Source organism: Bufo bufo, chromosome 2, assembly GCF_905171765.1.
Source record: "Bufo bufo chromosome 2, aBufBuf1.1, whole genome shotgun sequence".
Lineage (NCBI taxonomy): Eukaryota > Metazoa > Chordata > Amphibia > Anura > Bufonidae > Bufo > Bufo bufo.
In genome coordinates, this window is record NC_053390.1 from 78156372 (window position 1) to 78228460 (window position 72089).

Genomic DNA, 72089 nt, shown 5'->3' on the forward strand with positions numbered 1-72089 from the left:
GAAGGTAAGACAACACAAGTAGTCAGGCCCAACACGTGGGCAGGGTGAGCCCAGCAATACTGTAGCACAATAAAATACCGCCTCAACAGAAACAAATACCAGAGTGTAGCACACAATAGTGCCACCCGGGCCACAGTATAAAACTGTATTATCGTCCTGAGGAAGGCAATACTGATGAATTCAGGAGGGCACCTGCGGCCACTGGACAGGTGCATAAGTATCTCATGCTCCTACATTAATTAATGCTGAGAGCATCAGATCTTTATGTATCTGGCTGGTGGCCAAGAGAAGGACTTTGCTGGTCGTTTGGGCATTGGTCCGCCAGGAAATTTCCCTGTAGGGTCTATGGACAGTCCACCCTTGGTTAGAAATCATGAGAAGTGATCTGATATTATAGTATCCAGTATATTGTACAGGGAACATACCAGAGGATGAAGAGGGTCTTCGTTTGTCTGCAGGTCTGGTTCCGGTCAGTTGGAAAAAAGGAAATTTCAAGCATTTTCCTGTCACGCGATCACATATTCCAGACGGGCAGTTGCAGGTTCCTCTGCAGTCCATCCCGTAGGTGCCATATGGACATTCTGTAATACAGCAAGATGGAAGGAAGAGTGTTACAGTGTGTAGCAAATTAATTTGTTCCAATGGCACACAGGTAGGTTGTTTAGAGGAGTCATGAGCACTCAGGTTACAAGGATCTCCACCGTGTGGCAGGTGATACAACAACATACGCGTTTTAGTATGAAGGGCTTTCGTAGTATAGTTTCTCAGAGAGTTCAGTAACATCTAATGTGGTAGATGTTACACATTACAGAGGTGTTTCATCCAATATTCCCAGACTCATATATGATATTACTGCCTAGTTATTTCATTGTACTCACTTATATAGTGCCTCCATATTCCGCACAGCTTTGCAGGCTTTTGTCACTTGTTGTCCCCAGGGGGCTCACAATCTATATTGTTATGTACATGCCTTTATAACTAGGCAAGCTTGGAAGGATTTGGGTTTGTATCTTATCTTACACTACAAAACATCCTGATGATTGATTCCTACAGATATGATCATAGTTTCAATGAATGAATGTAATCTGTACATTTAGGTATAGGTTATATTTTAGTTATATTACTGTAGACAATGTGATAGATACAGTGGATAGCGATAGATAGATAGATAGATAATAGATAAGAGATGATAGATACATAGATAGATAGAGAGAAGGTAAGTAGACACTCTAGATTATAATACAGTATATTATTTAGCAATGTTTCTGTCTAAGAACTTTGAGAATGCAATTCTATCACCGTCAGGCGAGCGGCTGCTTAATTTAGGCAAGATTTATCTGTGTCATGAATCAACAATGTGCTGCATTCAGAAGAGAACAGATGAGGGGGACAAGAGAGATATGGAAATAATTAAAAAGGTTCATTTTCTTGGAACTGAAGATCAGGTTAGTCATCTGGCCCAGCTCTTCATTCCTCACATCCTCCGAGGCTGTCACCAGGACCTCTGTCCTGACAGCTAAACCCACAGAATATTTCATTTCGTTTTCTATAAAGAGTTGGCTTGTGAAAATAAAGAATCCTGACTAACAAAAAGTTACCGTATTTATGTGCAGTGGATACAAAATGTCTTTTGTACAAATACACAATATAAAGGACTATCACAACGTATGGACTCTGCCGTAGAAACAATGACTCATTAGAATGTCACTTTTGAAGTACTTCCTTAGTCCGGATAATATAGCGGTCATTAGTCTAATAGTTGGCTGCGTTCACTTTCTTATTAGAAAAGCATTTTATAAAATTTCATATCTATCTGTATTTCTGTTTATTTATCTCATATCTATCTATCTATCTATCTATCTATCTATTATCTATCTATCTATCTATCTATCTATCATCTATCTATCTATCTACTGCATCTATCATCTATCTATCTATCTATCTATCTATCTATCTATCTATTATCTATCTATCTTCTATCTATCTATCTATCTATCATCTATCTATCTATCTATTATCTATTATCTATCTATCTTCTATCTATTTATCTATCATCTATCTATCTATCTATCTATCTATCTATCTATCTATCTATCTATCTATCTATCTATCTATTATCTATCTATCTTCTATCTATCTATCATTCATCTATCTATCTATCTATCTATTATCTATCTATCTTCTATCTATCTATCATCTATCTATCTTCTATCTATCTATCATCTATCTATCTATCTATCTATCTATCTATCTATCTTGCTATCTGTCTACCTCATATCTATCTAATATCTATCACAATATACTGTATCAGTGTTTTGTCAGTGATTTCCATCAGTTATTGTGAGCCAAACCAGGTGTGGGTCAAAAACACAGAACTGGTGGAAATCTTTCCGTTATGCCTCCTTACCTCTGTGCAGCCTCCACTCCTGGTTTTGGCTCACAATCACTGATGGAAATCACTGACCAAACACTGACATGTGAAAGTGGCCTAGGATGTCTTGAGAACTGGTAAACCAGCTGAAGATGTTTTTAGCAAAATCTTGCCAGTGCAGTCAACAAGATATATTGGTGAGCGGTCCTATTCTGTTATGTACAGTATTTATATAGCAGAAGAGCTGAATTTGTTCTGAACTGTAGTTCAGTAGGCTGTGATAAATATTCTATCTAAAAAACGAGGCAGCACTCCGACATCAGGTGAAAAGGTAATGATGACCCAATTTATTCCCAGGCAACGTTTCAGCCCACTCAATGAGGCCTTTATCTATATCTATCTATCTATAAGATGTCGGGCTCTGCTACACCTCTGTCATTACTGTATTTCCATCTGTCCATCTAAAATCTATCAGCGCTATCTTGGTCTGACTTTCATGTAATGTGTGAGTACTGTACACCGGGATGCTGTCAGGGTTACAGATATCAAGGTCTTACACCTATCGGTATATTATAAGTCTGTGAAGGTTCTCATTTATCCAGGTCATGGTATATCTGTAAATAATAAATCAAGTCCAGTTGCCTTGATTTATTCTTTACAGATATACCTATATTATAAGTTTTCTCTAATTAAAGCTTGCACTTCATCATGATAATATAATACAATCTGAAGGAAATATTTCTATAATCACCAAATGTAATATGCAGTTTACATTTAGAAAATGAGGAACTGCTGTTACCTGGAAACCATCAGCAAGCGGCCATTAATAAAGCTTATAACTGTACTATAAACCTATACTTTATAAACATATACTATAGTAAATCAGAGATATAGTCATTCACATCCAGGTACAATTCTGCATTCACAATATTAAATGCGGACACATCATATGAATACCAGATCTGTTAACAGGAGCTTGCTATTGGGTCCCAGATAGAAACAGAAGTATTTGATATTTACAGATCACTGATGTAAGTTATTACTACTGATATTAAAATGTTGGTGGAGGACATCAGTATATGCCCTGTATAGGATACACGTATATACCCCACTCCAGTCATCTGCTCCATGCATCATATTCTATGCTCTCTGTATTCATGACTTGTGGTTATGTGGCTTTACATGACTGGAACTAGTCTTCTTTGATATCAGTCTAGTGCGGCTTTTATCTGGAAAGCACAGGGAGGTGTTTTATTTAAGGCTGCATCTAATATCTATCTAATATCTATCTATCCATCTATCTAATATCTATCTATCCATCTATCTAATATCTATCTATCTATCTATCTATCTATCTATCTATCTATCTATCTAATATCTATCTATCTAATATCTATCTATTATCTATCTATCTATCTCATATCTATCTATCTATCTATTTATTATCTATCTATCTATCTATCTATCTATTAGAAGTAAAAAATAGCCAGCAGCACTCCAGGAAATCAAAGGCAAACGGTGGTTTATTAGACCCAAAGTCAAGCGACGTTTCGACAGCTTGTTGCTGTCTTTGTCAAGCATAGTATGCTTGACAAAGACAGCAACAAGCTGTCGAAACGTCGCTTGACTTTGGGTCTAATAAACCACCGTTTGCCTTTGATTTCCTGGAGTGCTGCTGGCTATTTTTTACTTCTAGCTTATTGGACCTAGGTGCTGGTCCATATCTGCCGGACGTGCACCCCTTGTTCATACAGTGTGCTGCCTTCTCATCTTTTCAAGTTTTATCTATCTATTATTTTATCTATCTGTCTATCTATCTATTATCTATCTATTATCTATCTATTATCTATCTGTTATCTATCTATCCATCTACCGTATCTATCTATCTATCTATCTATCTATCTATCTATCTATCTATCTATCTATCTATCCATCTACCTATCTACTGTATCTATCTATCTACTGTATCTATCTATTATCAATCTATCTATCATCCTAATAGCTACCTATAAATCTTCTCTTGTACAATATATATGGCATTACTGCAAGTTTTTGAGTATACACATTTTTTGGTCCAACTAGACAAAGTATACAAAATATTCATACAGTAGTTAGGCAATGGTAAAAACAAGTGTTTTCAATCAACCAACACGAATATCTGTTCACATGATCTTCAACACAAAATAAATGAACTTCAAAAATGAATATAAGGGGAGCTATCTATCGGTCTGTCATGTGGGTATTGTCCTGTTGCACCTGAATCCAAGAAGCAATCATCTTCTTCATGTATGTCCTACCTTATTATGTAATCCATCATATGTGTTGTTATACTTTTATACCTGTTCCGCGTTCTTTTTGACTATTAAGAGTGTTTGTAAGATGTATATAGATGGATATACAGACAGACCAATATGGGATAGATAGATAGATAGATAGATTATAGATAGAGACAGATTATATCTATATACACTGGCAATATATGAATAAACTGTATAATTATACTAGAATTGCTTGAAAACTCTGTCAGAACTATACAAGGAAAGTGATATTTTTTCTTTTTTTTTTTTTTTGCATTTACGACACTAATAAATGTATTAATGTAGCAGAACTGAGTTTGCTATGAGGCATAGGCCATCTTGATGTCACAACATGTTTCACATAGGGCTGCAGTAAACCTACTAGTCAGGCAGTTGTCACAGATCATAAAAGATGCAAAATAACACGTTCAGCTCTGCTACACCTGGTGACGGTTCTGTAGTTGTTGCTAATGTCTTCCTCCTACAGATTTGACCCTTAATGGGGCACAAAGCTGATTCCAAAAGTAATTCACATTAATTATAACCATGAAATGATTGCACACAATGTTAGAACTGGAAATAATGCAACATTTGGTTCATTAGCAATTGCCTAAAATGTGATTATTACCTCTGCATATTCCAAACTCATCTCCAAAATCATCCTCTTCTGTCAAAAAATGGCATTTCAGTCCAGGCCCACATTTAACACCATCCATGCCAGACACAGTCCGGTAGCAAGTTTCCCCAGCGGCTGCAGCACAGACCCTGCAGCAGCCGCAGTCGTCCAGCACGGTCCGCTTGCACCTTATGGTGCTCTTGCACTCATTGCTGTCGCAGCGTTCTGGGCAGTCCACTGCGTACTGGGCATTCCAAGCTGTGCCAAGGTGCACGTTCATCAAGAGAGAGGCGACCAGGATGCAGCACTTCATATCTGCACACAGGGTGGACTGGGCACTGAGCTTCAGCTGACGACAGGAACAGATCCAAAGTAGTAGCTGAGCATCAACCTACAAATTTAGCAGCTTTATACATTGTCTTCCCACAGGCTTGTCAGTCGTCAGCTTCCTCAATCCGGCAGTGCTGTCCTACTGCCAGCCTCCCTTCTTTTTACTTCATGAGATCCAGGATGGAGGCTGGATTAACAAGCTGCTGCTGCCATCCAGGAATTCAAAAGCCTGAGTTGATGTCATTTGTTTTGTTTAGATAGCTGATTTTTTTTTTGTGTCAGTTTTTTTATTCTTACAAGCTCTGGTCAAAGTACCCAAAATATCAACGTGACTTACAGAAGGATGAGAGAAATGGAAGACTATAGCAGAAGTAACTTTTTTCCTTTCTCATGATACTTTTCAAAAATATTCTGGGTCATAACATAAAGGGATTTTCTAGCTTTCACACATTTTTCACACATGGGTCACGGCTGTGGCCAGTTATTGGCTGCAATGACTCTCGTGACCCCTGTCCATTCTCGGAGTTGACAAGCTGGAACCAGAGAGTTAGGAACTAAAGGAACCACAACCAAAAGGTGGGGAGCAGGTAACTATGCTTCCCTTTACTGGTCCGGCGAAGACTGGGCTGTCCACATATTTGTGAAAGCTGGACAACCCCTTTAAGGGTGACTTAAATATTGAAACCTATCCTCTCGGTAAATCATCAATATCTGGTCGGTATGGGTTCTGCAATACAAAGCACAACAATAATACCATTTACGGCACTGTTCTTGGTTTACTATGAAGTGACCACAGCACTTGTGTGAGCACTACAACCCCTTAAATCAACTGATCAGAGGGGCGGGAGGGAGTTGAGCCTCCACTGATCAGATATTGATGATCTATCTTGAGGACATGTCATCAATATTTAATATCTATTTAGTGATAGCATATTGTACATGGGGAGGAAGGGACAGCTTACCACTGTAGAGGGTGCAGAGGGTGGGTGTAACATGTAATTATGGGACCACGTAGCAAAAGTTCTACAGAAGCATCCCTGTACAATGGCCACCATCAGCAGTGAGTGTCCTCAAGACACAAGAAGGTTATGATTATGTGCTCTATCTAGTTGGTCTTTTACTCCCTTCTTTGGCCTTTCAGTGTTTTGCACAGAGCTCCAGCTCCTGTTCAAGTTCTTTCCCATCATTCTGAACTTAGTACTCCATAATGAGAAACTAATTTATGAAAAAAACTAAAATCTTGACATACTGTAAGTATTCAGAACCTTTACTCAGGACTTAGTTGAAGCATGTTTGACAGTGATTCCAGGCTCCAGTCTTCTTGGGTATAATGCAGACCTGGATTGGGGGATTTTATGCCATTCTTCTCTGCAAATCCTCTCAAGCTTTGTCAGGTTGGATGAGGACCATTGATAATCAGCCATTTTTAGAGATGTTCCATTGGGTTCAGGTCAAAGCTCTGGTTGGGCCACTCAAGGATATTCACAGAGTTGTCCATAAGCTGCTTCTGTGTTGTCTTGGCTGTGTGGTTAGAGTCATTGTCTTGTTGGAAGGTGAACCTTAGGCCCAATATGAGGTCCAGAGTGCTCTGGAACAGGTTCTCATTAAGAATATTGCTGTACTTTGCTCCATTCAGCTTTGCCTCAACCCTGACCAGTCTCCTTGTCCCAGCTACTAAAAAACACATCCACAGCATGAAGCTGCCACCACCATGCTTCACTTTAGGCAGTGGCGTGTAGCGTACCGGACTGCAGGGCAGTATATGAGTGCACGGTGGGCTGATGGGGTTAGTAGTCGTACTAACGGTTTTGCAACTCCCTGGGTCGGCGTGCAGTGATAAGAAAGACAGCACTAAATCCTCCGGGGCACTCTCTTTTGCAGGGAACACCAGCCAGATGGAAATTGAGGTGCTCTTGATGGTAGTGGATATGCTTAGGGTGCTTTTGTGGCTGGGCCCCTGTGTTCGTGACGCCAGCACCATAAGGTGCAATTAGGAGATGATATGAAATAAGGAGACCAAGTTTCTTAACAAACTCCCAGTCAGGGCCGGCCTTTGGGGTGTGCGGGCTGTGCGGCCGCACAGGGCGCCATAGTAACAGGGGCGCTGGGCGGCCGACAGCTCGCAATGTAATCTGCGGCAGGCGAGGCTGCACTTGTGTTCTCCCTCGGGGCGCCCCCTCCATCTCCCCCTCCCCTGTCTGACCTGCCTGCTGCCCCCGCCGCTGCCAATAAGAAGAGGCAGGAGGAGGAGGTGAGGGGCTGTGGCCACTGCGCCACCAATGAAAAAAACTGACCTGAAATACAAATACAGGAGGCGGGTGCTGGAATCAAATAGCCGGCACCCGACCTCTGTGACAGGGAGCTGCGATCAGCTGCAGTTGAGTTAACCCTTCAGGTGCGGTACCTGAGGGGTTAACTGCCGCTGATCGCAGCTCCCTGTCACAAAGGTCGGGTGCCGGCTATTTGATTCCGGCACCCGCCTCCTGTATTTGTATAAGAAACGTTGGTGGCACAGTGCGCCCCCCCCCCCCCCCAGTATAAGAAACGTTGGTGGCACAGTGCGCCCCCCCCCCCAACACCCCAGTATAAGAAACGGTGGCACAGTGCGGCCCCCCCCCCCAACACCCCAGTATAAGAAACGGTGGCACAGTGCGGCCCCCCCAACACCCCAATATAAGAAACGGTGGCACAGTGCGGCCCCCCCCCCCCAACACCCCAGTATAAGAAACGGTGGCACAGTGCGGCCCCCCCCCCCCAACACCCCAGTATAAGAAACGGTGGCACAGTGCGGCCCCCCCCCCCCAACACCCCAGTATAAGAAACATTGGTGGCACAGTGGGAAGTGCCAGTGAGGGTTAAAAAATAATTTAAAAAAATTAACTCACCTCCTCCAGTTGATCGCATAGCTGCCGGTCTCCTGTTTTCTTCAGGACCTGTGGTGACGTCACTGAGCTCATCACATGACCCATTACCATGGTGATGGATCATGTGATGAGCCCAGTGATGTCACCACAGGTCCTTTGACAGGTCATGAAGAAAGAACAGAAGACGATCAATTGGAGGAGGTGAGTTAATTATTTTTTAACCCTCATTGGCACTGCCCACTGCGCCACCAATGTTTATTATATTGGGGGGGGGGGCGCACTGCGCCACCAATGTTTATTATACTGGGGTGTTGGGGGGGCGCACTGCGCCACCAATGTTTATTATACTGGGGGGGCGCACTGCGCCACCAATGTTTATTATACTGGGGTGTTGGGGGGGGGCGCACTGCGCCACCAATGTTTATTATATTGAGGGGGGGCGCACTGCGCCACCAATGTTTATTATATTGGGGGGGCGCACTGCGCCACCAATGTTTATTATATTGGGGGGGGCGCACTGCGCCACCAATGTTTATTATACTGGGGTGTTGGGGGGGCGCACTGCGCCACCAATGTTTATTATATTGGGGGGGCGCACTGCGCCACCAATGTTTATTATATTGGGGTGGGGCGCACTGCGCCACCAATGTTTATTATACTGGGGTGTTGGGGGGGCGCACTGCACCACCAATGTTTATTATATTGGGGGGGCGCACTGCGCCACCAATGTTTATTATATTGGGGGGGCGCACTGCGCCACCAATGTTTATTATATTGGGGGGGCGCACTGCGCACAACGATGGGTTAGGGAAATTTCACAGCAGAGTGCGCATGCGCTGGGAGCCTCGCCGGCGGTTAGGGTAGGGAAAAATTATGGGCCAGTGCACAGGTGCGGTGATCGGATGGATGTTCTCAGCTGGACACCGGCCGACACTGCGCATGCGCTGGGAGCCTCACCAGCGGTTAGGGTAGGGAAAAAGCACTGGCCTGTACGTAATTTTTCCCTTCCCTAACCGCTGGTGAGGCTCCTGGCGCATGCGCACTCTGCTGTGAAACTTCCCTAACCTGTCGTTGTGCGCCTGCGCGGCGCTGCACACCTCCTCACGTCATGTCCGGTGCGACTGGAAGTGACGAGGGTAGGGAAATCTCACGAAGTAGGGAAGTATAACATTACACCGGCCTTTGGGGTGTGCGGGCTGGTAACTACTTGGTTGGATAGTCAGCCAGCCTATGCCATGATGCCAGCAACAAGCAGTGTTTTTTTTTTTTTTGGGGGGGGGGGGGGCGCCACAAGGTTAGCTCGCACAGGGCGCCTGGACACCTAAGGCCGGCCCTGCTCCCAGTACTTTACTGAAGCTGATTCAAAGGTCATCAATGTATGCAAAGGTCATTTACAGCAAGGCAGCTTTTACAGTGATTCAGATTAGTTCCCAGAAGTTGCATAAGGGGCAGTTTTCTCTGACAATCAATCTTTCTCCCTTGTTTCTCCAGGTTGGAGGGATGTACTATCTCTGCTTTACTGTATATTGATATACTTCTCTATCCTTTCTAGGAATGCTATGTCCTGACAGGTGGCCTTTCTGTCTTTGGTTATGGTGGGCAGCCTGTAGCTTAGAATTTCTCCACCTAATGCAAATGAGACTAGAGTCTGATAAACGACAATTACCTTCCTTTGCCAATATTCTCACTCCCTCTTTGAGTTGCCTGGTTCTTCTGTAATCTTTCCCTTCTATGGGCTGAGGCATGGAACTCATTTTGGAGTTTTTGTAACTCTCCAAGATGGCCACTTGCCTCATCAGGGCTTTCCATAGGTCCCATCCTGAGAAGGTGGGCTCTGAGTGTCCAGAGTCCACTCGTAGAAGGAGGGGTACTGTCACCGCCAGATATCTGAGAAGCTCTGACAGACGTTCTTCAGTACCTCTTGCTTGAGGTTCTTTTGTTTTGCTTTTGTTTTGTCATCTAGTTTCTGTCTCTCAGCTGTCATCTAGTTGCACTGATTGCATCCCTTTAAATCCCCTCCCATACTGCATCACTTTGCAGTTTATACAACTTCCTGGATTGTCCTCATGCTAGATGTTGCAACTGCTGCCTCTACAGATAAGTCTGCTCATTTATTTGTGTTTTCCTGTTGGCTTGATCCTAGGTGACCCTAACTCCCTCCGTATTAAGTGTAGGGTGCCGGTGGTTGTGTCCCCTCACTATTATAGGGTGTTAAGGTGTCATACAGTCGAGGCACGAGGGAATGCAATTATCTATCATAGAGATCTTTGCATGGGCTGAGCACTTATGTTCCTTAGTTTGGGATCAAGTTAGTTGGATCTTTATCTGTTACTTATTGTTTCCTGCAACACCATCCGTGACAATAGTATTGGGCGGCAGCTGAAGCATGAATGGACCCCTTACTGGTATAGGCCCCATAGGCCTAGGGGTAATTATGGTCGGTGGCTGCATGGGCCCAGGCATAACCACAGCAGGCGGCTCTGTGGGTACGGGTGTCACGGATCGCATGTGACGGTGTATGGAATAGGCCAGTAGGGATAGGCACCTTTACCTCTGGCTCAGAGACGTCTGAGTCCTTAACCACACTCTTTTTCCTCAGTGGCGGAGACGATATCCTGGAGGCGGCGAGCTGGCGCAGGCCTCGCAATTGGAGTTTGAGTCGGATGATCTGGTTGTCCAAGCTCTCAGGTTCTGCGTCGCTGCTGAGATCCTCTGTCATCACCGCAGGTGCAGGTAAGGTATCCGGCTTGTTGTCACTACCAGAGCTTTGGGACGTTCTCACAGCTCTGTTTCTCCACCCCTGTGATGATGTCACTACTAGAGCTGGGAGGAGTTCTCACTACTCTGTTTACTTTTGGTTTCTTTCACCACAGCTGTCCTTCATGTGTTTGATTTTCCTCTCTTTATATCACCCCTCCTCCTATGATAGGATGTGGATTATAGTTCTCACTTCAGTTGTAGCTCTGGCTTTAGTTTCTTCACTTGTAGCTATCAGTTCACTGGACCTGTGTTCTGCTGCAGCTAGCACTCCGGATATTGCCAGCCTGTCCTTGGATCCGTCTTCTCTGCGGCTGCAACACCGTCAGCTAAGTGTGCAGACATTGTTGTGTTCCTGTTTATTTTCTGACTGGATCTGAGGTGGCCACGGTTCCCTCCATATACTGAGTAGGGCACTGGTGGCCGTGCCCCTTCCACTATTGTAGGGGTTACAGTGGTCATTAGTCTTAGGCACGTGGGCATGCCTCTTTCCGCCATTTGGATCCGGGCATGTGCTTTAGCAGAATAGGGAGAGCGTTGAGGGTCGGACAGGGGTCACCCGTTATCCTCCCTAGTTCTGGGTCCATTCAGTAGCTCTGTACTGTGTATTACTATTGTTGCCCACATACAGCCGTGACATTATAATCCACCAAAACCGTCCTTTTTTGACATGGATCCGCTTTCTGGCCTGGTTGACCGCATGCAGGGTCTTTCTTTGGAAGTAGCGGATCTCCGTCAATCTATGACTCAGCTTCAAGCATTGGGCCCTGCTCCGGCTCATGGAGTCTGTTGCGAGCCAAAGGTCTCACTTCCGGAGACGTTCTCCGGGGGCAGTGAGAATTTTGTTCGTTTCAGAGAGGCATGCAAACTCAATTTTTGCTTGTGTCCTCACTCTTCTGGTAATCAAGAGCAGAGGGTGAGGATTGTCATCTCCCTGCTCAGGGGTAATGCTCAGACTTGGGCTTTTTCGCTGCCATCAGGGGATCCCTCCCTTCGATCCGTGGAGGGATTTTTTGTGGCCCTGGGGCAGATTTATGATGACCCGGATCGTGTTGCTCTGGCCGAATCTAACCTACGTGTTTTATGCCAGAACAAACGGTCTGCGGAGCTTTATTGTTCTGAATTTCGGAGATGGGCAGCTGATTCGGGTTGGAATGATGCTGCACTCCGGAGTCAGTTCTGTCATGGTCTCTCGGAGAGATTAAAAGATGCGTTTGCTTTCCATGAGAGACCAACGTCCTTAGAGTCTGCCATGTCATTGGCGGTACGCCTTGACAGGCGTCTAAGAGAAAGAAACGAGACCTCTCTGTCCAGCCATTGTCAGTCTAGGGGAAGTGGTGCGGACTCATTCAGTGTGCAGGGGCCTCATCCTGTCTCGCTCCCCTCTGAGGAGGAGCCCATGCAGCTAGCTCGACTTGCCCCTGATAAAAGAGGATTTAGTCCTCAGAGTATGGTCTGTTTTTGTTGTGGGGGCATAGGTCATTTGGCAAATGTTTGTCCATCTAGGAGATTTTTGAACCGTACTAAGAGCGATAATAAGAGAAAAATCTCAAAAGGTAAATCATCAAGTTCTGCTTCATCTGCTACTTTGGGCAAAGTTGATGTAGGATTTGATGCTTTTCCTCTGACCTGCAGTTCCCGTTTTCTCCTGTCTGCCAGGGTGGCGCTAGAGAGCAAAGTCATTTCTTGTGAGATTTTTGTCGATAGTGGAGCGGCCGTCAATCTTATTGACACTCAATTTGTAGCCATGCATGGTTTTCAGGTTTGCACATTAGATAAAGATATACCTGTTTTTGCTATTGACTCTGCTCCACTCTCACAGAGATCTCTGAAAGGCATTGTTCACAATATCCGGCTAGCTGTAGGTGACACTCATGTGGAGGATATATCTTGTTTTGTCCTTAACGGATTGCCGTCTCCTCTAGTTTTGGGGTTACCCTGGCTCACTAGACATAACCCCACTATTGATTGGCAAGGAAGGCAAATAAATGAGTGGAGTGACTTTTGTAGAGAGAATTGTCTCACAGCGACTTTTGCAGAGGTGTCTACTAAAACGGTGCCATCATTTCTCTCTGATTTCTCGGACGTGTTTTCCGAGAGCGGTGTTCAGGAGCTACCTCCTCACCGGGAGTTTGACTGTCCCATTAACCTCATTCCCGGCGCCAAGCTGCCAAAAGCACGCCTCTACAATCTCTCACAACCGGAAAGAATCGCTATGCGAACTTACATCTCCGAGAGTCTCGAAAAGGGGCATATTCGTCCCTCAAAGTCACCTGTGGCCGCGGGTTTTTTTTTTTGTTAAAAAGAAAGATGGCTCTCTGAGACCTTGCCTAGATTTTAGGGAGCTGAACCGTATCACGATTCGCGATCCCTATCCCCTTCCTCTGATCCCGGACCTCTTCAATCAAATTGTTGGGGCCAAGGTGTTTTCCAAATTGGATTTGAGAGGCGCGTACAACCTGGTCAGGGTCAGAGAGGGGGATGAATGGAAAACGGCCTTTAATACCCCTGACGGGCATTTCGAGAATCTCGTTATGCCTTTCGGCCTGATGAATGCTCCGGCCGTCTTTCAGCATTTTGTTAATAGTATTTTCTATCATTTAATGGGGAAATTTGTATTGGTGTATCTTGATGATATTTTGATTTTTTCCCCTGATGTTCAGACCCATCAGGATCATCTTTTTCAGGTTCTGCAGATTCTGCGGGAAAATAAATTGTACGCCAAGCTGGAGAAATGTCTTTTTATGGTATCGGAGATTCAATTTCTGGGTTTTCTCCTCTCTGCTTCTGGTTTTCGCATGGATCCCGAGAAGGTCCGTGCTGTACTTGAGTGGGAGCTTCCTGAGAATCAGAAGGCATTGATGCGCTTTCTGGGTTTTGCGAACTATTACAGAAAGTTCATTTTGAATTATTCCTCTGTTGTCAAACCCCTCACTGACATGACAAAAAAGGGGGCGGATTTTTCCTCTTGGTCGGAGGAGGCGCTTGCAGCCTTTTCTAAGATTAAAGAGAATTTTGCGTCTGCTCCCGTCTTGGTGCATCCCGATGTTTCCTTACCTTTTATTGTTGAGGTGGATGCTTCCGAGGTGGGTGTGGGTGCGGTTTTGTCCCAGGGCCCTTCCCCTGCCAAGTGGCGACCCTGTGCCTTTTTCTCTAAAAAACTCTCCCCGGCAGAGAGAAACTATGATGTGGGCGATAGGGAGTTGTTGGCCATCAAGTTGGCTTTCGAGGAATGGCGCCATTGGTTGGAGGGGGCCAGGCACCCTATCACCGTTTTTACCGACCATAAGAATCTGGCATACTTGGAGTCGGCCAGGCGTATGAATCCGAGACAGGCCAGATGGTCTCTGTTCTTCTCCAGATTCAATTTTGTTGTTACATTCCGACCTGGGATAAAAAATGTGAAGGCTGATGCTCTCTCTCGCTGTTTTCCGGGAGGAGGAAACTCCGAGGACCCGGGTCCCATTTTGGCGGAGGGGGTAGTTGTTTCTGCTCTATATTCCGATTTGGAGGCCGAGGTCCAGGCTGCCCAGACTGAGACACCTGCCCGTTGTCCTTCTGGGAAGTTGTTCGTGCCTCCTGAGCTACGTCACAAACTCTTTAAGGAGCATCATGATACGGTTCTTGCTGGTCACCCCGGGAGTAGAGCCACGGTGGATCTCATTGCTCGGAGATTTTGGTGGCCGGCTCTTCGTAAGTCGGTGGAGGGTTTTGTGGCTGCTTGTGAGACATGCGCTCGCGCTAAGGTCCCTCGTTCACGGCCTTCAGGTTCCCTTCTCCCGTTACCCATTCCTTCCCGTCCTTGGACACACCTGTCCATGGACTTTATCACGGATCTTCCTCGTTCCTCGGGGAAGTCGGTGATCCTGGTGGTGGTGGACCGTTTTAGCAAGATGGCTCATTTCGTACCTTTCCCTGGTTTACCTAATGCTAAAACGTTGGCGCAAGCTTTTGTCGACCATATTGTTAAATTGCACGGCATTCCCTCTGATATTGTTTCCGATAGAGGCACACAGTTTGTGTCCAGGTTCTGGAAGGCTTTCTGTTCTCGCCTGGGGGTTCGGCTGTCCTTCTCTTCTGCTTTTCATCCGCAGTCGAATGGTCAGACTGAGCGCCTCAATCAGAATCTGGAGACATATTTGCGCTGTTTTGTTTCAGAGAACCAGGAGGATTGGTCTTCATTTCTCCCTCTTGCTGAGTTTGCTCTGAACAACCGTCGTCAGGAATCTTCTGATAAGTCACCATTCTTTGGTGCATATGGGTTCCATCCACAGTTTGGGACATTCTCGGGAGGGGCTCTTTCTGGTTTACCTGAGGAGGAGAGATTTTCCTCGTCTTTGTCTACCATTTGGCAAAAGATTCAGGGTAATCTTAAAAAGATGAGTGAGAGGTATAAGCGTGTGGCTGATAAGAGACGTGTGCCTGGTCCGGACCTGAATGTGGGTGATCTGGTGTGGTTGTCTACTAGAAACATTAAGTTGAAGGTTCCCTCCTGGAAATTGGGTCCCAAGTTTATTGGGCCTTATAAAATCTTGTCAGTCATCAATCCTGTTGCCTTCCGTCTTGATCTTCCACGGGTTTGGAAGATACATAATGTATTTCACAGATCTCTCTTAAAACCATATGTCCAGCCCACGGTACCCTCCTCTTTGCCTCCTCCTCCGATTTTGGTTGATGGCAATCTGGAGTTTGAGGTTTCCAGAATTGTGGACTCTCGCATGGTCCGCGGTTCTCTTCAGTACCTCGTTCATTGGAAGGGTTATGGTCCTGAGGAGAGGATGTGGGTTCCGGTGTCGGACATTAAAGCCACTCGCCTCATCAGGGCATTTCATAGGGCTCATCCTGAGAAGGTGGGTCCTGGGTGTCCGGAGTCCACCCGTAGAGGGGGGGGTACTGTCACTACCAGAGCTTTGGGACGTTCTCACAGCTCTGTTTCTCCACCCCTGTGATGATGTCACTACTAGAGCTGGGAGGAGTTCTCACTACTCTGTTTACTTTTGGTTTCTTTCACCACAGCTGTCCTTCATGTGTTTGATTTTCCTCTCTTTATATCACCCCTCCTCCTATGATAGGATGTGGATTATAGTTCTCACTTCAGTTGTAGCTCTGGCTTTAGTTTCTTCACTTGTAGCTATCAGTTCACTGGACCTGTGTTCTGCTGCAGCTAGCACTCCGGATATTGCCAGCCTGTCCTTGGATCCGTCTTCTCTGCGGCTGCAACACCGTCAGCTAAGTGTGCAGACATTGTTGTGTTCCTGTTTATTTTCTGACTGGATCTGAGGTGGCCACGGTTCCCTCCATATACTGAGTAGGGCACTGGTGGCTGTGCCCCTTCCACTATTGTAGGGGTTACAGTGGTCATTAGTCTTAGGCACGTGGGCATGCCTCTTTCCGCCATTTGGATCCGGGCATGTGCTTTAGCAGAATAGGGAGAGCGTTGAGGGTCGGACAGGGGTCACCCGTTATCCTCCCTAGTTCTGGGTCCAGTCAGTAGCTCTGTACTGTGTATTACTATTGTTGCCCACATACAGCCGTGACACTTGTCTTGCGCAGATTCGGGTGCCGCGTCTGCCCTTTTTCCTTTGCGAATATTATCCAGCGCAGCGTGGAAGCGCTCTAAGTTCTCCAGTTCTTTAATGGTCTTTTCCCGGCGGAGCAATTCTGGTGAAGGATACGGGCTCACCCATTTCTCGACGACTGTAGGTTGCCAGAACACGTTCGGGCCAATGAAAGAGCCCCGCTCTTGGAATGTAGTATGGGCCGGTGCTGCTGGACGCTCCGGTTCAGATTCCGGACTGGCAAATTCTTCGTCCTCTTCCCAATCCTCCAATTTCGGCTTGGGACGGGTCACAGCTGTTGCGTAGGGGCCTCGCAGGCCCTCGGCGGGGGTGAATTCTACATCCTCTCCCTTGCGGAGGTTATGCAAATGTTCAGGGAGGTAGTTTCGCTTGACAGATCTGCAATTCACATATAGGTCCCTGCCGGTAGTGTAATCTTTAATAAAACCGAAGCCTCGGTTCTTGTCGAAGGCCACTACCAACCCCTTTCTCCTTTCCAGGCGGGGTTGGATGTCGGTGTGGCGCTCATAGACATTTTTCGCCAATTCCTCGAAGTAAATTTTGGTTCGAGTAGTCTTTTTAATCGCGGCCTCCCGTACCTCTGCCATCAGTGTCGACCATTGCATAGAGGGCCTGAAGAAGTCCTTCCACGAGCCGTAGTAGGGCTCAGACTGTGCCCCTGGCGACAGGCAGGTGGGTCTCTCCGGTCCCGGAGAGTAGGCCGGTGGAGCGTCCTCTTGCTCCATATCAGTAGGATTTATTTTCAATCCAACAGGTGCTGACATCCCTTCCAAGCAGTCCTCACTCTCCAACATGCTCGATCCTTCTCTGGAGAGCGACAGGGCGGCCCCCAATATCTCGCCTGCGACCTCCCACTGCTCCGGGAGGCCGCCCCCGGGTACTCCAACATGGGGGAGGCGGAGTCCATTTTAGCAGACATGCAGATTTGTAGACAGGGCGGTGGCGCGGACATACAGTCTTTCCCGCACTTTTTAGCAGAAGGCGCCAATTTTTCCCGCCAACAACAGGTAGAGATGGCGCAGCAATTAATTTCAGTCAGTTTAGGCGGCCATCTTTAAGCAAACGCTGTCTATTTACAGACAGCAAGCGGTGATTACAGAAACAACAAAACAGTCAACAAAATACAGTTTCACACCGCAAATTTTACAGTTCTTTGGCCCAGCAATTTTCTTCAATAAACAAGTAGGGCTTAGTCACTTTATGAGCAAATAACAGCACACAGTTTTAAATTCCACAATGGCGTAGGAATAGCCCGTAAATCCTGTTCGTGACGCCAATTTATGCGGTACGCAGGCCTGCAGGGTATAGCGATGTGAGGTCACGGTTACTTAGGCAAACGAGGGTTGCTATGGGTTACTCACAGTTTGTAGGATGACCCTGGGCAGCGTACAGCAGTGATGGAGAGGCTGGCACAATAGTCCTCTGGGGCACTCTCTGTATATAGGGACCTGGCCTGATGGTGGGTGAGGTGCCCTGGGTGTTGCAGATGTTTAATGTGCCTAGGGCAAGGTCCCTTTAAGGTTCGTGACGCCAGTGCCTGTAACGGTGGCACACCAATTTATAGTTGTAGTAAATGAGGAACACGGTGTTATGGTGAACCAAACTTTTCTTTTACTAGCAACAGTTCAACTTTGTACAGTTGGTGGTCAATACAGTTCCATATAACAGTGTCTCATCACAAGCAGGCTTTCACATCAATGGCAGGTATACTGTTCTTCGCAAGATACTCAGAGGGTAATAACAACACACACAGATCAGGCCGTACCTTCTCCTCAGAGATACTGTACACTGTTCCTCAGAACTCCTGTCTGGTCCTATCCCAAGGCCCGGATGCCCTAATACTGGCTTTTATCCTTGGTAAACAATCTTTCTCAGGTATTTATCCTTGCTTCACATTAATAATCCTTCTGCCCTTCAGCTTACTTTACTAGCTGGAACACTGGCTCTGCTTCTGCTGTGGGAACTGCAGGTTTCTCCCAGGAGGCAAACTCTTCTCATGGGGTGAATCTTCTGAGCTAACAGTGGCTCAAATACTTCAGGCAGGCTATAATCCTTCACTAGCCTCCTGGTGGCAACTAGAAGCCTGGGCTGTCTAGCTGCATGTCAGGAGGAGGCCCTCAGCTTCTCTCTGGCTAAGATGCCCTCTCACTTCTGTCTCCACAGACTCCTGACTACAGACTAACCCCTCCCTGTCTGGGTCTAAATATATATACTAGGTGCTCCCTAGCTCCCTCTAACGTCTAAGATGTTGAACCACACCCTAATAGGGCTGCTGCACATATCACAGGAAAAATACACATAAAATACACATTAAAATGCATTAAAATGTACTGTGAAATACACTGCCACTGTTCCACAGGAGGTGGAGTACGATGTGGCCCAATTGACCCTTGTGTAGTGCCCACATTTACCTAGTGTGACACTACAATAGGGCCACAAAAGTACTTTTAAGGACTGGTAACGTTGTGCTATCGATAGGTGTGATACACAGTGGGGTGTGATATACTTATAATATACAAACCGGATTCCAAAAAAGTTGGGACACTAAACAAATTGTGAATAAAAACTGAATGCAATGATGTGGAGATGGCAAATGTCAATATTTTATTTGTAATAGAACGTAGATGACAGATCAAACGTTTAATCCGAGTAAATGTATCATTTTAAAGGAAAAATACGTTGATTCCAATTTTCACGGTGTCAACAAATCCCCAAAAAGTTGGGACAAGTAGCAATAAGAGGCTGGAAAAAGTAAATTTGAGCATAACGAAGAGCTGGAAGACCAATTAACACTAATTAGGTCAATTGGCAACATGATTGGGTATAAAAAGAGCTTCTCAGAGTGGCAGTGTCTCTCAGAAGCCAAGATGGGTAGAGGATCACCAATTCCCACAATGTTGCGCAGAAAGATAGTGGAGCAATATCAGAAAGGTGTTACCCAGCGAAAAATTGCAAAGACTTTGCATCTATCATCATCAACTGTGCATAACATCATCCGAAGATTCAGAGAATCTGGAACAATCTCTGTGCGTAAGGGTCAAGGCCGTAAAACCATACTGGATGCCCGTGATCTCCAGGCCCTTAAACGACACTGCACCACAAACAGGAATGCTACTGTAAAGGAAATCACAGAATGGGCTCAGGAATACTTCCAGAAACCATTGTCAGTGAACACAATCCATCGTGCCATCCGCCGTTGCCAGCTGAAACTCTACAGTCCAAAGAAGAAGCCATTTCTAAGCAAGATCCACAAGCTCAGGCGTTTTCACTGGGCCAGGGATCATTTAAAATGGAGTGTGGCAAAATGGAAGACTGTTCGAAGTTCTTTTTGGAAATCTGGGATGCCATGTCATCCGGACCAAAGAGGACAAGGACAACCCAAGTTGTTATCAATGCTCAGTTCAGAAGCCTGCATCTCTGATGGTATGGGGTTGCATGAGTGCGTGTGGCATGGGCAGCTTGCATGTCTGGAAAGGCACCATCAATGCAGAAAAATATATTCAGGTTCTAGAACAACATGTGCTCCCATCCAGACGTCATCTCTTTCAGGGAAGACCCTGCATTTTTCAACAAGATAATGCCAGACCACATTCTGCATCAATCACAACATCATGGCTGCGTAGGAGAAGGCTCCGGGTACTGAAATGGCCAGTCTGCAGTCCAGATCTTTCACCTATAGAGAACATTTGGCGCATCATAAAGAGGAAGGTGCAACAAAGAAGGCCCAAGACGATTGAACAGTTAGAGGCCTGTATTAGACAAGAATGGTAGAGCATTCCTTTTTCTAAACTTGAGAAACTGGTCTCCTCGGTCCCCAGACGTCTGTTGAGTGTTGTAAGAAGAAGGGGAGATGCCACACAGTGGTGAAAATGGCCTTGTCCCAACTTTTTGGGGATTTGTTGACACCATGAAATTCTGATTCAACATATTTTTCCCTTAAAATTGTACATTTTCTCAGTTTAAACTTTTGTTCCGTGATTTATGTTCTATTCTGAATAAAATATTAGAAGTTGGCACCTCCACATCATTGCATTCAGTTTTTATTCACGATTTGTATAGTGTCCCAACTTTTTTGGAATCTGGTTTGTACTTTCTAACATAGAAAGTATATTATAGTGCATTTGTATGCTTCCAGAAAATACTGATTGAGGGCTGCGATCTATCAGCTTCCACAAAATAGTGATTGAGGTTTTCCATATACCTGCGTCCACAAAATTACTGCTTGAGGGTGATATACCAGCTTCAACTAACAACTGATTGAGGCCTTCCATATATCAGCTTCCACAAAATAGTGATAGAGGTTTTTTATATACCTGCGTCCACAAAATGCAGATTGCGGGTTTTGATATACCAGCTCCAACTAACAACTTATTGAGGCCTGCCATACTGTATATCAGCTTCCACAAAATAGTGATAGAGGTTTTCCATATACACGCATCCACAACATTACTTCTTGAGGGTGATATACCAGCTTCAACTAACAACTGATTGAGGCCTGCCATATATCAGCTTCAACAAAATAGTGATAGAGGTTTTCCATATACCTGCGTCCACAAAATTACTGCTTGAGGGTGATATACCAGCTTCAACTAACAACTGATTGAGGCCTTCCATATATCAGCTTCCACAAAATAGTGATATAGGTTTTTCATATACCTGCATCCACAAAATGCAGATTGCGCGTTTTGATATACCAGCTCCAACTAACAACTGATTAAGGCCTTCCATATATCAGCTGCCACAAAATAGTGATAGAGGTTTTCCATATACCTGCGTCCACAAAATTACTGCTTGAGGGTGATATACCAGCTTAAACTAACAACTGATTGAGGCCTGCCATATGTCAGCTTCCACAAATACTGCTCTTCTCAAGGGACTTTGGCACAGATTCATTTTGAAAATGACAGCAGAGGAAGAGGCAGGCCGTTCCACAGGGGTGGTAGGGGTCAGGCAGGTGCACCAGGCCGGAGCCTAAGTGGGAAGTTGGAGAAGGTGCGTGCAATTATGTCAAAGGACGCACCAGAGTTGGTTGAGTGGCTCACTCAGCCTTCCGCTTCTGCACCCTCCTCACTCTCTGCTGTGTGCACCCCCAAAGACACCACCACCACCACCAGGGCCGGCGTCATAACCCGGCATCCCCGGGCAAGTGCCGGGGCCCAATGCTCCTGGGGGGGCCCACTGAGCTGCTATGAGCACTTCCATCAATACAGATGGGAGCTCTCACTGCTGTCATTTCACATACGCAGTACCCCTTTGGTGGGCCCCCTGAGCTGCAGAGACTCAGGACACGCCCCCTCTACACAGGACACGCCCCCTCTACACAGGACACACGCTGCCTGAGGAGACTGGAGAGAGACCGCACGGCTGGAGCTGGAGCAGAGAAGTGTGGAGACAGTCTGTGAGTGAGTCTGCACTGTGACTGTCTCTTCTCTGTGGGACAGAAGGAAAGGGGGGGGACACTGCTGCTTCATTCTATTTAGTTGTGTTACTGTTTTATTAAGCTGATTGTCTCCATGACACCTGCCCCCCCCCCCCCCCATATACTGTCCTATATCACCCTCATGGAGCCCCTGCTGTCTCCTTTCCTCCCTCATGTATCCAGGGCTCCTGTCCCACCCTCCTATCTCCTATTGCTGCCCTGCACAGACCTCCTGCCACTACTTGTATGAATCCCCCTCAGAGCCCCTTCAACCTACTTGCTGTGTCCACCCCTCCTGTCCATCCAGGGCCCCGGGCCCCTGTCTCACTCCTCTGCCTCTCATTATGGTGGCATCTGAACCGCATTCACCATAAGGACCTTCTAACATCACAGGGTCATGTGACTGTGCCCCCCACCCCGTACTGTGCCCCTTTATACCCTGCATTGTGCCCTCTTACCACACTCTGTGCAGTGCCCATAGTCATTCCCTGTACTATGCCCTCTTATACCCTTTTATCCGGTCACTGTATGGTGGTTTTATCCTTGTATGGCGGTGTTATCACTATATGGCGGTGTTATCACTATATGGCGGTGTTATCACTATATGGCGGTGGTATCCAATAACTGGATGGCCATAACTGTATCCCTTTCTGCCCACACCACTTTTTTTAGACCTGGCATGAGCGGGAAAAGATACAGATTGCGGTGTTAAGGACCTTTGCGCCACATCTGTGTCAGAAATACGCCTAATATAGACGTATTTCTATATAATAAATGACCCCCTAATCGTATGATTATTCGGGGGGTGGGGCTAATATCTTTATATTATATAGATTCTAGTGTATTATACTGTGCCCTGTATTTTCCAGTAGATAATGATCCTTGGGAAGCACAGTCCTCATCCCTGACCAGCAGGACCAGGTAGCTCTCTGTCAGTACATGGCGTCCTCCCCTCTCCTCCATGCTGCTCCGCTGTGTACTGGGGCTTATTCTGACACTAGGGCTGGGTTCACATCACATTTTTGCCATCCATTTAATGCATACTGAAAATGTATGCATTGACAGATGCCTCAGACTGATGCCGTACAGTGGCGTCCGTTCACCATACAGTTCCATGGTAAAAAAACATATACGTTAACGTATGCATTTTTTACTTGACTCTGCAGGATACAAAAACGTGGAGTGCTGCACATGTGTATACATCAAACCGATAGGAAAAACGTAATGTGAACACACATTGGGGGGGAGGGGGGCGTACTAAATTTTGCTGTGGGGCCCAGTCAGTTCTAGCTCCATCACTGCACATCTCCTTCTCTCCTCCAGGCCTGGCTCACTGCTGCAGCGGAGGAGAGAAGGAGCGCAGGGAGCTGCGGTTAGTGAATGACAGGACCACCAGCTCCCCTGCAATGATAGGTATGTGAGGGGGCCCCTGGGGGGTCATTCATCACACTGTGAGGGTCCCTTACACAGTATAATGACTCCCAGTGCCCCCCATTTAGTATAATGATCCCCATTGACCCTCCATTTAGCATAATGACCACCAGATCCCCCATTAAATATAATAACCCCTCGTGCCCCCTCCATACAGTATAACCCCCAGTGTGGGGGCGACTGGGGGTCATTATTCTGAATGGAGGGTCACTGTGGGGTCATTATACTGTGAGGGCCCTTTACATAGTATAATGACCCCCAGTGTCCCCCATTTAGTATAATGATCACCAATGACCCTCCATTCAGTATAATGACCCCCAGAGCCCCCTCCATACAGTATTCCCCCGTGTGGGGGCTACTGGGGGTCATTCAGGGCCGGCTCCAGGTTCATGTGGGGAGCTGGGAGCTGCGGTTAGTGAATGACAGGACCACCAGCTCCCCTGCAATGATAGGTATGTGAGGGAGCCACTGGGGGGTCATTCATCACACTGTGAGGGTCCCTTACACAGTATAATGACTCCCAGTGCCCCCCATTTAGTATAATGATCCCCATTGACCCTCCATTTAGCATAATGACCACCAGAGCCCCCATTAAATATAATAACCCCTCGTGCCCCCTCTATACAGTATAACCCCCAGTGTGGGGGCGACTGGGGGTCATTATTCTGAATGGAGGGTCACTGTGGGGTCATTATACTGTGAGGGCCCTTTACATAGTATAATGACCCCCAGTGTCCCCCATTTAGTATAATGATCACCAATGACCCTCCATTCAGTATAATGACCCCCAGAGCCCCCTCCATACAGTATTCCCCCCGTGTGGGGGCTACTGGTGGTCATTCAGGGCCGGCTCCAGGTTCATGTGGGGAGCTGGGAGCTGCGGTTAGTGAATGACAGGACCACCAGCTCCCCTGCAATGATAGGTATGTGAGGGGGCCACTGGGGGGTCATTCATCACACTGTGAGGGTCCCTTACACAGTATAATGACTCCCAGTGCCCCCCATTTAGTATAATGATCCCCATTGACCCTCCATTTAGCATAATGACCACCAGAGCCCCCATTAAATATAATAACACCTCGTGCCCCCTCTATACAGTATAACCCCCAGTGTGGGGGCGACTGGGGGTCATTATTCTGAATGGAGGGTCACTGTGGGGTCATTATACTGTGAGGGCCCTTTACATAGTATAATGACCCCCAGTGTCCCCCATTTAGTATAATGATCACCAATGACCCTCCATTCAGTATAATGACCCCCAGAGCCCCCTCCATACAGTATTCCCCCCGTGTGGGGGCTACTGGTGGTCATTCAGGGCCGGCTCCAGGTTCATGTGGGGAGCTGGGAGCTGCGGTTAGTGAATGACAGGACCACCAGCTCCCCTGCAATGATAGGTATGTGAGGGGGCCACTGGGGGGTCATTCATCACACTGTGAGGGTCCCTTACACAGTATAATGACTCCCAGTGCCCCCCATTTAGTATAATGATCCCCATTGACCCTCCATTTAGCATAATGACCACCAGAGCCCCCATTAAATATAATAACACCTCGTGCCCCCTCTATACAGTATAACCCCCAGTGTGGGGGCGACTGGGGGTCATTATTCTGAATGGAGGGCCACTGTGGGGTCATTATACTGTGAGGGCCCTTTACATAGTATAATGACCCCCAGTGTCCCCCATTTAGTAATGATCACCAATGACCCTCCATTCAGTATAAATACCCCCAGAGCCCCCTCCATACAGTATTCCCCCAGTGTGGGGGCTACTGGGGGTCATTATTCTAAATGGGGGCGACTGGGGGTTATTATTCTGAATGCAGGGCCACAGGTGGTCATTATACAGTGGGGGGGAATTGGGGGTTCATTATACTGTGTGAAGGGCCACTAGTAGTCATTATACTGTATAGGGGCCACTGGGGGTCATTATACCGTGTAGGAGCCACAGGGGGACATGTCAATGTAAAAAAATGCCTCATGGGGGCCCACTGGGATTTATCGCCCAAGGGCCCACATGAACCTGGAGCCGGCCCTGACCACCACCATAGCCCCTCCACTCGAGTCAAAGGAATTATTTTCCCATCCATTCCCAGACCTTACCGATGCGCAGCCATTCTTGGCATCGGATGAGGAAAAGGAGGTAGCAACGGCCACCACCCAGCGGTCTGAAGACAGTACCCAGATCAGTTCAAGGAGGGTGGTCCCCGCTGTTGCTGTCTACTCCGAGACCTTTAATGTCAGTGGTGGTGAAGGTGATGATGATGACGTGTCAATTGACGTCACATGGGTGCCCACAAGAGAGGAAGAGGAGGGGAGTTCAGAGGGAGAGACGGAGCAGCAGATAGGCAGGAGAAGGAGGAGAAGCAGGCAGAACTCGCAGTGCACAGGAGGCAAAAAGCACACTGCAAATGTATCTGAAGCGAGCCTTCCACCATGCACGGTCACATCTAGCACTCCCTTGGCACCAGCACATGGCTCCGCAGTGTGGGCTTTTTTAAATGTGTCAGCTGCTGACAATAGTGTTGCCATCTGCAGCCTGTGCTGTCAACGCATAAGTCACGGTAAGCCCAACACTCACCTAGGGATGACCGCCTTAAGAAGGCACCTGGCCTCCCATCACCGAGCCCAGTGGGAGCAACGCCGTCAGAACCCATAAAGCCACACTCCCAGAGCTCCACGTCCTGCCTCTTCTCCTTCTCCTCTCTCGTCCCATTTGTCCTCCACTCCACCTTCCACTGTGCCATTGCCGCATTCATCTGGCACAAGGCAGGCTTCCGTGGCCCAAATGTTTGAGCGTAAAAAAATGATGACACTGGACAATCCTCTTGCCCAACGGCTGACCGCTGGCTTGTCGGAAAAGTTAGCCTGCCAACTACTGCCATCTAAATTGGTGGACTCGGAGGCCTTTCAAAAATTTGTAACCATTGGCACACTGCAATGGAAGGTCCCCGGAAGGAAATATTTCTACCAGAAGGGCATCCCTGAACTATATGGCCACGTTCAGCGGTAAGTTAATATATCTCTGGCACACAGTGTCGGTATACAACTGACCACAGACACGTGGTCTAGCAAACACGGGCAGGGAAGGTACATAACTTTTACTGCCCACTGGGTGAACCTTCTGATGGCCATCAAGCATGTAACCTGTGGATTTGGTGTTACTGCCACGGATTGCATGCAGGCCGGCCTCTTCTTCTCCTCCTCCTACTCCATCCTCTATCTCCTCCTCGGCTGACTCCTCCTTTTCCACACGTGCTGTACATTGCACACGTCCTGAAATTAGTCATGCAGCGATTCGTTGCCAAATACCCCGGGGTCCAGAACGTCTTGCGGCAGGCCAGGAAAATCTCTGGCCATTTTAGATCTTAGATCTTACACGGCCATGGCTCGCCTTGCTGACGTTCAGCGGCGACACCACTTGCCAGTCAGACGTCTGATTTGTGACTGCCCGATGCGCTGGAACTCTACCTTGTATATGCTTGATAGGCTGCTCCAGCAGAAATGTGCTGTACGAACTCTGCGGCAGGACAGGTTCTGGGAGCTTGGTTTCTTTTCACCACGCCAGTGGCTGCTCATGCGCAAAGCATGCAGACTTCTGCGGCCATTTGATGAGATCGCCAAACTGGTCAGTCGCAGCCCGGGCGCCATCAGTGACATCGTACCTTACGCCTTCTTTCTGGAGCGTGCATTGCGTCGTGTCATTGATCAAGCCATCGAGGAGCAGGAGCTGGAAGATGAGGAAGTCGCAATGCTGAATGAATTCCCAGGGGGGCTACTCCATCTGAGACAAGTCAGCAGGAGTCTGAAGAGGAGTCAGAGGAGGATGGCGCCTGGGGGGAGGAGGAGGAGCGAGAATAGCAGGCTTTAAACTTTTCGAGGATCCCTGGTGTTGTCCGTGGCTGGGGGAAGGATACCGAGGACAACATTCTCCTGGTCGATGAGCAGGAGCCAGGGCGCTCCACCGCTTCCAATTTAGTGCAAATGGGGGCCTTCATGCTCCAGTGTTTAAAGAGGGACCCCCGTATAAAAAGCATAAAGGTCAAGGACCTGTACTGGGTGGCAACATACTTAGACCCATGGTACAAACGCAAAATGGCAGACATGTTACCAGCATCACAGAGGGCTGTCAGAATGCAGCATTTCCAGGCCTTGCTGCGAGAGATGCTGCATTCTGCTTTTGGGGGCACTGGCAGAGGAATTTACACCCACAGCGAAACAGGTGCGGGTACCAATCCTACCGCGCCTGCAAAAAGAGGGTGGTTTGAAGATGTGTTGGTCACTTCGGATATGAGAACATTCTTGCATCCAACCCATCGACAGCCGCCTCTCCAGATCCAGCCTCAGGGAACGCCTAGACCAACAGATGTACGACTACATCGTCCTGTGACCGCCTAATGTACCTCCAGCCACAGAATCCAAAGTTATTTGCTGTCAGGGGAATGCCTATTGCCTAATTTTTGGGGCCTGTACTGGCCGACATTTACATTTTTACCCTGTGACCGCCTAATGTACCTCCAGCCACAGAATCCAAAGTTCTTTGCTGTCAGGTGAATACCTATTGCCTAATTTTTGGGGCCTATACTGGCGACAGTTACATTTTTATCCTGTGACTGCCTAATGTACCTCCAGCCACAGAATCCAAAGTTCTTTGCTGTCAGGTGAATGCCTATTGCCTAATTTTTGGGTCCTGTACTGGCCAACAGTTAAATTTTTATCTTGTGACCGCCTAATGTACTTCCAGCCACAGAATCCAAAGTTCTTTGCTGTCAGGTGAATGCCTATTGCCTAATTTTTGGGGCCTATACTGGCCGACAGTTACATATTTATCCTGTGACCGCCTAATGCACTTCCAGCCACAGAATCCAAAGTTCTGTGCTGTCAGGTGCAGCACGCCAGACCTGCAGGGTATTGCGACAGTGAGGTCACGGTATGGGCAATCGAGGGTTACTCACTTTTCTGAGGAGAACCCTGGGCAGGCATGCGGCAGTGAAGGAGAGGTAGACACAAGTTCCTCTGGGGCACACTCTGTAGATAGGGACCAGGCCTGATGGTGTGTGAGGTGCCCTGGATGTTGTAGGTGTTTTGAGTGCCTCAGGTAAGGTCCCTTTAAGGTTTGTGACGCCAGTGCCTGTAACGGTGGCACACCGATTTATAGGAGTAGTAAATGAGTACACAGTTGGTGAACTAAACGTTGCTTTACTTGGTGGAAAAACAGTCCAACTTTGTACATGCAGTTACAGTAGATGATAATGCAGTCCTTTATCACACAAAATGCACAGCAGGTTTACTTCACAGCAGGTTTCAATCTTGCAAGATACTTGGAGGGCAAACAGTTAATGCTTTGCAGTGCAATGCTGCCCTATCCCCACAGCTATTCTAGCTGGCTGGATCCCAAGGCCCGGATGCCTAATTGCTGGCTTAAATCCTTGGTGTAAAATCCTTCCTCCAGTATTGGCACTTGCTTAAGGTTACAATACCTTATTATCCTAGCTGTCTTCAGTGCTGTACTTTCAAAGGTGGCTGCAGGTTTCTCCCAGGAGGTGCTGTCCTACTACTGGGGTATCTCAATTGAGCTATCCTTAGCCTCAGGAGCTTCAAGTTGACTAAGTGACTCCTCTAGTCCCCTGGAATACACTAACTGTCCCCTATCTGGGCCTTCCTATATATAACTAGGTCTCTCTAGCTCCCTCTAACGCCTGGGAGGCTAAACTGCACCCTGACAGGCCTGACACCCAGATAACACAGGGAAATACAACACATGACAGTAAATGCAATAAACACATTAACCCTTGTGTAGTGCCCACCTTTACCTAGTGGGACACTACACAGGTAAGTGACTATTGCCTAATTTTTTGGGCCTATACTGGCCAACAGTTACATATTTATCCTGTGACCGCCTAATGCACCTCCAGCCACAGAATCCAAAGTTCTGTGCTGTCAGGTGAATGCCTATTGGCTAATTTTTGGGTCCTGTACTGGCCGACAGTTACATTTTTTATCTCTATCCACATAATCACACCCTTGTCTCACTCCTCTGCCTCTCATTACGGTGGCATATGAACTGCATTCAACATAAGGACCTTCTAATGTCACAGGGTCATTTGACTGTGCCCCTCACCCCGTACTGTGGCCCCTTATACCCTGCATTGTGCCCTCTTACCACACCCTGTGCAGTGCCCCTAGTCATTTCCTGTAGTGTGCCCTCTTATACCCTTTTATCCGGTCACGGTATGGCGGTGCGATCCGTCTGTGTGAAAGTTGCCAACGGCCACGGATCACGGACGTGGATGCCAATCTTGTGTGCATCCGTGTTTTTTCACGGACCCATTGACCGTTGTCCGTCAAAAAAATAGGACAGGTCATATTTTTTTGACGGACAGGAAACACGGATCACGGCCGCGGATGAACAACGGTGCATTTTCCGAGTTTTTAACGGACCCATTGAAAGTCAATGGGTCCGCAGAAAATCACGGAAAACGGAACAACGGCCACGGATGCACACAACGGTCGTGTGCATGAGGCCTAACATAGACTTATTTCTATGTAATAAATGACCACCTAATTGTATTACTATTCGGGGTTAGGGCTAATATCTTTATATTATATAGATTCTAGTGTATTATACTGTGTCCTGTATTTCCCCGTATAAAATGAATCTTGGGAAACACAGTCCTCATCCCTGACCACCAGAACCATGTAGCGCTCTGTCAGTACATGGCGGCCTCCCCTCTCCGCCACGCTGCTCTGCTGTGTACTGGTGCTTATTTTGACACATCCTATTTTTGCCATCCATTCAATGCATACCAAAAATGTATGCGTTAACAGATGCCTCGGACTGATGCGGTACAGTGGCGTTCGTTCACCATACAGTTCCATGGTAGAAAAAAAATTTACATTAACGTATGCATTTTTTTAATGGACTCTGCAGGATACAAAATCGTGGAGTGTTGCACATTTTTATACATCAAACCGATAGGAAATAAAAATTTTCTAGGCTCCAGCAGGGCACTTTTTTGAGAGTTTCCCTTTAAGACGCATAAAAATGACCCCTGATTAAAATACATATTTTTTTGTGGGAATTTTTGCCAATGATCCCCCTCTGGTATATCACTGTCCATGTTGTGGGACTATTTGTGTACTTCTAGGAAGTGTTTGCTGGCTGCAAATATGACCTGAAGGTTTTTCAGGTTCGCCTGCATTTGATCGCGAATACGCGTTCGCGTTCCCAAATCGTCACAGCTGATGTTCGTCCATCACTAACAGTTGATCCCGATATCGAGCAGGTAGTTTTCCCTTGGTAGGCCGGTCGGATATTCAAAGTGGCTGTGACTCTATAGGCCTTGGTTCAATGTAACTTGGTACATCATGAGCTTTTGAGGATCCTTCACGAGGTAGTTCTTCTGGCTGAAGTGGGGCTGTATTAGTCTTTAGGGGTACAAAAATGTTAAATCATGGTGTCAAGAACCAACCACTGTAGGGGATCTAAGTCTAATAGGAATTTTCAAATAGACTGTGTTGGTTCCTCTGGATCAGGTGATTTTTCAGGCATTTGCTCTGTGCATAGAGTTTCTTCTTGGACAATTTCTTTCACACACAACTTGAGACGGTTGCAATGCACTATTTGTGGTGCTCTGTTCTCTTTGGTGATTTTGTAGATATCAGTCTCAGGATTAGGAATAGCTGTGATGACGTAGGGTTCTCTTTCCCATTTACTATCCAGCTTAGGCTACTTTCACACCTGCGTTAGGTGCGGATCTGTCTGGTATCTGCACAGACGGATCCGCACCTATAATGCAAACGATTGTATCCGTTCAGAACGGACCCATTTGCATTACCATGAACAAAAAAAATAATTCAGAATACATTGGGGCTAAACGGATCTCACAGGCGGACCCAGAAACGCCAGTGTGAAAGTAGCCTTACTGGTGCGATGATTATTTTTCAGCTACACATGGTTACCAATTTTTAAAGGTTCCCCTTTTGCAGACTGATCATAGTCTCTCTGTTGTTTTTGGTGTGCATTCGCCATGCGGATCTGGACAATCTCTTGGGCATCAGCAAGACGTCTCACTCACCCAATATGCTTGTGGTAAAGGATTGATAGAATCTGGAACTTGTACATCCAAGGTGAGATCTGCAGGTAATCTGCCTTGACGGCCAAACATAAGGTAATATGGGGTGTATCCAGTAGAACAATAGATGGTATTGTTGTAAAGATACATCAATTGAGGTAGTAGAGCTGGCCAATCAGTTCTTTTAGCAGGTGGTACAGCTCTCAACATTTCACTCAAGGTTTGGTTCATTTTTTTTGCAAAGTCCGTTACCTTGAGGATGGTAAGCTGTTGTTCTCCTCTTCTGACAATTATGAAGTGAACATAGTTCATGGAAGAGTTGGGATTTAAAGGAAGATTCTTGATCTGTGAGAATCTTTTCAAGGCATCCATAGGGCAACAGGAAATTCTTCCAGAAAACGTTTGCGGTGGTTTTGGCTACCAAGTCTTTAACAGGTACAGCTACTACTAATTTGGTGTATTGATGAACAGTGATGGCCAGTTCGCAGTGTTCGCCGATGAACACATGCGATCTGCCAACTTCACTCCCAAGTCCGGCGATGCAAAGGTAAGTCCTGATGAAGGCTGTTCTCGGAACTGCCTGCTCCCGGTGACCGCATGTGTTTCAGAGCGGCTCGCGGTGCAGGCACAGGTAAGGACTTACCTCTGCATCGCCAAACTGGCCATCACTGGTGATGAATTATTGTCATGGCGTAGATCAGGGCCGGATTAAGAGCATCATGGGCCTGGTGCTGAGGATTTTGCTGGGCCTTTTTATGGAACTGCACTCAGTGTCTTAATTACATATATATTTTATCGATACCATTAAAGTATTTTGTTCCTGCAACTACCCCTTCATTTGGCGTCTATCTTGGCAACATGGAGGGGGACCACGGGAGGGGGACTCTGAGGGTGGGGGGACCCTGAGGGCACTATAGTGTCAGGAAAACCGCTTTGTTTTCCTGACACCATAGTGATCATTTAACATGACTATGAAGATTACTGTTTTCTAGCTGCTGTGGACTGTGGACAACAGCAGCTAGAAACAGTCATTTTCATAGAGCTGTGTTATGATTTATGAACACAGCACTCAGCATGCTTAGCCAGTCAGATAGAAGGCTGGCTAAGCATGCTGAGAGCTGTGTCTAAACAACATAACACATTAAAGGGATTCTGTCACCAGGTTTGACCCCTGTCAGCTAAACATATGCTGATGTTCAGGGCGTCTTCACGATTCCTATTGTGGGCTTATAAATGTCATCTGTGGGCTTATTTAGCTAAAAAAACAGCTTTTACTAACCTGTCAGTCAAACAAATAAGGTGCCCAAGGGGATGTTAATGGATGCAAGGTGCCGGCCGCACCCGCCGCCGTTCGTGCCCAGCGCCGCCTTTCCAGACTTCTGCGCCGCCTCCTAATCCTCTGTGGCATCTCGCTCTCCCTCCCTCCCCCCTCCTCCTGCTGTAAGATCTCGCGCATACAGGGGTTGAGCGAAGTGCCGGCGCATGCGCACTTCGCTGTAAGAAGCCAAATGGAGAAGTCCGCACGGGCGCATCAGGCAGAGCCCTGTGCGCAAGCGCGAGATCTTACAGCAGAAGGAGGGGGGAGGGAGGGATGGAGAGCGAGAGGCGGCACAAGGATTAGGAGGCGGTGCAGAAGTCCGGAAAGGCGGCGCTGGGCACGAACGGCGCTGGGTGTGGCCGGCACCTTGCATCCATTAACATCCCCTTGGGCACCTTATTTGTTTGACTGACAGGTTAGTAATAGCTGTTTTTTAGCTAAATAAGCCCACAGATGACATTTATAAGCCCACATTAGGAATCGTGAAGACGCCCTGAACATCAGCATATGTTTAGCTGACAGCGGTCAAACCTGGTGACAGAATCCCTTTAAAGAAATTACTGTTTCTAGCTGCTGTGGACTAGCAGCTAGAAACAGTAATTTCTTTAATGTGTTATGTTATTTAGACTGAGCTCTCAGCATGCTTACCCAGTCAGTAATTTTCATAGTGCTGTTATGATTTATGGACACAGCTCTCAGCATGCTTAGCCAGCCTTCTATCTGGCTGTGCTTCTTGAGAGTCACAGTCCACAGGCTCAGAAACAGCCAGATAGAAGGCTGGCTAAGCATGCTGAGAGCTGTGTCCATAAATCATAACAGCACTATGATTGCCCTCCCTTCCAACTGGATGAGTTTATCTGATACCTGCCCTGCTCCAGAAGCTCCTGCTGTCTCGCGGGCTGGTGTGGCTGAGCGCTGTGGGCCGTGTGCTGGTCGAAACTGCTGAGCAGCTTGTACACAGCGCAGCGTGCAGTAGGGATAACCGCGGGCGCACTGAGGTCATATCCGGCGGGCCGGCATTACAGGAACTGCACCAGCTGCTCTGGCGTCCTGCTGCCGGATATCCTGTGACGTATATCCGGCGGCAGGACGTCAGAGCAGCTGGTGCTGTTCCTGTAATGCCGCGGCCCGCCGGATATGACCTCTGTGCGCCCGCGGTTATCCCTCCTGCGCGCTGCGCTGTGTACAATAGTGATGGGAAGTTCGGATCTTTCAGATGAATCGGTTCATGAATCGGATCTTCGGTTCACTTGCTGAGTCACTGACTGCTGAGCTGACTCGCAAGTGAACCGAAGACTCTAGGTGCCGGTGCGCATGCGCAGATGCTATCCATCCGATTCACTTGCTGCTGCTGACTCAGTCGGTTCTTCAGCTCTCTAATGAGTGAGTCAGGATCAGGAAGAGTGATTGATTATAGTGATAGTGAAGGGAAGCTGAGGCTGACGCCGAACAGGAGGACTCAGGAGCTGTCACTGTGGTGTGCATTGTTGTCTGTTGTGCATTGTTACCCACAGTGACAACAGTCTGACACTGACAGTAGTACAACGAACCAAGTGAAGTGAAATGTGAATGCACAGGGAAAACTATGTGCTGAATTGATAACAGTATTACAGTAACACATAGTCCCCACAGTCCCCACTTAACGGAATCCATAAAGGAGATGTGAACCCACCCTTAGTTATATAGCTACTGAACGAGATGCCTTTAACATATATATCTCCTGAGAAGCCAATTTGATCCTAAAGGGTTAATTCAACCTGTAATCTAAACTCTGTGTCATCTGTCACTTCTCTCATCTCTCTGCTCCTGTCCCTTAATCTTATCACTGCTGCAACAAAAGCATCAGCCGAGAGCCTCAGTGTAACCTGTTCTAGACTCTGACAGCCTCAGTGTAACCTGTTCTAGACTCGGACTCACGGCTCTTTTAACTCAAAGAATCGAATGAGTCACTAACTAATCGGATCTTTAGATTCTTTTAACTTGTGACTCATTCGATTCATTTCTATTCTTAGACTCCCTGTACTACTCAGACGACTCCGAGCTGCTAGTGCTTGCCTTGCCTCAGCTCTGATTGGTTGGTGGGCGGGGAGGGGAGGGGCTTGCAGAAGCAGCTTCCACTCTAGGATCATATTACGCTCCTCCCAGGTCCCTCCCTCAGGCTCCTGCTGCCAGCGTGAGGTGAGCGTCTCTGCATTGTCTGTGCGCTATGTGACGCTGCGCTGTGTACAACAGAGGACTTTTAGCGCGGGCCGCTCCCGACGGCTTTTTGGCTGGCGGATGGGCCTATTTTATGGTAGGGGCCTGGAGCTGCAGCTCCATCAGCCCCTACGTTAATCCGGCCCTGGCGTAGATATATCCTGAGCGACTTGGTTCTAGCTTTATGTGATCAATAGCCACTATTTCTAGAGGTGTTCAGCTTACAATGGGATGTAATGGTGCTCTTTGGTCATGTCTATCATTTCTTCCAATAGCACAAGTAGAACATTCTCGACACCAATTTTCAATATCTTCTCTTATTCCAACCCAATAAAATCTTCGGCGGATGGTAGCTTCTGTACATTTCGAGGACAATTTTGGCATCTCCGCGTGGTACTATAATTTGATGCAGCCGATCACTGGTGACGGGATCTAAGGTTCTTCTTAACATTAGTCCCTTTTGCATAAACAGTTGCTTTCTGTGTCTCCATAGCTTGAGCAGCTCTGGATCTGAATTCTTTCTGCGGATTCTTTCTGGTGTTCTTCCACTAGTGAAGAAATCTTGTAGCTCACCTAATACTCTGCTCTCTGCTTGCAACTTGATCCACCTTTCTTTCTGAACTTGCTGCCATCATCATGCTTCACTTTAGGCAGTGGTGTACCGCCAATAGAGGCAGACCAGGCAGCTGCTATGAGGCCTAAGGAGAAGAGGGTCTGAACATAAAAAAAAAAAAAAAATAGCAATCTCTGCCCCCTAATTAACTTAATTCAGGCTCCTAATCTGAGTCCCTGCCCAGGGTTCGGGCCCTGCCTTCCGACTCCCTCTGTGATGTGCTTTGTCCTCCCTCCCTTAACCAGCAAGACTTCTCATGGCAGGTGCATCGGTGTGACACATGGGAAGAGGATGTTATGTGCTGGGTGCTTAGGAAGGTGAGGTGCGGGGTATGTGCTGTGTCCGGATAAAGAGGATTGACTGGACACACTGTCATTGAGCACACACTCCCAGGTACAGAGCTGCATACATACCAGGGTGTCAGACAGGGACTGTTCAGCTGGAGAATCCAAGTGGCTGTGCTGCCTGGAGGAATAGTGATGGGTGAGAGGCAGAGTCATGTGTTGTAAAAGTGTGCCAGGGTGCAGAACAGTGATGTGTTGCATGGGTGAAGGTGATGGTGCTTATCTCAAGAGGAACATAGCATTTACAAGCTGAAATATAAAATAAAGTCTCCTTGTGTCCCTCAGATGTCACCGAAAAAGTCTGTAGATTCTACAGGTGTATGGGCAGTCTAAGAGTCCATTTACACAACCGTATCCGTTTGGTGGTCCACAAATGGACACGAATAAGACATGTTCTACAATTTGCACCTTTGCCTCACGGATGCGAAAAATACAGTTGCGTGAATGCACTTTTACAGGTATTGTTACTAGCTGTTCAGTGTTATACATAAAGAATCGGTTTGGTGGCACGGTGGAAAGCTGGAGGACTACTCCTGTGTTTGCTAGTGAAAAGGGGGCATTGCAATGGAGGGGCTAAGGCAGGTAGTGGGAGAAGCATGGTACAGGGCATGGGGGTCCAATTCAGATTCTTGCTTTGAGGCCCAACGATTTCTATGTATACCTCTGACTGTAGGGATGATATTGGGCAGATGATGAACAGTGCCTGTTTTTCTCCAAATATAACACTTACAATTGAGGCTAAAAAGTTCAGTCTTGGTTTCATCAAACCAGAGAATCTTGTCTTAGATTCCTTTATTTATTTATTTTTTTTGCAAACTTTCACGTCTTTTACTGAGGAGAGACTTCTTTCTGGCTTATTTATGGCACTCTGCCATAAATCTCAGATTGGTGAAGTGCTTCAGAGATGGATGACCTTTACATCCCATCTGCACACAGGATCTTTGGAGGTCAGCTAGAGTGACCGTAGGGTTCTTGGTCACCTCTATTACCAAGGCCATCTGCAGCAGACAAAACATTCTCTCACTTGGCCTCTCTCATAAGGCACTTACTCACAACTTGGCAGGCCAACTAGCGCAAATTAAAAAAGACTCACTGGGTCACACAATTGTCTAGACACCAAGGGCAATGTGCTTACTTAGCTGTGCAGACACCAAAGACAATGCATCTGCACCTCAAATGTTCAGCCACCCAGAACCATGCACAAACTTAGGCCTGTTTCACACTTGCATTGTGGCATTCTGGTTTTGAGATCAGGCAGAGGATCTCTAAACCCGGCCAAAATGGTTCACTTTTTCCCCCATTCATTGTCAATTGAAACAAAACTGATCAGGATGCATCAGGATACATTCTGTTCCATTTTGTTGCATTTTTTTGTTCAGTCTGCAAAACGGAACAAACCAGATCCGGCAGCAAAATCTGTGTAAGTCAATGATGCAAACTCCTAAAAACGGTCACCCATTGGGTTACAATGATTTTAGTGCCGGATCTGGTTTGTTCCGTTTTGATGTAACACAATCGCATCCAAACGAAACAAATGCATCTGGATGTGTTAACATCAAACTGAACCGTTTTGGTCCAGTTTTGAGATCCCCTGCAGGATCTCAAAACCGTAAACCAAAATGCAAGTGTAGAACAGAACTTATCTATCCAGAGACACAGAATTATGCACTTATTAATCTATGCAGATGTCCAAGACCGTTCACTTACTATACTGTCTAGATATGCAAAACCATGCACCCACTGTCCACACACCCAAGGTTATGCACTCATTATACTGTCAAAACCAGGACCGCGCACTCACTCATCTATCCAGACACCCAGGACCATACACTCTAGACACAGTGCTATGCGCTCACTATTCTGTCTTTACCCCCAAAGGCATGCGCTCACTCAACTATCTGGACATCAAGAGCCATGCATTCAGCATTCTGTCTAGATAGATACCTAGAGCTATGCACTCACTCAACTACCCAGATATCAAGAGCCTTGGACTCACTCACCTATCCAGACACCTAGGAACTGGCCATACAGCTGTTGGCTGAACAATCACTTGGCCAACATCTCTGTCTCCCTCCCGGTTTCCCCATACACGTTTGGCTCATCAGAACACATCTGTGTATGTGATGGGGAGAGCGGAGGAAATCACTGACAGACAGTTCTGGTGGTGGTTTATCTCCCTGGAGTCCAAAAGGATCGGACGCAAATTTGCATTTCCCCTGATTTTTGTCTCCTCAGAGTCGGAAGCTCCCCACACACATTAGGGTGTTGGTGGGTTTGGCTGACAAAGGTATAATATGTATGGTCAGATTAAAGTGGTATTCCCATCACAGACAATGGGGGCATATCGCTAGGATATGCCCACATTGAAAGGCGCGGTTCCCACCTATGCCGAGAATGGAGCAGGGAGACCTATGGCTGGAGGACCCCAAGGTTCCTGGGGTCTGGCCACCGCCAAGCGCTCACCCCATACAAGTGAATGGTAGCGCACTGCGCTTGTGCGGCCACCGCTGCAATTTTTATTCCTATTGGGCCAATGGAAATAGCCGAGCCAGCACTCGGCTATTTTCAGCGGCCCCATAGAAATGAATGGAGGGCAGCTGCACATGCACAGTCCGCCCTGCACCACCCTTCCTCACTCCATTCTTGGTGTAGATGCGGGACCCAGAGATGGGATCTGCACTTATCAGACAATGGGGGCATATCCTAGCGATATGTCCCCATTGTATGTGATGGGAAAACCCCTTTAGGGGTTAGCCACCTTCGTAGTGTAAAATTGAAATGTTTAAGTGTATTACGTGTATGATTGAAAAATGATACAGTCAGAAATAATTTTTTTATAGATTAGTTTATAGCACGGCTTACACAAAAATCTTTCATATTCAAAAGCACAAGACACAAAGAGAACATCATTCACAAATAGCTTTTACTTTGTAAACTAAGCAAGAGGGTCTGTAAGGGTACGGCTGCGCTGTCAGGTTTCCTGATGCAGTTTTGGAAGTCAAAACCAGGAGTGAATAAAAAAAAGAGGCAAAGTCGTATCTGTCTTTTATACTTTCTCTCTTTCTATGATCCACTCCTGATTTAGTTTCCCAAAACTGCATTTAGAAGCCTGACGGTGTGACCATGCCCTTAGTATTTTGGATCAGTGTTTCCTATGTGAAGCGAATTTACATTCATTCTATAGAGACGGAGGGACTGCATTCAGAAAACTTTTCTATGGTGGCAGCGCCTAAGAGTAAGCTGAAAGGACAATCTTTTGGCACGTGTCCCATCCCATTATATACTATGGCAAAATTGTGAGCCTATCCAAACGGTCTTTGCTTCCCTTAGCAACCAATCACAGCACGGCTTTCATTTTTCAAGTGCAGTGTAAAAAACAAAAGCTGCGCTGTGATTTCATAAATCTCCAGAGTGCACACGGCCTAGCTAATATAATGGCGCAATATAGAGGACACAATTTACCTTTATAGAAAGGGCACATAACGACACGTACATTCAGTAAGCCATGTTTTGTGACATGGTTGCTGTACTTGCTTATGATCATTTATACACGAGGCCCAGTATACTGGTATTTATCAAAACTAACGCTATGGAAAAGTGGTGAAGCTGCCCATAGCCACCAATCAGATCCCAGCTTGTATGTATTTATATTGTGTATGTTTCCGATTAATCCCCGCCGGTTGTATCCCGAATCCATTTAAGATAGTTGTCTGTAAGTCGTGTGTAGACGCCGGGGAACCCTGGGGTGCCGCACTTTTTTGGTCCAAATGAGACAAGGCCGACATATTTTTTATCACAGATCAAAGGACCGCCGGAGTCACCCTGAAACAGATCACAGAACACAGTTATTTCATGTCCACAGTTGACGTTTCTGAGCCTTCTACAGGTCTCCAAACAGTCTTCAAGAATTCTGCTTACAGTCAGTGAATGGAAACATTCTATTTCAAGGTTCTCAGACTCCCACTAATTTTAAGAATGAAGGTATAAATAGTTTTTTTATCCTAAGCCATTTTTGTCATCATTTTCTGGAATTTACTTGTGGCATGGTGTTTTTCCAGAAACAGTGTGGTGACTACTTTACTATTAACCACTCCCCATCTGGGCCATTTGCCCCCTTCCTGACCAGGCCTAATTTTGCAAAACGGACATATCTCACTTTATGTGGTAATAACTTTGGAACGCCCTTACTTATCCAAGTCATTCAGAGATTGTTTTCTCGTGACACATTGTACTTCATGATAGTCATAAATTTGAGTCAATATATTTCACCTTTATTTATGAAAAAATCCCAAATTTACCCAAAATTTTTAGAAATTTGCAATTTTCTAAATTTCAATTTCTCTGCTTTTAAAACAGAAAGTGATACCTCATAAAATATTTATTACTTAACATTCCCCATATGTCTACTTCATGTTGGCATCATTTTGGAAAAGTCATTTTATTTTTTTAGGACGTTAGAAGGCTTAGAAGTTTAGAAGCAATTCTTCAAATTTATAAAGTGCCAAAACCCACTTTTTAAGGACCAGTTCAGGTCTGAAGTCACTTTGTGGGGCTTACATAGTGGATACCCCCATAAATGACCCCATTGTAGAAACTACACCCCTCAAGTTACTTAAAACCGATTTTACAAACTTTGTTAACCCTTTAGGCGTTCCACAATAATTAAAGGAAAATGGAGATCAAATTTTTTAATTTCACTTTTTTGGCAGATTTTCCATTTTAATCCAATTTTTTCTTTAACACATCGATGGTTAACAGCCAAACAAAACTCAATATTTATTACCCAGATTCTGCGGTTTACAGAAACACCCCACATGTGGTCATAAACTGCTGTATGGACACACGGCAGGGCACAGAAGAAAAGGAACTCCACATGGTTTTTAGATGCCATGTCCCATTTGAAGCCCCCCTGATGCACCCTTACAGTAAAAACTCCCAAGAAGTTATCCCATTTTGGAAACTAGGGGATAAGGTGACAGTTTTATTGGTACTATTTTTGGGTGCATATGATTTTTTGATCATTCATTATAACACTTTATGGGGCAAGGTGACCAAAAAATTGGTTGTTTTAGCACAGTTTTTATTTATTTATTTTTACAGCGTTCACCTGAGGGGTTTGTTCAAGTGACATTTTTATAGAGAAGATTGTTACGGATGTGGCGATACCTAATATGTATACTTTTTCTTATTTATTTAAGTTTTACACAATAATAGCATTTTGGAAACAAAAAAATTATGTTTTAATGTGTCCATGTTCTGAGAGCTATAGTTTTTTTATTTTTTGAGAGATTTTCTTATGTAGGGGCTCATTTTTTGCGGGATGAGGTGACGGTTTTATTGGTACCATTTTGTGGGACATACGCCTTTTTGATCACTTGGTGTTGCACTTTTTGTGATGTAAGGTGACAAAAATTGCTTTTTTTGACAGTTATTTTTTATTTATTTTTATGGTGTTTATCGGACTGGGTCGATTATGTGATATATTTATAGAGCCGACCGTCAATGACGCGGCAATACCAAATATGTTTATTTTATTTTATTTTTTCTATTTTTTTTTATTCCTTACTTGGGGAATTTTCTTTTTTTTACATGTGAAACCTTTTTTTTTATTTTATTTTATTTTACACTTTTCATACAAGACCTCTGGGGGACATTTACTTCACTTTTTCTTTTTTTTTTTCCACTGTTGATTTCTCCTGTAACTGGGGCTGACATAGTAGCTCCAGTTACAGGAGAAATACACCCCCCAGAGAGGCTGTACAGCGCAATACAGCGCTGTACAGCCTCAGTGCAGGGCTGATCGAGGTCTGTGAAAGACCTCACACAGCTCCTGCACTCTCCGGTCCCGGCGGTCACATGACCGCCGGGCCGGAACAGGAAACACTGTGTATGCAGCGATGCAGAAGGCAGGGACACCTGGGCACTGTCCCTACCTTCTCTCTGGGTTGCCCTGCTGTCACGGACAGCAGGCAACCCGATTAACGTGCAGCTACAGTTTCTGAATGGACGTTCTGGAACGTCCATTCAGAAATAGAGAACCACCTCCTGGACGTTTATAGTCAACGTGCGGACGGTAGGTGGTTAAAGGCTATGTACACCTTTGGGGGGAATGTTTAAATTATTGTAATTGTACTCATTTTTAACTAAAAATCATTTGTTCAATTCGTCTTTATTAAAAATATTGAACCCCTGGCTTTGTGCAGCCTTGAGTTTCTAGATTTTTAGGCCAAAATTAGTAAAATGCAATCATATATAAAAATTGCCCCTGAAGGTATACATAGCCTTTAAGGCTCTCATACACTGTACTCAATTGTCAGCTGAACCCACAGAGAACGGTGGGTTTGGCTGACACTCTAATGTGTAAGGGGAGACCCGGCAGGATCGAGCAAAATAAATATTTTCACCCTGTCCTTTTGTTATTCCACTGTCCCCACAGAATATACATAAACATTCGGCCAAGCTGAACGTGTATGTGTATGTGTATATGTATGTGTATGGGGGAGCTAGGAGGGAATTGGAACAGGCAAGTGAAAGGGTCATATAAAATGATCAAAACTGTAAAGTAACAAGAGACATTTAGAAGGTGGGGGTTAATACTATATAGTACTACTACTTACAGTACATGAATCATCGTTACGGTTTTTAAGAGGTCCTGCGCACATCATACTGCTGAATATGAGTTGCTGAATCTTCGAGTATGCTTTCTTACACGTCTCATTGTCAACAATTTCCAGATTCGCTTCTCGAAGGACATTTGATTGTGTATTTTTCCTAGAATCAGTTAGTCCCCACCCAGCCACGCTACATATTTTCTTTGCTGCGATTTTTTCCTCTCTTTTTGGAATTGCGATAACAGCAACATTCTTGTTCAGCTTTGCAGGTTTCTCCAACTGTAACAGAATAGATATACACCAATCAACCATAACATTAAAACCTAATATTGGGTACAACCAATAAACTTGAACAGAGGATGTTAGTGATAGTGGCTCTGGCTGTCACAATCAATCACGTCAGCTACCTCACATCTTTGCGTCCTAGGGCTGAGCAGTGAAAGGAGGGGGCACCCTTTCTTCCCTCGGGACACATCCTGATTCTGGGGCCCCTATCCACATGATATGCTCCCTTAGGTAAATGCTGTAAAAAATGTAAACTATTAACTGTGCCAAAACAGCCATTTTTTGTCACCTTGCCTCACAAAAAGTGGAATACCAAGTGATCAAAAAGTTGTATGTACCCCAAAATGGTACCAATCAAACCGCCACCCCACAAAAAATGAGATCCTACCTAAGACAATCACCAGAAGAGTAAAAAAAATGACTCTCATAACATGGCAACACTAAAACAAGATTTTATTCTGTTCAAAATTGCTTTTACCGTGTAAAACTTACCAAAAATAAAAATAATAGACACATTAGGTATCGCCGGATCCGTAGTAACCTGCTCTATAAAAATATTACATGATATACCCCCTCAGGTGAGTGCTGTAAAAAAATAAAACCTGTGCCAAAACAGCCATTTTTTGTCATCTTGACTGAAAATTTGCTCTCAGAACATGGCAACACAAAAACAAGATTTTATTCTGTTCAAAAATGCTTTTACCGTGTAAAAGACACATTAGGTATCGCCGTGTCCGTAACAACCTGCTCTATAAAAATATCACATGATATGCTCTGCCAGGTGAATGTTGTAAAAATAAAATGAATAAAAACTATGCCAGAACAGTCATTTTTTGTCACCTCGCCTTACAAAATGCATAATATTGAATGATGATAATGTTATATATACACCCCAAAATGGTACCAATGAAAAAGTCACCTATAACTCAAAAAATAAAAACCAATGCCGCCCGTAAACCAATCCATCAAAATCTACGCTGCAAAAGCCATATGGCACACCTTCCTTTTTGAGTCCTGCCATATGCCCCCACAGCAGTTTAAAACCACATATGGGGTGTTGCCGTATTCAGGAGAAAATGGGTAACAAATTATGGGTTGCTTTTTTTCCTGTTACACCTTGTGAAAATTAAAAATTAAAAATTTGGGGTTAAAGCAACATTTTATTGGAAATAAAACTTTGAAATGAAACTTTTAATTTTCACAGCGAAGTGTTTCCAAATTCCGTAAAACGCTTATGTGGTCAAAGTGCTCAGTACACCCCTTAATATATTCTTGGAGGGGTGTAGTTTCCAAAATTGGATCACTTTCCACTGTAGTGGTACGTCAGGGTCTCTTCAAATACAAAATGGTGCCCAAAAACTATTCTGACATGTGCTCCAACAGCAGTTTTCTACCACATATGGGGTATGTCTGTAAACTACAGAATCAGAGTAATGTATATTGAGGCTTATTTTGCTGTTAACCCTTGCTGCGTTTTAAGAAAAAAAATTATTAATATAATAAATCTACAAAAAAAAATTAAATCTTGAAATTTCACCAACATTTTCCTTTAATTCTTGTAGAACACCTCAAAGGTTCTAATGTCCTAAAAAAAAAATTGACATTTACAAAATGAGGCAAACATAAAGTAGACATATGGAAAATATAAAGTAATAACTATTTTGTGAGGTGGGACTATCTGCCATAAAAGCAGAGAAATTCATATATACAAAGTGTCACGAGAAAACAATCTCAGAATGGCTTCGATAAGAAAAAGCTTTCGAAAGTTATTACCACAAAAATTGACATGTGTCAGATTTGCAAAAATCGGCCTGGGATTTAAGGTATAAAGGGGCCTGGTACTAAAGGGGTTAAATAAGGGTGAATGTGTTCACATGAATATTTGTGTTGTTTCTTCTCTATTTGAGGAATGTTTAATAAGTCCATTTTGCCAATTTAGTGGAAGGTAGAAAGGAGCCCTCCTGGTCAAGGAGCTCGGTGGGAAGGATGTTTACTTTCTGAAGTGCAAAGTCAACTTTCCCGGACGTATACTCAGTTGGTGAAAAACTGTCTTTAAGTGTAGTCAGGGGGGAGGGGAACATGTAGCATAAATCCCTGATATGGTTGTCTTTCCATATTTTATATGTACGGCGGAAGTCCGGTCCCTAAACATGGCGCCCGCTCGCACGTGCAGCGGGTGCCATAGCAGCCGGGTTTCCGCCATAAGGCTGATCGCATACATTTTACCCTTCAGATCCCATGGTCAATTGTGACCACGGCATTTTTGCAGTCCGGCTCCGGTAACAGCGTTCCCCAGCTGAGATCTGGGAACCTGTTACATCTCTGAAATAGCCCAAAGCCTCAAGTAGGCTTCGGAGTCTATTTCAGGAATATACCAATACAGGCCACTAGGTGGCAGCATTGTATTGTTATATTGCAAATGAAGTGTTCAATGATGGCTATATAGCCATCAATGAACACAATGGTCAATCTAATGATTGGCAGTTATTGTCACCCAAGGTGACTTAAAAAAAGTAAAAAAAAAATAAAAAAAGTTTTTACAAATATAAAAAAATTTAAAAACATAAAAGTTCAAATTACCCACCTTTCCTTAAAATAAAAATAAAAATACTTAACCAATAAAAAATTTAACATCATGGGCATTGCCGTGTGCGAAAATGCCCATACAATTAAAATATAACAATATTACTGGCATACGGAAAATGTCGTAACGGGAAAAAAAATAAAAACAGCCAATTTGCCATTTTCTGTGACTTCAACTACCCAATAATTTTTTTAGAAAAATTGATCAAAAAGTTGCACACACTTTAAATTTGTATCACTGAAAAGAACAGATCGTCCCGCAAAAAATTGAGCCCTCCCACAGCCCCGTACACATAACTACAAAAAAGTTATAGGGGTCAGATTATGGTTATAAAATTTATTTTTTTTCCCTCAAAAGTAAAAAAAAAAAAAATGTATTATTAAAAAGCACGAAAAATTATACAAGTGTGGTATCGTTGTAACCGTACTGACCTGGTGAATAAAGATAACAGGTTAATTTTACTGCATAGTATACAGTGTAAAAAAAAAAAAAACTTGATCAGAATTGCGTTTTTTCCCAATTCTACCCCATTTGAAAAAAAAAATCCGCTTCCTACTACATGGTATGCAACCTTTAATGGTGCCATTAGAAAGTACAACTTGTACCGCAAAAAATAAGCCCTAAAAAGGCTATGTAAATGGAAAAATTAAAAAGTTAGGACTATGGGAAGGGGAGTGAAAAACGAAAAGGCAATAAAGGAAAATCTCAGGGTCCTGAAGGGGTTAAAAACAATAAAGCTTTTGAAAGAAATACAGTAAATTTTTTCTTTTTACCACCATGTTCTGGCCCTCATAACTTTTTTACATTTATGCCTACTGAGGTGTAAAAGGGTTGATTTATTGCATGGTAATCTGCATTTTTCATTGATGCCATTTTGGGGTGTGTATGACTAGTTGATAATATTTAATTCAATTTTTTAGCAGGTAAAGTGAATAAAAATGGCAAATCAGCCATTTTGATTTCTTGTTCCATTATACCATTCACCGTATAGAAAAAATATGTTTATTATTTAATAATTCAGGCATTTTGTGACTCGGTGATACTAATGATCTTTATTTTTATTTTATTGTTTATTTATTTGCTTTTCTAAAATGGGGAAAGGGAGTGATTATAATTTTTATATCTTTTGGTGTTTTTTAAATCTTTTTTTTTTACCTTTACTTCTAGTCCCCTTAGTGGACTTTGACATGTGATTTGCTGCTCACTTCTTCCTTAGACTGTAACGATTTACCATTGCAGTCTATAGGAGAATCAATAGGTTTCTCGCAAGCTCTCAAGCCTTCAAAAGACTCCCCGCTGCAATAGCAACTGAACAACTCCTTGAATCTCATCATGGGGAAGCCTTTTGGTCACAATTGACCATGGTATCTGAGGATTTAAAAGCTGCCAATCCTGGACTCCATCACTGAGTGTCTTCTGTGTAAACAGCAGGCATTCTGTGACTATGACGTCTGCTCAGCTCCTGAGCAGGCGTCATCTTACAAGACCCGACTGCTGTATATGTAGGACGGATGTTGGGAAAGGGTTACAAAAAGAGGTTGAAGTGATAGTTACACGGCTTTACTGAAGTCTGTTTGGGCAGTACCCCAGACCTGGGGGTATCTGAAAATGTTTTATTATGCATTGTTATGTTGTGTTTATGCTGTGTATTCCAGCAAAAGAGGTATGGTTGGCACTGGTTAGCAGGAACGGGGCTAATTACCCTGTTTCTCCCTTCTTGGTGGGAGTGGCTGGTCCTGCTTCCGGCAAAGAGGGGGATTTCAAGAGTAGAAATTGTGGAGGAAGCAAGCACTTGCTTGAGATCCTACTCCATTAGCCTGTTACTAATCTCCTGTGAGACCCTTACTCCTGGAAGATTGCCAGAGTCAAGATACAGCTTTCCCAAAAGTTACAGTGGATAAAGTGAGCAGAGTCACCAGCAAGATTCAACTTCACAGACCCTGCTGCCGATGAGGGAAAACAGGTCAGGCACCTATCATCTAAAATAACCACCAGACCATACTAACTTCAAGCCTGTATCACACAGTGGACACATATATACACAAGTGCCTGCATGTACCCGAAATTGCCACACAACCAGCCACCATACCTCCTAATCTGGTGCCATGAACTGCACTTTGTATTTAATACTGCTGGATGCGCAACAAGTTATATTTTGCAGAGAGACTTTAAGGCTCCGCGGCAACATGTGTCGCACCAATGTTGCGTGGCATTTATTGTAATGCTAGTCTATCGTCTTCCACTGCATTGATCCCCAGAGAGTAGTGGCCTGACAAAGTACACAGTGGCACAACACTTCATCAGGGCTACTACCACTCCCATCCTCTCCACCCTTGTAAAGTTCTGCCCTCTGTACGATTGCCTCTCCATGCTGCACATACAAGTTTTAAGTCCCTCTCAATCAGGCAGAAGAAATCATCATCAATAATCACCATGTAAGTTATATGTCATATAATGAATTATATGAAATAATACATTATCAAGATGTATGAAAGAGGGTGACTTTCATGATAGTGGAAAGTAGGGCCTTGGTTTATATCCTCTATTACATTTCATTCTTACCTGTAAAAGTTGAATGTCATTCAGTTTGAGACTCTTGTTATAACAGGGATGTATTATGCCTTTTTTAACTCTTATTTTCTGTTGCCCTCGAGTATCGTTCCGTTTGTGTGCGCCTAGTATAGCGAATGATTGATCATTACTGAAAATAAAATTCAAAATCAGCTCAGTCAAAATCAGCTCATGCAATTTTATGGCAAAATAAAGATCATTAATTGTGATGAGTGAAGTTATGAAAAAATTCGATTTAGGGTGCTTCGCCGAATTTCACAAAGAAATTTGATTTGTTACGAATTACTTCGCCACGAATCGCATTCATTTGTAAGTAGCGGGCGCAATGACGGAGAATGACGATCGTGCCACCTCCTGTCATTGCACCCCTCAGACAGGCCTCCATTTTAACATCAGATGCCGTGGGTTTAAAAAAAATACATATTCAGCGTATCCATTTGTGCACGGAAAGGCCGTCGCGGGCCTCTCTGATTGAAGAAACCACGCGTCATCATGCTGATCGGGCACAGTGACGTCATCACTGATTTGGCGCAGTGTATTCAATCAAGATTGCTGCAATGGCCTATCTGTGAGCGAATGGATGAGGTGAGTATGTATTTTTTTAATGCCATTTCAGGAAAAATATATTTGTTACCATGAAACGCGTGGAAATTCAGCTTCGCGGTGAATCAAATTTTTCTTGAAATTCAGGTTGAAGTCAGTTCGTTTGGCTTCAATTTGCTCAACACTAATCATCACAAAATATATGGCCTTTGTCAGAGGCTCTCTATTCTGGAGTATAGGAAGGCGGTCTCATCGAAGACCCACCCCTCTATTTCCGTAAAATGCCCTGATAGAGCATTTTACTGGAAGGTTATGTAAATGGCACTAGTCCAGGGTAGCGGTCCCTGTAAAGGACTGTATACTATCCAGCAGATAGAACATCATACAGTCAGCTCAATGTGGGTGCACATACTTACATATCACAATGAGCAGCAGTTACAATCCAGTTTGGTTTAATTAATGCCCCTCCACATAGTCCGTTACTATCTAGGAGAGCCATGTATGGTCTGGAGTGTGGAGCAGCCTCATTTCCTCCAATAATATCCATGCAGACACCTGTGGATAAGGACAGATATTGGACATCAGTATGGGGTGGCAAAATAAATACCACGTTGTGTCGAGAGCAGTAATGTGGAATGCTTCAGGCCATAACCAACGATTTATTAGGAACCCAGCACACGTTCAGGATTTATTCAGATTTTTTATGTAAAAGCTAAAACCAAAAATGGATTAAAAAAGAGAAGCAGAATCATAACATAAGTCAGAACATAACGTATTTTCTTTCATGTATCCAGACCTGGTTTGGGCTTCAAAACTGCACAACCCGAACATGACATGCTAAGGCCCCTTTCACACGGGCGAGAATTCCACGCGGGTGCAATGCATGAGGTGAACGCATTGCACCCGCACTGAATCCGGACCCATTCACTTCAATGGGGCTGTGCAGATGAGCTGTGATTTTCACGCATCACTCGTGCATTGCGTGAAAACCGCAGCATGCAACGCAGGCCCCATAGAAATGAATGGGGCTGCGTGAAAATCACATAGCATCCGCAAGCAAGTGCAAATGCAATGCGATTTTCACACATGGTTGCTAGGAGATGATGTTAGTAAATTGATTAACTCCTTAAGGACACAGCCTTATTTCACCTTAAGGACCAGGCCATTTTTTGCAAATCTGACCAGTGTCACTTTAAGTGGTGATAACTTTAAAACGCTTTGACTTATACAGGCCATTCTGAGATTGTTTTTTCGTCACATATTGTACTTCATGACACTGGTAAAATGGAGTAAAAAAAAAAATCATTTTTATTTATAAAAAAATACCAAATTTGCCAAAAATCTGGAAAAATTTGCAAATTTCCAAGTTTCAATTTCTCTACTTCTATAATACATAGTAATACCTACAAAAATAGTTATTACTTTACATTCCCCATATGTCTACTTCATGTTAGGATCATTTTGGGAATGACATTTTATTTTTGGGGGACGTTACAAGGCTTAGAAGTTTAGAAGTAAATCTTAAAATTTCTCAGAAATTTTCAAAAAACAACTTTTTAAGGACCAGTTCAGGTCTGAAGTCACTTTGTGAAGCTTACATAATAGAAACCACCAAAAAAATGACCCCATTCTAGAAACTACACCCCTCAAGGTATTCAAAACTGATTTTACAAACGCCGCTAACCCTTTAGGTGTTCCACAAGAAATAATGGAAAATAGAGATACAATTTAAAAATTTCACTTTTTTGGCAGATTTTCCATTTTAATATTTTTTTTCCAGTTACAAAGCAAGGGTTAACAGCCAAACAAAACTCAATATTTATGGCCCTGATTCTGTAGTTTACAGAAACACCCCATATGTGGTCGTAAACTGCTGTACGGGCACACGGTAGGGCGCAGAAGGAAAGGAATGCCATACGGTTTTTGGAAGGCAGATTTTGCTGGACTGTTTTTTTTTACACCATGTCCCATTTAAAGACCCCCTGATGCACCCCTAGAGTAGAAACTCCATAAAAGTGACCCCATTTTAGAAACTACGGGATAGGGTGAAAGTTTTTTTGGTACTAGTTTAGGGTACATATGATTTTTTTTATTTAATTGTTTTACGGTGTTTACCTGAGGGGTTAGGTCATGTGATATTTTTATAGAGCAGGTTATTACGGACGCAGCGATACCTAATATGTATACTTTTTTTTCATTTATGTAAGTTTTACACAATGATTTTATTTTTGAAACCAAAAAAATCATGTTTTAGTGTCTCCATAGTCTAAGGGCCAACTTTATTTTTCAACCTTTTTTTAACTTTATTTTTTGTCCCACTTTGGGACTTCATCTTTTGGGGGTCTAATCTCTTTTACAATGCATTCCACTACTTCTGTATTGGAATGCATTGGCTGTATCAGTAATACAGTTTGTATTACTCATATTACTCATACAGCTTCCGGCCTGTGAGATCCAGGGGGCTGGATCTCACAGGCTCGTCACCGGAAGGCAGCGCAGATGCCTCTGGAAGGCATCGCGCTGCCTTCCATGCCATCGGGTCCCCCCTACAGCCGCATGGGGACCCGATGGTACCGCCGCCCCGCCGCCCACCGCATAAGGTAAAACCGCTAACTGCAGGTCTGAATTGTCACGGGACCCCGCTCGCATTTAGCCAAGGTGCCTGCTTAATGATTTGAGCAGGCACCTTGTTCCGATCACCGCCCGCCGCGGTTATTCATGAATTCCTGCTCTCCCTGCCCACCTGCTGATGACTGACAGTCTTCTACCTAGTTTTCTCCCTTTCTGTCTAGGAAAGAACTGCCAATCATCAGCAGATGGACGGGGAGAGCAGGAGATTATGAATAACCATGACTCTTCTAAGGTAGATTTGACACTTTTCTAGGCCCGTGCTGCAATGATTATGATGCTGGTTCACAGCAACGACTTACTTTTAGCTCATGAGTGACACACTGCGGACATCAGCATTTCTGTCACTATTTTATGCTGCCCTCAGTAAGGTCAGCATAAAATTGATGACAGGTTCCCTTAAAAGTCAATGTACTGTATTATTTTCCATTATAACATGGTTATAAAGGAAAATAATAGCATTCTTAATACAGAACGCTTAGTAAAATGTTGCTTGAGAGGTTAAAAAATAATAATAATTAACTTACCTCATCCACTTGATCGCGCAGCCGGCATCGTCTTCTTTCTTCTTCTTTGAGGACCTGCAAAAGGACCTTTGATGACATTTGATGAATTAAGATAGAAGGATCTTCTATCTTCATTGAGCAGGACCTGCGCTGATGTCACCGCGCTCATCGCGTCATCAAAGGTCCTTTTGCAGGTCCTCAAAGAAGAACTAAGAAGACGATGCTGGCTGCGCGATCAAGTGGATGAGGTTAGTTAATTATTTATTTATTTTTTACCCCTCAAGCAACATTTTACTAAGCATTCTGAATTCAGAATGCTATTATTCTCCCTTATAACCATGTTATAAGGGAAAATAATAACATCTACACAACACCAAACCCAAACCTGAACTTCAGTGAAGAAGTTCGGGTCTGGGTACCACATTCAGTTTTTTATCATGTGCGTGCAAAACGCATTGCACCCGCGCGATAAAAACTGAACAACGCAATCGCAGTCAAAACTGACTGAAATTGTGTGCGCACTCACACGGGTTTCCCGCAATGCACCCGGGACGCATCTGGGGCAAATCCGGGACGCCCTTCTGAAAGAGGCCTAAGGCTGGGTTCACCCATGTTTTTTGTGGCATTTTTCAGTACTTTTGTGGGGTGTTTTCTGACCATTTTTTTCACCTGCAGTTTATGGTGCATTATTGCTGGAAAAAATATTAGAAAACAAATGTGCTGCCATTTTTTTGTGTCTCTGGCAGGATGTTGAAGCTCTGTTTTTTTTTCTTTTGTGAAAACGCAATTAACACATATGTTTAATGTGGGTGTAAACTATATTAAAACATAACCTTGATTAAATATACCAGGAATGGCCAACCTGTGGCTATCCAGCTGTTGTAAAACTACAATTCCCACCATGCCCTGCTGTAGGCTGATAGCTGTAGGCAGTCTGGGCATGCAGGGAGTTGTAGTTTTGCAACAGCTGGAGAGCTGCAGTTTGGCCATCCCTGAAATATACCAATAAAATGCGAACCATGCTGTAAATGTAAGGACTAGCCTCAATGGTGCCAGACCCCTCTGATAATTAGAATACCATACACCCAAAAACGAACAAGAGAGTATTTGGCGTCACCCACCAACGGCGGATAAGTATTTTAATAAATAAAACCCATGCTATCTACTACGTCTTGTATTCTGGTAAGGTGTCTCAGTGGTCTTGAGCAGATCTGTACAGGGTTAAAACATGCAGGTTAGTGAGCAATATCTAACCCTATTATGCATCTGACCCTTATGCTACAAGCCCTACAGTGATCCTAGCCAATAATCCCAACATGTCATGTTTCACTTGTGGCTCATCAGGGAATCTAAACAGGCAAGTAGAACCATAAAAACTACCTCTAAAAAATACTGCTGTGAAATTGTCATAGAAATGTTGCAGTTTTGCCACAGATTTCATCCTCATTGCAAAAGGTGAAATCTCCGGCAGATGTCCGAAACATAAACAGATTTAAAATCTGCACAACATGTCAAGCTACGAGCAACAATTTTTGTGGAATATTTCCGCATGGTGTGGATGAGCTTTTTGAAAATGTAATTCACTTCGTTGCTACTGTAAATGCTGTGTATTTTCCACTGACCTTCATGACATCTTCAGTGTCAGCTGTAGAGACGGCTAATCTTGGGGAGCGCAAGGGCTCCCGTCCCTGATGACTGCCACTCATTTAAACTACTCCACATTTGGGAAAAGAATGGGAGTTATAGACACCAGCAGGTATTTATAGTCATGGGTTTCCATAACTCCGACTCAATGCGAAAAACCTACATGTTTTTAATATTGATAATTGTCCCAGCTGCCAAAACCCTGAGGTCCAAATTTTATATGTCCATTGGATGTTCACCTGCAAGCTATGGACAGAGGTGGACTGGTCCACATGAATAGCAATACATTCTCTGAGACCTGTGGTCCCTGTCTTTTATATACCTGCCTTCACCAACTTAGATCACTGTTTCTTACCTTCAGTCCATCAATAATCACTACAAACAACCAGAGGTACTGCATTATCATTTACACTGTCCCTGCCCGGGACCACCAGAGATGTACTCATTAACCCATTCTCTGCTCTACCCCTCCAGGAATGTAACCATCAACCCCATTACTTCCCTAGTCCACCAGAGATATCATTAATCCCTTCACTACCCTAGACGACTACACTACATTTTGACCTCTCCACCATGAGCAACACTGTATGAAAAAACCCTCTTTTTAAATAATTTTTGCCCCTTCACAGATCATTGTATATGGACACAGTGAGGCAGATTTACTAAACATGTCTAAAAGTAAGACACTGTAAACTTACATAGTCTTTAACTGGGCCAGATTTATCACAGTGGCTGTAGCTGGGTGATAAATCTGGCACACTCATAGACTGTCTTGTCTAACTTTACACTATTTATGGGCTTAGTGTACGCCAAAAATGCATCAAATTTTGGTACACGGTGGCACATGTACTCATCCAATAAGGGGCATAGCTTAGTGCAAAGGAGGCACTCCTTTGCACTAAGCTATGCCCCTTATTGGATGAGTTACAAAAGATGTCTAAAAGAGTCAACATTTAATAAATGTGCAAAGCATGTACTATAATTTGGCACAAGTTGTAACTGAATTCTTAAACATTTAGATTAGTCGCACACATGATTAATGCTCCCTGAGATCTCACCTTGACGAGCCAATTCCAAGACCTAAATGTGCTGTAGATTTTAAAGGTTCAGCACTGTAGATGCTGAATCAAATAAGTTATGTGTGCGAGAGTGTGTGTATATATATATATATATTTATAGTATAGAATATAAAATAATCCCGTAGACTTTCAGTATAATATTTACTTACGTCCATTGATGTGAAGCAAGGATAATACGAATATCATTAGAAGACGCTCCATTTTGAGTGGTTGCCTTGAAGGTAAAGCTGGTTTCGCTGTCTTTCACATACATATATACATACATATATATATATACAATGAGCTTGTCATGTGGTTTGACTTCTGTGAAATATCAGCGTCTTGTGGTTTGTGAGTCAAAAAGGTATTACTAATGTGGCCTTCAAGGGAAAAAAAAACAATCTTGACGTGAGGATTTAAAGATTCGGTTTCTATCTGTAGTCCCACAAATGAACTATAGGTACTTTATTTTTGGTAAGATTCGTCAGATAGAAATTGAACTATTATAATCCAATAAGGTGGAAATGTAAACCACAAGTTTTATTAATATGGTATGCCCTGGCATAACTGTGGAGCTCCCAATGTAAGTAAAGACTGGGTCTAAAAAATGTGGACCTTTGGACTGCATGCAAGTGGCTGGCCTCTTAGGCTGAGTTCACACGGGCGAGATTTCCGCGCGGGTGCAATGCGGGAGGTGAATGCATTGCACCCGCACTGAATCCGGACCTATTCATTACTATGGGGCTGTGCACATGAGCGGAGATTTTCACGCATCACTTATGCGTTGCGTTAAAATCGCAGCATGCTCTATATTGTGCGTTTATCACACAACGCAGGCCACATAGAAGTGAATGGGGCTGAGTGAAAATCGCAAGCATCCGCAAGCAAGTGCGGATGCAGTGCGATTTTCACGCACGGTTGCTAGGAGACGATCGGGATGGAGACCCGATCATTATTATTTTCCCTTATAACATGGTTATAAGGGAAAATAATAGCATTCTTAATACAGAATGCATAGTACAATAGTGCTGGAGGGGTTAAAAAAATAATAATAATAATTTAACTCACCTTAATCCACTTGCTCGCGCAGCCGGCATCTCTTCTGTCTTCTTCTTTGCTGTGTACAGGAAAAGGACCTGTGATAAAGTCACTCCGGTCATCACATGGTCCATCACATGATCCATCACCATGGTAAAAGATCATGTGATGGACCATGTGATGACCGGAGTGACATCACCACAGTTCCTTTTGCTGTACACAGCAAAGAAGAAGACAGAAGAGATGCCGGCTGCGCGAGCAAGTGGATTAAGGTGAGTTAAATTATTATTATTATTTTTTTAACACCTCCAGCGCTATTGTACTATGCATTCTGTATAACCATGTTATAAGGGAAAATAATACAATCTACACAACCCCGATCCCAAACCCGAACTTCTGTGAAGAAGTTCGGGTTTGGGTACCAAACATGCCGATTTTTCTCACGCAAAATGCATTACAATGTTTTACACTCGCGCGGAAAAATCGCACATGTTCCCGCAACGCACCCGCACCTTTTCCCGCAACACGCGTGTGAACCCAGCCTTACATTGCTCTGCCATTTGTATACATGAAATTCTAGACCAGGGATGCCCAACCTCTGGCCCCCCGGCTGCTGTAAAATTACAACTCCCACCATGCCCTGCTGTAGGCTGATAGTTGTAGGTTGTGATCTGACTGCTAGAACTTCCCCCCTGTTACTGCTTGGGTCGGTCGGCAGGCTCAGTGAAGGATGTGAAGAGACGTCAGCGGCGCCGTGGCGGCAGGGCGGAGCTTGATGGACACGTCCCCTACGTGACTCATCCGCACAGGTTAGAACACGATGACCACACGATGAAGCGGTCACCAGAAGAAATTAAACAGAATTTGGTGAGCTGCTGCCAGGGGAAAAAAGGGGGTGCTGGGGCTCTAAGCTTTGGGGGGGTGACACCATTTTCTACCGCACTAGGTGACACCAGCCCTAGCAACGCCACTGTGTTCCTGGCATTCTGGGAGTTGTAGTTTTGCAATAGTTGGAGGGCCACAGGTTTGGCAAAAATAGAAAAATAAGAATCCATGGCACTCACCTTTCTCAAGGCCTTTTGAGAAAGCAACAAAGGGTGTGAAAGCTGTAGCTATTTTACCCCATTTTACCATGCACTGGTAAAATAAACTGGTGAGTGCCATGGATTCTTCAGTTTTTTTTTATGGTTTCCACTGCTCTATTTTGCTGCCACTGAGCACCACCTGTTATTTACCCGATAAGCCTTATTACTCCATTAATTGACTGCTGAGTGGTGCCGACTTTATATTTTTTGTGCATTTGCAAAACGACAACTCCCAGCAGTTGTAGTTTTGTTGCAGCCACAGAGCACGACTGCTCTAGACCCTGACTTATGGCAGATACCATAGCTATGGATTGATGGTGTGCAATAATTCACCAGGAGATGTCCTGCTGAGAAGAACCACATATCTCACTGGTACTTAAAATTGCAAAAAAAATACTTTGTACAAAATTTTAATTTATTGTTGCGTCCAACAGAACAACACTGCCAGTAAGCAAATTAATACAAGAAAAACAATAGCAAAAAACAATTTGGGCTATGAGTGAGGCAGAAAAATTGAATAAATACACTGTGTCAAAATAACCCAAGGGGCTTTCTAGGACTTCAGTACTGATGACCCATCATTAGGATAAGTAATCAATATCAGTAGAACTCCAAGATCCAGCACCCCCACCGTTCAGCTGCTAGAAAGGAAGCAGAGCGCTCCATACACTGTGTAGTGGCCATGCCGGGTTATTGCAGCTCAGCTCCCGTTCTCGTAAATGGAGAGCATGTACTTAAATGAATGCTAAAATAAATGTTTTAAAAAAGAGTTGATTCGATTTTAGGGTTCCTCCACATTATAATAAAGAGGACCCGGCACCAGTGAAGTCCATTTAAACACTAAAAGGTCATAGAAACTTATCAAAAGCTTTGATCGGTGGGGTTCTGAGTGCCGAGACCCCCAACAATAGCTAGATTGAGGAGAGAGAAGCACATGCATATCACGCTCTCTTTGCTCAATACAGGAGAGGAAGTGAGACGGACTTAACTTGAATGAGTAATAATCTTTACTCGTTCTACAGATCGGTGGGGGTATCAGCACTCAGGCCGCACCAATCAAAACTTTTATGTCTCTATGACATATAAAAAAAATTCTGAAAAACTTTGAGACCCTTTAATTTCTATTTAATTATCTCATGTCCCACCAGCATCAGTAGGAGACTGGTTAACCACTGACTCAACTGTTATGGGTGAGTATATGTGAAACTGGGAGATGTGACTGGGCCATAACTGTTATATGAATGGTAAGATCATTTCCCACTAGCATGTCATACAACCAACAACGTAACCCCCTGTGCTGCATTTACTGTCTAGCTGCCATAGCTGAGTCAATATGAATTTTGAAGCAGAAGCCACAAGAACAGTTTGTTTACCTATTGGAAAGATACCGTATCTTGTGTCATTGCCGAGGTTTGGTGGTCTTTACACCTGTGTATGCTGGAACAAATTATGAAGACCACTTGTCATCTGCTGCAGCCCCGTATGAGAAGTACCATGCCTCACCTATAGGAACACGTACTGATTTGATGGTTGAAATACTAACTTATTTTATTTTAAAAATGGACGTTACCCTAGAGCAGTAAAAATCTGCAATACTAGACATGGCCTGTGCGTGACGAGTTTGAATTGATGGAGCACACCATTTTATACAACATATCAGGGGTCATCTATTAAAACAGTTGTGATATAAATAGATGCTATATAGTCTAATAGGGCACTTCATATTAAAGGGGTTGTCCAACTTGTGCCACAATTTTTAATTGTAAATATGCAACAAGCCCCCAAGGAGCTGATGCAGTGGATGGTAATGGTAGTGACCCTGATGAAATGTAGTGTCACAGTGTCCTACCACAGGCCGTCTCTCCCAGGGGTTTGGTGCAGTAAATAAGTGGTGATGAAGGAACCAAACAGAGATTATAAAACAAAGAACGTCTTGCTGAGTGGAAAGACAAATAGCGGCACATCCAGCAGCAGTTCATAAAAAGTGCAGTTTCTCCTCCCAGATAATGGGGTATGGTGGCTAGCAATGTGGCAGAAGATGACACTCAGAAGTTTGCTAGCTAACAATGTCACTCCCTCTCCTAATTCCCTTCCTTACAGCTTTACTCTGGCACCTGTCGCTGTAAGTGTCCATGATATGATGAAGACTTCTACTATGGTAATCTTGAACTGAGGTGATGGTGTTTTAACGTGTTTCCCTCACCTTACAGTGGAGTATCTGTAAAGAATAAATCAAGGCAACTGGATATGCTGTAGATTTCTTGAAAACGTTTCACTCGTTCTTCCAACGAGTGTAACGTTTTCAAGAAATCTACAGTACGTCCAGTTGCCTTGATTTATTCTTTACAGATATACCATGACCTGGATAAATGAGAACCTTCACAGACTTACAGTGGAGTCTTTATTGCTTGATTGCTTGATTACTCTGCTGATACAAATATGCCATAGTTTACAAATCTTCTGTAGCCTAAGACACTGCAGTCTCTCTGGGGCAAGATGAGCCTAGATGAGCTGCCTCTGGGGTACACATGGCTTGGAGGCGTGGGAGATGGATCGCATGTACCCTCATTCCTCACTCTTTCTAACTAGCTTTGCCCCTCCTTTGGCAGAAAGCCAGACAAGCCCACCCCTACTGCTGCCAAACACTGCCAACCATACCCCATCAGCTGGTAAACAAGGTTTGCAGCATGACATTACATTACATTGCATTACACTATAAACCATTTATAATAGTAGTACCCCCAGGTCTGGTGTACTACAAATACAGTGACAGACATAGAAATAGAGTTCATCATGTATCATAGGTGTATTTCAATTTATATATTTGCCCTATATACCAGTCACGGCAGTAAGTGTTGGCACACCTGAAATTCTTCCAGAAAATGAAGTATTTCTCCCAGAAAATTATTGCAATTACACATCTTTTGTTATACACATGTTTATGTCCTTTGTGTGTATTGGAACAACACAAAAAAACTGTGAAAAAAGGGCAAATTGGACATCATTTCACACAAAACTCCAAAAATAGGCCAGACAAAATTGTTGGCACCTTTTTAAAATTGTGGGTAAACAACTTTGTTTCAAGCATGTTCAAACTCACCTATGTCAAGTAACAGGTGTTGGTAATATAAAAATCACACCTGAAACCAGACAAAAAGGGGAGAAGTTAACTCAATCTTTGTATTGTGTTTCTGTGCCACGCTAAGCATGGAGAACAGAAAGAGGAGAAGAGAACTGTCTGAGGACTTGAGAACCAAAATTGTTGAAAAATATCAACAATTTCAAGGTTACGAATCTATCTCCAGTGATCTGTCCTGCAGGCTTAGGGTGCATCAATGTCAGCGCAAACTATCCGTTGACATTTGAATGAAATGAAACGCTATGGCAGGAGCCCCAGAAGGACCCCACTGCTGACACAGAGACATAAAAAATCGGTGCCCCTGCTACGTTGGCGACTTCCTCCTCCACCGGCTCTGCCTCGTGCTTCCACTGAGCCCCCGCTGTCAGGTGGGAACGCCATTAGTAGCACCTCTACCAGCGTTCACTTGTACTTGCGCATCTTCCGTTCATGCTCCAGTGACGGTGGTAAGGACGGCACGTTGTCATTGTAGTGGGGATCCAGCAGGGTAGCCACCCAGTAATCAACTCGGCGGTCACTGCGCAGGTACTGCAGCATGTAGTCGCTCATGTGTGCCAGACTGCCCAGAGACAACGACAAGCTGTCCTTGGTGGGAGGAGTATTGTCTGTATCGTCCCAGCCACGCTCCAGTGATGCCCGTGAGCTGATTTTGGTGCCACCCTGCTGTGAACGCATGATCCCTGTTCCTCCTCCTGTGCCACATCCTTATGCATCAGCGCCCGAAGCATTTTTTCAAGGAGACATAAAAATGAAATAGTAATGCTGAGGAAGATGTCACGACTAGTGATGAGTGGCAGGGGTCATATTCGAATTTGTGATATTTCGTGAATATTTTGATAAATATTCTTTGAATATTAGCGAATTCGAATATTCTACTTTTTTTTTTTACTCAAAATTCGGCAAGGTAATGATCGCATAATATGCAAATAATATGAGATCAATACAGGCGTGGGTGAAAAACGATTATATAGCACTATAGAATATAGTGCTATATATTCGTTTTTAGAATATTCGTAATTTTTTCCATCTGAGCACATGATTCCTCCCTGCTTCTTCCTTGTGGGACAATAAGTAATTGGCCCACAAGCAACTTAAGTAGGGAGGAATCTTGACTTCAGATGGAAAAAATTACAAATATTCTAAAATACGAATATATAGCACTATATTGAACATAGTGCTATATATTCGTTTTTTAGAATATTCAGCATTTTTTTCCATCTGAAGTCATGATTCCTCCCTGCTTAAAGGGGTTGTCCGGGTTCAGAGCTGAACCCGGACATACCTCCATTTTCAATTGGGCAGCCCCCCTGACTTGAGCATCAGAGAAGTTCGTGCTCCGATGCTCTCCTTTGCCCTGCAATAAATTGCACAGGGCTAAGGCATTTTCTGGAGATCCGGTGATGTACCGGGCTCTCCATGGGGCTGCCAGGAAGCCCGGTGATGTCACCGGCACTCATGGGTGGGTATTAGCGCTGCCCTAGCCAGTAAAACGGCTAGGGCAGCACTAAAGCATGCCCATCACAGCTGGTGACGTCACCGAACACACTGCCGGGCGGAAGCTTCCGCCCGGCAGTGTGTGATTGTAAACAAAAGAGCCTTTGCCCTGTGAGATCTTGCGCAGGGCAAAGGAGAGCCTCGGAGCATGAACTGCTCCGATGCTCAAGTCAGGGGGGCTGCCTGGGTGAAATTATGGGTATGTCTGGGTTCAGCTCTGAATCCGGATCTTATCACTGATGGCGTTAACCAATGCACACCTGATTTTTTTCGCCACTCGTTTGTGCAGGGCAGGCATGGCCCGCCTGGAAAAGTGGTGGAATTTTTAAAACTCTCCATCTCCACCAGACGGAATGGAAGCATTTCAAAGGCCAGCAATTTAGAAATGCTGGCATTCAGGGCCAGGTCTCACGGGTGGGTAGGGGGGTACTTCCTCTTTCTCTCCAGTGTTTGGGGGATGGACAGCTGAACACTTCCATGGGACAGTGTGGAGATGCTTGGTGATGGTAGTGGAGGTGGTGGTGTTGCTGCCACATGCTATGTTTGCGGGGTGGCAGGTGCCCCTGTCGATCCAGAGGGTGAGGAAAAGGCCGAGACAGCCACAGAAGAGGGAGCAGGAGGAGCCTCTGATCTTTTGTGGTTCTTGAGATGTCTGCTCCACTGCAGCTCGTGCTTTGCAGTTAGATGCCTGGTCGGACTCGTGCAGGTGTTGCTCAGGTTTAGAACATTTATGCCTTGCTTCAGGCTCTGACTGCACAGCGTGCAAACCACTTGTGTTCTGTTGTCAGCACATTGTCTGAAGAACTACCATGCCAGGGAACTCCTTTGCGCTAAGTCTCTTCGCGCGTTGAGCAGTAGCAGGTGTGATGGCTGGGGGGGCTCTGCTTTTGCACCTTGCTCCCTCTATTGCTGTGCGGCTGGCGCTTCATGACCTCCACCTCTTTCTTCTCACTGCACACGTCACTGGCATGACCAGCGTATTTTTGAGTCGTTTTACCTCACACTCTCCCCTCCTTTACCAATAAAGACACAACTCCTCTGGTGGATTTTATTGGCCACAGCAGTCATTTTATTAATAATAATGATTTAAGCATAAATAACATATAACATAACCAATCCAAGGCCTTCCCATTTGAAGGCCCCCCGCCCAAGAAAAACGTCCCCAGAACACAGAGAAAACATGTCCAGTACGGAGAGGGTCCTTAGAGCCCCGTAAAAACCTGACGGGTAAAATCCTGCGCCCTCAATTAAATTACCTCCAGCCGATAAACGCCAGCTCGGAGGCAGAAACGGTAACCATGGGCAACAACCATGGGGCAGATACCCGCCATATCACACCCCAACATCCAATACCTGGGGAGTCCAGAGCCCCTTTGGCTCCCTCCCCACCATGCCAGAGCAACCATAACCACCAACTCCAAGGACCCATCCCTGCCATGGCCGCTATGACAATGCCGTCCCTGCTGGACCAAAATCCACCCAGAAACCACACCAACATTGACCGACGCTAGCTTCCCTTCCACAACCAGCAGTCCGACGGGTGGGTGGGAGGGGGCTGCTGCAAGACTGCTGTCCCACGTGAGATGGCCCTGTTCCCGCTTCTCGCTGCCCTTAACCACCTCCGGACCGCCTAACGCAGGATCGCGTTCCGGAGGTGGCAGCCCTGCGCAGAGTCACGCATATATGCGTCATCTCGCGATGGCCGAGATTTCCTGTGAACGCGCGCACACAGGCGCGCGCGCTCACAGGAACGGAAGGTAAGAGAGTTGATCTCCAGCCTGCCAGCGGCGATCGTTCGCTGGCAGGCTGGAGATGTGTTTTTTTTAACCCCTAACAGGTATATTAGACGCTGTTTTGATAACAGCGTCTAATATACCTGCTACCTGGTCTTCTGGTGGTCCCCTTTGTTTGGATCGACCACCAGAGGACACAGGTAGCTCAGTAAAGTAGCACTAAGCACCACTACACTACACTACACCCCCCCCCCCGTCACTTATTAACCCCTTATTAGCCCCTGATCACCCCATATAGACTCCCTGATCACCCCCCTGTCATTGATTACCCCCCTGTCATTGATCAACCCCCTGTAAAGCTCCATTCAGACGTCCGCATGATTTTTACGGATCCACTGATAGATGGATCGGATCCGCAAAACGCATCCGGACGTCTGAATGAAGCCTTACAGGGGCGTGATCAATGACTGTGGTGATCACCCCATATAGACTCCCTGATCACCCCCCTGTCATTGATTACCCCCCTGTCATTGATTACCCCCCTGTAAAGCTCCATTCAGATGTCCGCATGATTTTTACGGATGCACTGATAGATGGATCGGATCCGCAAAACGCATCCGGACGTCTGAATGAAGCCTTACAGGGGCATGATCAATGACTGTGGTGATCACCCCATATAGACTCCCTGATCACCCCCCTGTAAAGCTCCATTCAGATGTCCGCATGATTTTTACGGATGCACTGATAGATGGATCCGATCCGCAAAACGCATCCGGACGTCTGAATGAAGCCTTACAGGGGCGTGATCAATGACTGTGGTGATCACCCCATATAGACTCCCTGATCACCCCCCTGTAAAGCTCCATTCAGATGTCCGCATGATTTTTACGGATGCACTGATAGATGGATCCGATCCGCAAAACGCATCCAGACGTCTGAATGAAGCCTTACAGGGGCATGATCAATGACTGTGGTGATCACCCCATATAGACTCCCTGATCACCCCCCTGTCATTGATTACACCCCTGTCATTGATCAACCCCCTGTAGAGCTCCATTCAGATGTCCGCATGATTTTTACGGATGCACTGATAGATGGATCCGATCCGCAAAACGCATCCGGACGTCTGAATGAAGCCTTACAGGGGCGTGATCAATGACTGTGGTGATCACCCCATATAGACTCCCTGATCACCCCCCTGTAAAGCTCCATTCAGATGTCCGCATGATTTTTACGGATGCACTGATAGATGGATCCGATCCGCAAAACGCATCCGGACGTCTGAATGAAGCCTTACAGGGGCATGATCAATGACTGTGGTGATCACCCCATATAGACTCCCTGATCACCCCCCTGTCATTGATTACACCCCTGTCATTGATCAACCCCCTGTAAAGCTCCATTCAGATGTCCGCATGATTTTTACGGATGCACTGATAGATGGATCCGATCCGCAAAACGCATCCGGACGTCTGAATGAAGCCTTACAGGGGCGTGATCAATGACTGTGGTTATCACCCCATATAGACTCCCTGATCACCCCCCTGTCATTGATTACACCCCTGTCATTGATCAACCCCCTGTAAAGCTCCATTCAGATGTCCGCATGATTTTTACGGATGCACTGATAGATGGATCCGATCCGCAAAACGCATCCGGACGTCTGAATGAAGCCTTACAGGGGCGTGATCAATGACTGTGGTTATCACCCCATATAGACTCCCTGATCACCCCCCTGTCATTGATTACACCCCTGTCATTGATTACCCCCCTGTAAAGCTCCATTCAGACGTCCGCATGATTTTTACGGATCCACTGATAGATGGATCGGATCCGCAAAACGCATCCGGACGTCTGAATGAAGCCTTACAGGGGCATGATCAATGACTGTGGTTATCACCCCATATAGACTCCCTGATCACCCCCCTGTCATTGATTACACCCCTGTCATTGATCAACCCCCTGTAAAGCTCCATTCAGATGTCCGCATGATTTTTACGGATCCACTGATAGATGGATCGGATCTGCAAAACACATACAGGCGTCTCCCTGGAGCCTTCCAGGGGGGGTGATCAATGACTGTGGTGATCACCCCATATAGACTCCCTGATCACCCCCCTGTCATTGATCACCACCCCTGTCATTGATCACCCCCCCCTGTCATTGATCACCCCCCTGTCATTGATCACCCCCCTGTCATTGATCACCCCCCCTGTCATTGATCACCCCCCTGTCATTGATCACCCCCCCTGTCATTGATCACCCCCCCCTGTCATTGATCACCCCCCTGTCATTGATCACCCTCTGTAAGGCTCCATTCAGACATTTTTTTGGCCCAAGTTAGCGGAATTTATTTATTTTTTTCTTACAAAGTCTCATATTCCACTAACTTGTGTCAAAAAATAAAATCTCACATGAACTCACCATACCCCTCACGGAAACCAAATGCGTAAAATTTTTTAGACATTTATATTCCAGACTTCTTCTCACGCTTTAGGGCCCCTAGAATACCAGGGCAGTATAAATACCCCACATGTGACCCCATTTCGGAAAGAAGACACCCCCAGGTATTCCGTGAGGGGCATATTGAGTCCATGAAAGATTGAAATTTTTGTCCCAAGTTAGCGGAACGGGAGACTTTGTGAGAAAAAAATTAAAAATATCAATTTCCGCTAACTTGTGCCAAAAAAAAAAAATTTCTATGAACTCGCCATGCCCCTCATTGAATACCTTGGGGTGTCTTATTTCCAAAATGGGGTCACATGTGGGGTATTTATTTTGCCCTGGCATTCTAGGGGCCCCAAAGCGTGAGAAGAAGTCTGGTATCCAAATGTCTAAAAATGCCCTCCTAAAAGGAATTTGGGCACCTTTGCGCATCTAGGCTGCAAAAAAGTGTCACACATCTGGTATCGCCGTACTCAGGAGAAGTTGGGGAATGTGTTTTGGGGTGTCATTTTACATATACCCATGCTGGGTGAGAGAAATATCTTGGTCAAATGCCAACTTTGTATAAAAAAATGGGAAAAGTTGTCTTTTGCCAAGATATTTCTCTCACCCAGCAAGGGTATATGTAAAATGACACCCCAAAACACATTCCCCAACTTCTCCTGAATACGGCGATACCACATGTGTGACACTTTTTTGCAGCCTAGGTGGGCAAAGGGGCCCATATTCCAAAGAGCACCTTTAGGATTTCACAGGTCATTTACCTACTTACCACACATTAGGGCCCCTGGAAAATGCCAGGGCAGTATAACTACCCCACAAGTGACCCCCATTTTGGAAAGAAGACACCCCAAGGTATTCCGTGAGGGGCATGGCGAGTTCCTAGAATTTTTACTTTTTGTCACAAGTTAGTGGAAAATGATGATTTTTTTTTTTTTGATTTTTTTTCATACAAAGTCTCATATTCCACTAACTTGTGACAAAAAATAAAAACTTCCATGAACTCACTATGCCCATCAGCGAATACCTTGGGGTCTCTTCTTTCCAAAATGGGGTCACTTGTGGGGTAGTTATACTGCCCTGGCATTCTAGGGGCCCAAATGTGTGGTAAGGAGTTTGAAATCAAATTCTGTAAAAAATGACCTGTGAAATCCGAAAGGTGCTCTTTGGAATATGGGCCCCTTTGCCCACCTAGGCTGCAAAAAAGTGTCACACATCTGGTATCTCCGTACTCAGGAGAAGGTGGGGAATGTGTTTTGGGGTGTCATTTTACATATACCCATGCTGGGTGAGAGAAATATCTTGGCAAAAGACAACTTTTCCCATTCTTTTATACAAAGTTGGCATTTGACCAAGATATTTATCTCACCCAGCATGGGTATATGTAAAATGACACCCCAAAACACATTCCCCACCTTCTCCTGAGTACGGCAATACCAGATGTGTGACACTTTTTTGCAGCCTAGGTGGGCAAAGGGGCCCATATTCCAAAGAGCACCTTTCGGATTTCACAGGTCATTTTTTACAGAATTTGATTTCAAACTCCTTACCACACATTTGGGCCCCTAGAATGCCAGGGCAGTATAACTACCCCACAAGTGACCCCATTTTGGAAAGAAGAGACCCCAAGGTATTCGCTGATGGGCATAGTGAGTTCATGGAAGTTTTTATTTTTTGTCACAAGTTAGTGGAATATGAGACTTTGTATGAAAAAAAAAAAAAAAAAAAATCATCATTTTCCACTAACTTGTGACAAAAAATAAAAAATTCTAGGAACTTGCCATGCCCTTCACGGAATACCTTGGGGTGTCTTCTTTCCAAAATGGGGTCACTTGTGGGGTAGTTATACTGCCCTGGCATTCTAGGGGCCCAAATGTGTGGTAAGGAGTTTGAAATCAAATTCTGTAAAAAATGACCTGTGAAATCCGAAAGGTGCTCTTTGGAATATGGGCCCCTTTGCCCACCTAGGCTGCTAAAAAGTGTCACACATCTGGTATTGCCGTACTCAGGAGAAGGTGGGGAATGTGTTTTGGGGTGTCATTTTACATATACCCATGCTGGGTGAGAGAAATATCTTGGCAAAAGACAACTTTTCCCATTTTTTTATACAAAGTTCGCATTTGACCAAGATATTTATCTCACCCAGCATGGGTATATGTAAAAAGACACCCCAAAACACATTCCCCACCTTCTCCTGAGTACGGAGATACCAGATGTGTGACACTTTTTTGCAGCCTAGGTGGGCAAAGGGGCCCATATTCCAAAGAGCACCTTTCGGATTTCACAGGTCATTTTTTACAGAATTTGATTTCAAACTCCTTACCACACATTTGGGCCCCTAAAATGCCAGGGCAGTATAACTACCCCACAAGTGACCCCATTTTGGAAAGAAGAGACCCCAAGGTATTCGCTGATGGGCATAGTGAGTTCATAGAAGTTTTTATTTTTTGTCACAAGTTAGTGGAATATGAGACTTTGTAAGAAAAAAAAAAAATCATCATTTTCCGCTAACTTGTGACAAAAAATAAAAAGTTCTATGAACTCACTATGCCCATCAGCGAATACCTTAGGGTGTGTACTTTCCGAAATTGGGTCATTTGTGGGGTGTTTGTACTGTCTGGCCATTGTAGAACCTCAGGAAACATGACAGGTGCTCAGAAAGTCAGAGCTGCTTCAAAAAGCGGAAATTCACATTTTTGTACCATAGTTTGTAAACGCTATAACTTTTACCCAAACCATTTTTTTTTTACCCAAAAATTTTTTTTTTTATCAAAGACATGTAGAACTATAAATTTAGAGCAAAATTTCTATATGGATCTCGTTTTTTTTTGCAAAATTTTACAACTGAAAGTAAAAAAAGGCATTTTTTTTGCAAAAAAATCGTTAAATTTCGATTAATAACAAAAAAAGTAAAAATGTCAGCAGCAATGAAATACCACCAAATGAAAGCTCTATTAGTGAGAAGAAAAGGAGGTAAAATTCATTTGGGTGGTAAGTTGCATGACCGAGCAATAAACGGTGAAAGTAGTGTAGGTCAGAAGTGTAAAAAGTGGCCTGGTCTTTCAGGGTGTTTAAGCACTGGGGGCTGAAGTGGTTAATAAACCCTACATCCCTCCCCTAACGTCCCCACACCCCCCATCCTTGCAAAACCCATTAAACCCGAGCATCCCAACTCACTCCCTCCAAACCCCTGTCATGCCAGGCCTACCCCCAGTCTTGCAGCCTTAAGTCCGGCCTGTGCTTAACCAGAGTATTGTCGAGTCGTTTTACCTCACACTCTCCCCTCCTTTACCAATAAAGACACAACTCCTCTGGTGGATTTTATTGGCCACAGCAACCATTTTATTAATAATAATGATTTAAGCATAAATAACATATAACATAACCAATCCACGGCCTTCCCACCTGAAGGCCCCCCGCCCAAGAAAAACTTCCCCAGAACACAGAGAAAACATGTCCAGCACGGAGAGGGTCCTTGGAGCCCCGTAAAAACCTGACAGGTAAAATCCCGCGCCCTCAATTAAATTACCTCCAGCCGATAAACGCCAGCTCGGAGGCAGAACCGGTAATCATGGGCAACAACCATGGGACAGATACCCGCCATATCACACCCCAACATCCAATACCTGGGGAGTCCAGAGCCCCTTTGGCTCCCTCCCCACCATGCCAGAGCCACCATAACCACCAACTCCAAGGACCCACCCCCGCCATGGCCGCTATGACAATGCCGTCCCTGCTGGACCAAAATCCACCCAGAAACCACACCAACCTTGACCGACGCTAGCTTCCCTTCCACAACCAGCAGCCCGACGGGTGGGTGGGAGGTGGCTGCTGCAAGACTGCTGTCCTACGTGAAATGGCCCTGTTCCCGCCTCTCGCTGCCCTTTATAAACCCTACACTCCTCCCCTAACGTCCCCCCACCCCCCCATCCTTGCAATAACCATTAACCCCGAGCATTCCAACTCACTCTCTTCAAACCCCTGTCATGCCAGGCCCACCCCCAGTCTTGCAGCCTTAAGTCCGGCCTGTGCTTGACCAGCGTATTGTCAAGTCGTTTTACCTCACACTCTCACCTCCTTTACCAATAAAGACACAACTCCTCCAGTGGATTTTATTGGCCACAGCAGCCATTTTATTAATAATAATGATTTAAGCATAAATAACATGTAACATAACCAATCCAAGGCCTTCCCACCTGAAGGACCCCCGCCCAAAAAAAACTTCCCCAGAACACAGAGAAAACATGCCCAGCACGGAGAGGGTTCTTGGAGCCCCGTAAAAACCTGACGGGTAACAGCCCGCGCCCTCAATTAAATTACCTCTAGCCGATAAACGCCAGCTCGGAGGCAGAACCGGTAACCATGGGCAACAACCGTGGGGCAGATACCCGCCATATCACACCCCAACATACAATACCTGGGGAGTCCAGAGCCCCTTTAGCTCCCTCCCCACCATGCCAGAGCCACCATAACCACCAACTCCAAGGACCCACCCCCGCCACAACCCAATGGGGTAACGCCTCACCTCCTTGCGTCCCGCCACACCCGCAGAGCCACCTCAATTCCATCCTGTATACCTGAACACCACAGGTTGATACCCACCGCATTCAAATGAACCCCATCCGCCCTCCAGAACGCCCCCTCTCCCGCCTCCAGCTCCCTATGCCGGACCGCAACACCGCCATTCCTCACCACGAAACGGCTATTAACTTTTATCCAGGCTTTGTTCAACCTCTCTACCGACCTAGCGTCTCTCCCATGCTTACGCGGCACCATATCCGACCAGACCGTAACCATACTAGGACACTGAGCCCACAGACGCAGCAAATCATACTTTATGTCCTTCGTAAGCTCTCGAAAAGGGCGCCCCCCCCACCCAAATCGTTACCCCCTACATGTAACATCAAAACCCCCGGATACGAATCTAACCTGGTAAAATTGAAAATTTCTGGAAGAACCCGGCTCCACAACATACCACTAATCCCCAACCAATGAACCACCGCCCAACTGCCTTCCATCCAACACTCCCCAAAATACGTACGAGTGCCCCATAATCCACACCAGGCACGCCGCACCACCTGCAAGAAGCAAAAAATAAAATACGTCAATCGGGCAGCAAAGAACAGCTACCCACCTGTTCCCCCAGCCCAACAACCCTAACTCCTCCCCCCCGTTATAACAACGCTGGCCTAACATAGGACCGGAACCACAGCGACTCCCATCGCCCAATGTGCCGAATGGCCTCCTCATTCAATCCTTTCCTAGCCTCCTCGGTGGCAGCACCTATCCGGAATAAATGAATGCCCCCCGAACAATGCTGGGTTCCCTGCCCAGCCCTTTTAAACAGGCTCGGATACCGCAATAAACTGGAATATAGAAAGGAAGGACCCGTCGCCATGCACCCACAACAGTCCGCCCCCCCACCCTCCTGCCCCCAAAAATTCCTAAGACACCGAACTGGGCACGCATCTGACCCCGCCACTTCATATAAAACCACCCGACAACCCCGGCCCAACTGATCCGTTTTCGTCCGCCGAATAACAAACTCCACCCTGCCCTGAAATGAAACCATGTCCTCTCCCTGCAGTCCCCCTGCTCTGCACTTACTCGGGCTAACCAATTCTCCAATGCGCAACGCACTAAAGAAAGCGAACGAAAAAGCCAACTTAAACAGCTTAACTTCACTAACTGATACACAGACCTTTCCCAAATGCTCCAACATATCCCCTAACAACTCGAAGGAAACCGGCCTGCGCCGATCCCCACCCGGTGCCCGCCTCCTCCAACCCTTCAAAGCCTGCAATACCCAGAATGATTTAGTCACATCCACTATATCCCGACACTTACAACCAAACGCCACCCCTGCCATAAACTTACTCATTCTGGACACTGACAATCCCTCCTGTCTGCAGTGCCCCACAAAAAGCAACATCAGAGCCCTTTCCTCCAACTCGCACCCCTGAAAACGCTCCCTCCATTCCTCCCATAATCCCCAAGCCCTTTCGTACTCCGCCCAACTCCCCACCGACAGGGATCCCCTCACCAAGTCGCCAGCCGACCAAATGGCAGATTCCACAGTTCCTGCGGGAAACTCGCTCCTTGCTCGTCCGCTTCCAGTGCCAGCACCCGAAACCGCTCCCACTGAAAACGAGACAAAGCATCCGCAAATGAGTTACTCACCCCCGGTACATGGGACGCTACAATCCAAGCATTCAACGATAAGCAACTCAAAACCAAATGTTGAAGCAAGCAGACAACCGGCGGTGACGAGGCCGAAACACGGTTAATGGCCTCCACAACCCCCAAATTATCACAGTGGAACCGCACCTTCTTGTTCCTGAGATGTTCCCCCCAAATGGACACTGCTACCAGAATGGGAAAGAGTTTCAGCAACACCAGATTCTTCACCCAGCCCTCTTCCTGCCATTGTGTAGGCCACTCACCTACACACCAACGACCCTGTAAGTACGCCCCAAACCCGTGCCCCCCAGCCGCATCCGTAAACAGGTCAAGGTCCG

General features: G+C 45.2%; 2 protein-coding genes across 2 annotated transcripts in view; both read right to left on the reverse strand.

Annotated features, from left to right (window-relative positions):
• Positions 1 to 5769, reverse strand: part of ESM1 (endothelial cell specific molecule 1) — a 9043-nt gene extending 3274 nt beyond the window's left edge. The window contains exons 1-2 of the mRNA XM_040421241.1: positions 5297 to 5769; positions 426 to 581 (exon numbers count right to left, since the gene is read on the reverse strand). Of these exons, the coding sequence (XP_040277175.1) occupies positions 426 to 581; positions 5297 to 5597 (457 nt within the window). The 5' untranslated portion in view covers positions 5598 to 5769. The remainder of the gene's footprint in view (positions 1 to 425; positions 582 to 5296) is intronic.
• Positions 5770 to 39673: 33904 nt separating this feature from the next.
• Positions 39674 to 54948, reverse strand: LOC120992327 (granzyme A-like). The gene is made up of 5 exons (XM_040421242.1): positions 54808 to 54948; positions 49218 to 49356; positions 48250 to 48388; positions 42825 to 43097; positions 39674 to 40029 (listed from the first exon to the last, which is right to left on the reverse strand). Exons 1-5 carry the CDS (start codon positions 54857 to 54859, stop codon positions 39874 to 39876), a joined length of 759 nt encoding a protein of 252 aa, XP_040277176.1. The 5' UTR covers positions 54860 to 54948; the 3' UTR covers positions 39674 to 39873.
• Positions 54949 to 72089: the final 17141 nt, after the last annotated feature.

Bases quoted from the DNA above. Each gene is read 5' to 3' on its own strand.
- LOC120992327 (XM_040421242.1), bottom strand. From the start codon at position 54,859: ATGGAGCGTCTTCTAATGATATTCGTATTATCCTTGCTTCACATCAAT. The intron at 48,389-49,217 runs GTAAGTATGTGC...TTTTATTTTCAG, and splicing joins ACTGCTGCTCATTGTGATAT to TAATGATCAATCATTCGCTA. The intron at 40,030-42,824 runs GTAAGTAGTAGT...GATCTGTTTCAG, and splicing joins GTAACGATGATTCATGTACT to GGTGACTCCGGCGGTCCTTT.